Source organism: Mastacembelus armatus, chromosome 15 (assembly GCF_900324485.2).
Source record: "Mastacembelus armatus chromosome 15, fMasArm1.2, whole genome shotgun sequence".
Taxonomy (NCBI): domain Eukaryota; kingdom Metazoa; phylum Chordata; class Actinopteri; order Synbranchiformes; family Mastacembelidae; genus Mastacembelus; species Mastacembelus armatus.
Window position 1 is genome coordinate 17,381,316 of NC_046647.1, and position 69,888 is coordinate 17,451,203.

The following is a 69,888-nucleotide window of genomic DNA, read 5'->3' on the forward strand; positions in this document are numbered from 1 at the left end:
TCGGCTCCAGTCAAAGCCACTCAGATCTTTACACCTTCCCGTTTTTCCTGCCTCCAACACATCAACTTTGATGACTTAATGTTCACCTGCTGCTTAATATACCCAACATGCTGGCAGGTGTCACAGTAACAACAGAATCAGTGTTAGTCACTTTTAGTGGTCATGTTATGGTTGATCGCTAAATTAGAAATGCTAAAGTGCTTCAAAATCTACTTTAGCAGCAATAGAGTTAAATTTACGTACAAAGATTTTTTTTTTTTTTTTTAAACTGCCTCTAACAGAAGCAGAAACGTAACACCACGGCAAATTGTCTACCATGACTAAACAAGGCGCTTCATTTAAGTATTTACGGTAGTTGACAAATTGGAAATGACGTATTAGCGCCACCAGACGACTGGGAGTCGCAGGTACAGTACATTAAGCAGCAGTATTTCTAAAATGAACACAAAACACTGCTCAGTAGCTAATTGTTTATTTGGCAAAAAGAGCGATGCATCAGACTTTTGTTTCGGTACATTTTTTTTCCATAAGCCTGTATCGCGGACCCTCCCAGGGAACTTCAGTAACGGTGAACTGGCACTCCAAGTCCTGAAATAAATAGAAAATTAGTGCGCCCTCTTAACAGGTTTCCACTTCGACAACAACTCACTGACATACAAAAATCACAACTCCCGTTTGTGGCTCTGTGCCACTTCTGGGTACCTTTGTTTTACACCACCTGACATCTTAAACTTGCCTTGCGAGGAGACTGGAAATTACAAGAGGATTTAACAGTCGAGCCGCTTCTCCTGCACGTTGTACGTCCCAGTTGTACTTTCAGGAAGAAGTTCAGACCCGCGACCACCTAAAAGACACACCACGAATTAGAATAGACTAAGCGTTATTCGAGGTTTAACATTATGTGGATTATGAGACCGATATAAACATTTACCTGAACTTTGGCAGATTTTATCCTCACTATTTTGTAGAGAAACGGGTCTCCCAGGTTGCCTCTGTTGAATTCATCCACAGCAAACGATGCTGCCGCCAAAACTTGGGGGCTGTTAACTTGGGCGTCGGTTGGCTGACCGGGCATCGCTCTTGCGGCGGTCTCAACATAACCGACCGAGGCACAAACAAAGATAATAAACCAGACGAACATCTTAAATCCAACAAGTCGCTCTGGAGTAGCAGAGTCCTGGTTGTCGGTCTGAGCTAATCAATGTGCCGTCAAAGCCGCTTAAAATAGGGCATCTAAAAACGCGCACCTGTTTCCCATGTGCTTGTTAATGAACGTCCGAAGTGAAAAACGCCAAAGCGGCCAGAATCTCCTGTGTTGCGCGGCAACCGCGTTGCTAAGGTGCCGTGAAGCTGGTGCTGGTGGTCGAAAACCTGCTAATTTTCATTAATTGATACTGGCTTTACAAAATCAGAAGTAACCTAAACTATTATTTATTATTGATTGAATCATCATCACCAAGCACAGGTGTGACTTCCATCATCAATATTCATCTATAGGCTAATATATTTCATGGTGACAACATTCTGCTCATAAATCAGGACAAGCAAGTAAAGTGTAATTTTTAAAATCTTGTTTCCATGCTGGCACACACACACACACACACACACACACACACACATGCAATAGGCTAATTATATAAAATATAGCTATACAAATGCAAAACAAAATTCATGTCCATGGAGGTTCAGGTCAAGGTGTGACAAGTGATCTGGATAGTCTAAAGGCTGGTTAGTAGTTAGTAGTTAGAAGGGCACTTGTACCAGGCCACCATAAAACAAAGTGTAACTTACAAGCTCATCAAACTTAATGCAATAATTAGTGAAAGCCAAACACTGCACATTAACAGAAGCACACTATGTCGTGGATATGCAGCAGGACTTCAGATGAGAACCATATGAGAGTTCAGACACCCTTCCATTTGAAATTTTGTGTCCAGGCTTGACAATACCTACTGACTCCCTATGCAGCTTGACAGAACCTGAGCAGTTTTCTGACACTTAAAGGTAAACCACAGATACATTTGTATATACAATTTGTGTTTTTTCTCCTCGCATTTGTACCTGTAACATTAACGAATTGATCACTGCAAAAATCCATCTGCTGTTATTTCATTTTCCCTCTTGAATTTTCAGTGATTGCCAGTGCCTCAAAAGTGAATAATCTTTCATTCTGGATGAGTATCAGACATTTATCAATTCATTTTTACTTGTTTTACTCACTGAATTAAAATGTGTCAAATTAGAATTTGGTTCTCCTGATATCAAGTAGTGAAATCTACTGTGTGGTCTGATGTGTAAGCTCAACATCAGTCTGTCCTGAAAGGATGAGCTCTCTTCCATTGCTCTTCCTGATGTTTCTTAAATGTTTTCCCATTAAGAGGTTTTTGAAAGTGGTAGTAGTAGTTTTAGCTGTAATCAAGGAGTTTTTCCTTATCTACTTTAAAGACCAAGGGTGCTGTAGGCTGTAAACACTGTAAAGCTACTTGAGTCAAAATTATGTTATAATGGGCGATAGAAAAAAATGCCTTGGACAAATTTACCTTCATAGCAGTTCAAAGTATGCAGTTATTTGGATTATGAATTGCTAATGCTTGAATCTATAATGATGAAAAAGGTGTGTTTCCATCCATTCCTTTTAGGGGTTTAAATGATAAATACTGTGTCATCTATAAATGTCATATCATACAGCATTTGCTTTTTGCAATTAAATGTCAGGGAATGTCTTTAGCTCATGTTTGCAGAGTCACACTAATGAGAGGTTCTTGCAGCCAGGGAGCAGTGATCAAGCAAATCAGGAGCATGGTGATGCTAGATGTGCAATGCGACTTAGAATACATGTAGAGAAATCAAAATTAGTGGAAACAAAGCAATAGCAGAATTTAGATTTTGGATTTGCAACACAGTGGAGCGTGGGTGGCACACAGCAAAATTTTCCTTTGGTGGAAAATCAACCTGCATCCATAGGTTTGTTTTCCACTGAAAAGGAAGGAAAGGAGTTCTTTAAAGCCAAATTGGACAGGAGCTGCAACTAGTGATTATTTTCACCATCAATTTTTTTTTCAATGAATCAAATGTTAGAAAGCAGTTTAAAATTCCCATTATAATTTTCTAGACCTCAAGGCACTCTCAATCAATTTCTTGTTTTGTCTGATCAATGATTCAAATCCCAAAGAGGTTCACTTTACTGTCACACTTGACAAAGAGAACCACATCCTAACTTCTGAAAAGCTGAAACAAGATAATGGCTGGCATATTTGCTTGATGAATGACGTAAAATAATGATTGCAGAATAATTTTCGGTTGAATATCTAATCAACGAATTGCAGTGTTTCAACTAATAATTCCTTCCATATTCACATACAGTAGACACATAAACATCCTAAGATAGATTTAAGCCTCTTCTACCCTAAAGAAGCATATAATAAAACATGTTTGCAGCTGAGCTGTTTAAGCTTTTGTTTCCAAACACGAAAACACCCTATGTCATTCTGAACGTCATACAAAGGTAAACTGATGCATAATGCAGTTTATCTGGTTAATGCTGCTGCCGTTTGAAAACACTGGGCTTTACTGTATTGTTTTTAATGGCAAAGCATCATTAATTGTAGGAATAATCTGACACATAATACACAGTATAGCTATATATTTGCAGACACTATATTTCATATATTATATACTGAAGCCAACTGACATTCAAGGGGAATTTTAGGCTTCTTAACTGAAAACAGACATGAGGGCACATTATATAAAGGGACTGGCAAAAGACAAATTCAAAGGGTCAAAGAAATGCTGCAAACATAGCAAAATGCTTGAGAAAGACTTACTTCAAACTGTAAAATAACTATTTTGGAAGATTTATCTTCTACCAGAACTACACCAAATACAATGATTTCAATTTAAGCATTTGTGGAAGAACATGAAAATGGATCCCCATAGCAATTTTACTAAGACAGGTACTTATTTACTCTCGTATAGGCTACCACAATACAAAAACACTCAGTTACAAGTAACAGTCTAGCATACATATGTTTATTTAAGCAAAAGTACTATCAGGAAAATGTACTTAAGGTACATAGTTATCTAATCTTATATCACAGTTTTACTGGACTACTACCATTGATGCTATTAGTATTATGGAACAAATTTTAAGTGCTTCATATAGTAAAGCAGTAAAACATAAGGTTTAAAACATACACCGATCAGTTAGACCACCTGCCCAACACTGCGTACACAGGAGTCAGTGCAGCAGTAGGTTGCCACTTGTGATCACTCTGCAGCTCACGGTGTATCTTCTGCGAATCTGTTTGCTTTCATAGTTCTGTCAGGAAGAGAAACATTTGTCGAGCACTCAGCAAAAAACCTATCAAAAGGAGTGAAAACTGCAGTCATGAGAACTAGTTATTTAAACATTCTTCCCACTCTGGTTGTCATACAGCCATTGAATATTTCTCTGCATAGAGACAAAGGTACATTATTTCAACATTGCAGTGAGAACTCAAAATGGGATTTTTATTTGAAAAGTATAAAATTTGAAAGCTTAAACAGATTAAGCTCATTAGTGAGCCTTGGACTTCCATGACCCTGTCATCTGTTCATCCTTCCTAAGACAACATTGGGTTGGTACCAACCTCTGCAGACCAGGGGCACACAACAAAAACTGCTCTGACCCAGTCATTTAACTACGACACTTCGGCTCCAGTCAAAGCCACTCAGATCTTTACACCTTCCCGTTTTTCCTGCCTCCAACACATCAACTTTGATGACTTAATGTTCACCTGCTGCTTAATATACCCAACATGCTGGCAGGTGTCACAGTAACAACAGAATCAGTGTTAGTCACTTTTAGTGGTCATGTTATGGTTGATCGCTAAATTAGAAATGCTAAAGTGCTTCAAAATCTACTTTAGCAGCAATAGAGTTAAATTTACGTACAAAGATTTTTTTTTTTTTTTTTAAACTGCCTCTAACAGAAGCAGAAACGTAACACCACGGCAAATTGTCTACCATGACTAAACAAGGCGCTTCATTTAAGTATTTACGGTAGTTGACAAATTGGAAATGACGTATTAGCGCCACCAGACGACTGGGAGTCGCAGGTACAGTACATTAAGCAGCAGTATTTCTAAAATGAACACAAAACACTGCTCAGTAGCTAATTGTTTATTTGGCAAAAAGAGCGATGCATCAGACTTTTGTTTCGGTACATTTTTTTTCCATAAGCCTGTATCGCGGACCCTCCCAGGGAACTTCAGTAACGGTGAACTGGCACTCCAAGTCCTGAAATAAATAGAAAATTAGTGCGCCCTCTTAACAGGTTTCCACTTCGACAACAACTCACTGACATACAGAAATCACAACTCCCGTTTGTGGCTCTGTGCCACTTCTGGGTACCTTTGTTTTACACCACCTGACATCTTAAACTTGCCTTGCGAGGAGACTGGAAATTACAAGAGGATTTAACAGTCGAGCCGCTTCTCCTGCACGTTGTACGTCCCAGTTGTACTTTCAGGAAGAAGTTCAGACCCGCGACCACCTAAAAGACACACCACGAATTAGAATAGACTAAGCGTTATTCGAGGTTTAACATTATGTGGATTATGAGACCGATATAAACATTTACCTGAACTTTGGCAGATTTTATCCTCACTATTTTGTAGAGAAACGGGTCTCCCAGGTTGCCTCTGTTGAATTCATCCACAGCAAACGATGCTGCCGCCAAAACTTGGGGGCTGTTAACTTGGGCGTCGGTTGGCTGACCGGGCATCGCTCTTGCGGCGGTCTCAACATAACCGACCGAGGCACAAACAAAGATAATAAACCAGACGAACATCTTAAATCCAACAAGTCGCTCTGGAGTAGCAGAGTCCTGGTTGTCGGTCTGAGCTAATCAATGTGCCGTCAAAGCCGCTTAAAATAGGGCATCTAAAAACGCGCACCTGTTTCCCATGTGCTTGTTAATGAACGTCCGAAGTGAAAAACGCCAAAGCGGCCAGAATCTCCTGTGTTGCGCGGCAACCGCGTTGCTAAGGTGCCGTGAAGCTGGTGCTGGTGGTCGAAAACCTGCTAATTTTCATTAATTGAAACTGGCTTTACAAAATCAGAAGTAACCTAAACTATTATTTATTATTGATTGAATCATCATCACCAAGCACAGGTGTGACTTCCATCATCAATATTCATCTATAGGCTAATATATTTCATGGTGACAACATTCTGCTCATAAATCAGGACAAGCAAGTAAAGTGCAGAGCAGTTCCCGACACTTAAAGGTAAACCAAGGATATGTATGTACCAATTGTGCAGTTATTTTTTCCTCACATTTGTACCTGTAACATTAACGAATTGATCACTGCAAAAATCCATCTGCTGTTATTTGATTTTTTTTCCCTCTTGAATTTTCAGTGATTTCCAGTGCCTCAAAAGTGAATTATCTTTCATTCTGGATGAGAATCAGACATTTATGAATTCATTTTTACTTGTTTTATTCACTGCATTAAAATGCTTTCAAGTAAAATTTGGTTCTTCTGATATCTAAAAGTGAAATCTACTGTGTGGACTGATGTGTAAGCTGTGAGCTGCATTTCTCAGTCTGTCCTGAGAGGACAAGTTCTCTTCGATTGCTGTTCCTGAGGTTTCTTAAATTTTTGCGATAAAAGTTTTTTGGGGGAGTTTTTCCTTATCTAGTTTAAAGACCAAGGGTGCTGTAAGGCTGTAAACACTGTAAAGCCACTTGAGTCAAAATTATGATGTTATAATGGGCGATAGAAAAAAATGCCTTGAAAAAACTGACCTTAATAGCAGCAAACATTTAATAAGTTGGAGAGAGCTCAACATAATATACAGTAAGGACCAGAATAAAAAAAATAAAATAAAAACAGTTACAGGAGGAAGATGAAACACAGCAAACGTTTTTCTTATAAACAATTTAGTATTACTTACCACTATTATTGTTTGTCTTTGGGATTTTATTTTTCCCAAAATCACATTTACATATATGTACACTTGTTAGTCACATTGCAATATGTTGACAGTGATGCATATGCAAAATAAAACACCATAATTTAGATCCAAATATGTTAATGTGACTTTATTCTACATAGGTAATCAAAAGATGAATTTTAGGTAATTTGACTTTTTATTTAAAAACAAAATATAAACCACACTACAACTGTAAAAAGCCTGTTTTTTTCTTTTGTACAGAGTATTTTAGTGTTGAACAAGAACGTTTAACAATGGCCAAATGTGAACAATTATCACAAAAACAGATAAATCAATACAATAGAAAATCAAGTTTCATAAATGGACAAGTATGATGGGAACCTGTTTTTAACAAACTAGCATCTGAAATGCAGACCGATCCATGTGCGTTTAAAGAGGGCTTACCGTAAGCCAAACTCCCCTAGTTTTTGGTCTGAATCTACACAACATTTAGTTTAAAAAAACATATCAGTCTCTACCATGACATCTCTATAAGCGTGAAATACATCCAACATATTATGTTTAAAATCAACCCCAATGACGATGAAGGAATGTAGTGCTGGTTCATCTTTGTTTTCATAGCTGGCGATACCAGTACAAACACAACATGTGGAAAACGGTGTAATTGCCAGCTGAACACAACAAAAACACTTGGATTAAGCTACACATTAGTTGTTCAGTCCACCCTTAAATAATCTTTATCAAAGTTATGTTGGTTTTTGTTTCTCAGATACAATTACCTGGTCATGTTTGTCAATTCTACCACAAGTGTTTTGGCACATTATTTGTAGTATGATATGTGCTCTGCATTAAACAAGCAAATACTGTTTGGGCTGTCTTAAGTTGTGCTGACAGGAAGAATCTGCAAAATGCAAATGATTCTTGCCGTTATTAACTACTGTGGAATAACAGCAAAAAAGAAAATGCTGCTCTTATTTCATTCTACAATAACCATTCATAAAAGTACATTCCAGTTGCTTTTTGCCTTAGGGTTTGATTCCATAAAGTCTTCACCCCAACATAGAGTGCCACACCTGAGGAACCATTAACACATCCTTTAGAACCAAACTGCATTCCAGCTTGTTCAGTCAAATGAAATCATGCTTAATATAAAAAAAAGTCCTACATTTATCTTTTTCCTTTTTGACCTGGAACTTAATAGCACTAGTGTGGTCACACAACATGTATCTGTCAACAATTTCTGAATTTTTTTTTTTTTTTTTTTAAATACAGAATGTCTGCAACTCTCTGCAACAAACACAAACATACACATACACACACTACTTCCTAACAAGCTACTGTTGTGATTGCGGGCTTTTCGTGTTTGGATATTATTAGAAGCCGATTTCAGATGGGCTTTCCTGCTGATTTCCTATTTTTATAAATCTAGGAAATGGTTAGTAATTACTGTCCTTAAAACAAAAAAAGCCCAAAGTAAAATGACAGAATACACAATGATCCTATTTCAAGGTATGTGAGTCTACGATTTAAGATTGCCCCTTAAAATCTGACATGGAAACATTCCCTATGAATTTACATAGCTCATGTATCCCCATTTCATGGTATGCTCAGAGAAGTGGATCTGAAGTGTGCAATGTAGTTTAAAAAGAGATCTGGTTGAAGATATTCCTTATCAGGGCCAGTTTTCCTGTGGCAGACGCCAACTGCAGTGGAGAGGGCTTAAATATTTTTTTTTTTTTTTTTTTTTTAAAGTGTTGACCATTACGTTAGGTTGCACCGCACTTCCCAGCTGAAGGATGATGAGGCAAACCCTGGTTTGTACAGTTAACTCCGTCTTCAGTCAGTATGAAGTCCAGCAGAACCACTGTGTGCCTCTACAGGGCACTATCCTCTGGAGAGAAGAGACCTGACAGGCTAAATGCTTCACTGTTCAGCATGTCCTTGTCTGGTTTCGTCTTTTTAAAGAGTGATGGAAGATTCCGGATATGAACCTCTTTCCTGAACTGCTGGCACAGAGCTTTCTATTGGTGGTGGGGAACAGAGAAGAAAGGTTAAATAGAGCTATCCGAGATCTACCAGAAAGCATTTTATTAAACTGTACAACCCTGTTGAGCTGCTTCACATCTTTTGCTAACTAGCACAGTAGATTTACAACTGAGCCAGAATCACACTGCTGAGTAATGACTTCCACTGTTAAAACCAGCATGTCTATTCACTTCTGATGAGCTGTCTACTAAGCTATAATAGTAAAGCACTGCTCCCTAGTGGCTGTATGTGGCATTACCCCAACAGTTCCTGCGATGAGCTTCTTAAACTGGTCTTTCCTCTTCTTGTCTCCAGCCTTCTGGGCATTGGGGTCTATGAGCCTGTGGTCATACTGGTCCAGAGCATCCACACTGATGTTTGGTATCTGGGTCATCACTACCCGCAGTTCCATATAGCGAGGTCGCTAAGACAGACAAACAAATTTATGCATAAGCAAGGAGCTTGAAAGAGAAGCATTCTCAGAAATTCACTTCAAACTTGGGAACAATATAGCCATAAAAAAAAAAAACAACAAACAAATACCCACATATATATTCATTTTCTTTACCTCAGTGCTGCTATATGCAATATGCAAACATCACCTTTGGCATTTTCTTACATTTTGAGACAAGATTAAAGTAAATAAAGGGCAGATTAGCAGATATAATGAACACAACATTTAACTGGGGCTCAGGATGATTTCTGTAGCTTGTAGAACAAAAATGTACCAAAGATAAAACTAGTCAGCACATATTGCAGAGATTGTTGCCATTAGTCTCACCAAGTTTTCATAGACGTGCATAGCAAGTTGAGTGAGGGCAGAGTTGCAGCCCTCATGCTGCCCATGAACTTGAAGGCCCCTAAGAACACTGGTATAGAACCATGTGACCGCCTCTGGAAGAAGATTACGTCCTGCAACCTGAAGAGAAAGTTATTTTTGGCAGAAAATGAACCATGTAGAAATGTAAGACACTGTTTATAGCCATAGTAACAAATAACCTGGATGAAAAGCATTACAGCATGCAGCCATCAAAGCACGCTAATAAAATACGATATGATTATTGTTCAGTGTCAACAAACTGCATGAAAAGACCAAATCTAACAATGAACGCATCCTACTGAAGTTGTCTGTGTAGCCAGAAGCTGAAGCAGTTTATTACTCCTTGTCAGAGAGCTGCAATGTTGCCCCAAACTATGTGGAACACATCAATAAGCTACACTGTTGCAGTGGATGATGGATGGACCTTCATTACAATGAACATGGGCGTTGTAGTTTATTTTGAGTCAATTCCATATACATTATCCTGCTGCTGAAATACTAACTTGTGCACCAAGTCAATCCTAGGCTGAAAATGGGACAGAACAAAGTCACTACCTAACTCTGTTTTAGTTACATTTGCCAAAGCCTAGTGTTTAGCTTCAAGACGTTTAGTCTTTTTTGTAAATGCAAGTATATCTGGGCCTTGCTTTTAAAGTGTAAATGTTCAGTGGCAACAAATGTTCTTGGTGCTAAGAGCCACAGAAGCCACAACGCTGTGAGACACTCACTGTTGGTTTTGGTCTATTTGTGGGGTTTGTGGAGAGTTACAAAAGTATTTTATATTTATCATATCTTATTCTTTTAAAAGTATATGAGATGAGAGAACAACTTGATCCAGGTTTATAGAGAACACTCTTGCACTTAGTGTGTTACCTGCTGCAGAAGAGTCCAGCAGACCATGGTTGCAGTGCGCTGACAGTTCGCCGTGTCCTTCCATGACAGTGAGGTGAAGGAGAGGGTCAGCAGGGACATATAGATGTTCTGGGCAAAGAAAAACAGACGTTTATATACACTATTTAATTTGAGACGATGCTTTCCTCTAAATGTAATGAGATGTGTCTTAGGCTGACTTCGTCTTTCATTAGACATTTTCCCAGCTCGGTCAGCTCCTCCGTGGACTGGGCAGGAGATGCCGACGGCACTGAATCCATCATCATGTCATCCTCTGTAAAAGCACATTTCAATCAAAACAATGAGATGTTTAGCAGAATAGAAACCAACAAACAAAAATCAACTTATTGATCTAGATTTTTAAAATTGGCACATACCTTCTATTTCCTCTTTATTTGCTGCTGATTCAGGCACTTTTCGAGAAATGCAGCTCACAGCTAGAAGAAGGAAGAGAAGTATTATAGCTCCATAAAATCCTGACTCACTAAAAGCTGATCAGGTGATTGGATGCAATATTCTCAAAAGCCCATCCCTTATATTTTACTGTTAAAACCACCGTCATTGCCTAGTGTCTTAGCTATTTTAGTTTGGGAGTGCACCGAGAAGGTAAGAGATTCTAAACAAAAACTGATTTTGTAGTAATTATTTATTTAACAACACTGTTTTAGGATAAACCCAAGTAGAAGGTTCCAAAACAAGTTACAATGAAATACTTATCTATGATAATATGCAGAGTTTCAGCTGTATTCCAGAATGACTGATATTTTCATATTTTCTTAATGTGTTAAGAAATGCTTCTAGTGTTTCATTCAGAACATGTTAGATTATAAATATAAATAAAATGTGTTTAACTGATGTTTTACCACATCTTTATAATCCATAATGTTCGATTTTGTCACTTTTACTTTGTAATAAAATTTACTAGAGATTCTGAAACTTACTGAGAAGATCCATCACCTCCCTGGTGAGCAGGCGAACCAGCTGTTCCTCCAACATCTCCTGCGTCACCTGGCTCTCCTGACATACCACCTCCTCCTCATCCTCACCACTAAGATCACAACAAACAGGTTACCGGCAAATCCACATATCCAATTAATAATAGCTTACATACAGTGAACCCTTAAAGAATTAAACAAACTGCTTTAAAATGACAAAACAGGCAGATAGTAATGCTATCCCACAACTTACTTGATGGAGGTCCTCTGGTTGATGACCTGCCATTTGGCATTAAGTCTCTGCAGTAAGAAGCAGATGCATGGCCATGAGATTTGGCAACAAAGAGTACCATGAATGAGTGTGCAAAGTGTATCCAATAATGAGATTAATGATTACAGGATGGGAAATGTGCAGATCCTGACCTGCTGCATGTAGGCGAACAGAGGGCCCAGCAGGGGGCAGAGCAGACTGTTATAATACTCCTGAGGACATGATAGCACCAACTGCTTCAAAAACAACCGTACACCAGTTAAGGAAATTTGACCATTAACATAAAGTAACAACCAGTTTTGATGATGCAGAGCATTATCCAAGTCTAATAACATCTTATAAATGTAGAGCAACAAACTAACGACAAGAGCATACTAATACAAAGAAAAGGTTTAATCAAATAAGGATATGAATCATAGGGCGAAGTCTGTGGTCAGGCACATGGTCAAGGGAGACAAAAGCAGAGCCAGTTATTTCTTCAGCCAACCTCTCTATGGTATAGAAGTCCTGTTGCAGGGATGGACCTGCATTTCCCAGAACCTGGAAGCTACAGAGGCATGGTGATCAGAGGAACAAGTATAATTGCATCTGCAACAACTATATATAAAGAATACAACAAAAAAGGTTTAGAGAAAAACTGCAATAACAATTCTCACCAGTTGTCATACAATGCAGTGAAAAATCCTTGCATGCGCTCAAGTTGGGTTCTATACAGAGGAGAGTCGTAGTTATCCAGAAGATGATGAGGGAGACCTGGAGAAAGCACACATTGATGGGATTTCAGATAATGGCATACCGTGGCCAAAAAGTATCAGCAGAAAACCCCTCTTACCAAGAACCACATTTTTCTCTGCATCCATCACTTCATGAGCCTTGGAGAAGGTCTCACTCAGACGAGCCATGTTCTCTGGCATGAACAGACTATTTTGAGTCCTACACTCAGAAGTCGGGGGGGGGAGAGACAGGAATTCAGGAACTCAGCATTAATCCCACATAGTTATTCTGACATGGGAATGTTTTGGGTGTAAATACGAGAAAGGCAAAAGACAGAGTCAACCCACAGGCATACCTGATAAGAGCCAGCAGGTTGGGCAGCAAGGCAAGAAACTGGGCCGTACAGGAGTTTCTGTAGATGGGAGCTCCAGCAGCAGTGTAGCCTACCACAAAGCCACCAGCCTTGGCGTCCTCTGGGTCTGCTGGCCAACGTGCCCGCTTCACCACTCCCAGCATGGCAAACAAACAGAAACTCAACTAGAGAGAAATAAAAATAAATTAAAAAATTAAAAAGGGGGAGAAAAATTACTTGTGTTTAACTGCATCTTGTACATTTGTGTGATTTTTTTTTTCAGCCTTACTTGCAACTCATTCAGAGCAAACTAAAGTAAGTAAAGTAAGCAAGCCTAAGGCATAAATCCTTAGACAAGACAGAATATAAAAGGCATAAAGGCCTTAGACTTCACACACTGCACACACTTACCCGCACCCTATTATGGGCTGTTGTGTCTGCATCTGTACTCTGCTCACTGACCACCTCATCAGCTCCAACAAAGGACAGGAATGTAGCAGGATCCCACAACACACTGCAACACAAAGAAGAACTAACAGTCATTCATCCGCCAAAATGCATCATCTTCAATTTGAGTGGAATTACAACATACTGTCTCATCTTGTCTGAGGTCCACTCTGCAACCACTGAGCCCATCAGTTCGTCTAAAAAGGCCTGCTGCTTTGCAAAATCGTTGAACTGGTTACTGATGAGCACCAGAGCCTCTATCAGTGAACATTTCTCCATGTGAGTCAGTGTGATGTTGCTTAAGTACAGCTTCTTGACTTGATTATAGAACATATCAAAACATGGCTGAAAAGGAAACAAACAATACAACAGTCAAACATTTATTTATGTCTATACGTGGGCACAATACAGATTTTGTGCATAAAACCTATGTCATGCTTTTTTAACTAGAATACAAAGACTTTTACCAAGATCAACCGTGGGTAATCCCGGCAAATTTTGATGATTGAGAAACAGGCATGTCTCCTCACGTTCTTTACAGATTTCGTCCAAGGTGCCTGGAGATATTAGTGGCAGAAAATATTCTTTGATGAATCTCATGACGGATTAGGTTACCGTAAGGGCCAATATTTGGTTCTGTGAAGGCAACTCACCTTATTATCCTGACCAACCTCATATGTGATGGCTTTAAACAGCTGTAGAGACAGAAATAAATACTGTAAAGTCAATGCTAATGATAATTAGTCACCAATTATTAACAGAAGCTGATGAAACTGCAGGCACAGCCACATTAAATATAACATGTGACAATGTTTTTGGAAATTTCAAAAAAATGCAGAGGTGAAATGGTTACAAGCCACGTCTCAAACACTGCATCAAAGACAAGTCCATAACCACCCATATCACCAGTCTAACCAATGTGAAACTACTTAAATTTCATATTATGCATTTCCATATGATTGAAGGTATATCTTAAATGAATACATGTATGACAATATAAATTAAATGAAGTAACCCATGACTGACCTTGTAGATGACCTGCGGCAAGAAGTGCGGTCTGTGTGTGACAAAAGGAAAGAGGGCAGAGATGTTGGCGAGCACACAGGACAAGATGAGTGGGTCTTTGGTGTCGTAGTTCAGCACAGCCTGCAGCAGCTCCATGCTTTGTTCTATTGGCAACTTCTGCAAAGCAGTAAGTGGGAGTGGGGGGCCTTCACATCAGTATAACCAGCAGTACTTTCATATGCAGTTATGCTCCATTACTGAAAATGACTCCTGTTACCTTCTCCTCCAGACTTTTAAAGATCTGTGTGACCACACACTCCACAAAGAAGGTCACAGCTTCCCACTGGATCACGGATGGAGACAGGGCAGTACACAGGCCTTCTGCAGTCTTAGCTATAGTGGTGCAGAAACAACGATGATTATATGCATATTAAAAAATTATCTACTTATGGCTGATTTTTTTCTCCCACTTAGGACAACAATATTCTGGCAGTAAGTTATGAAAAAAAAAAAAAAAAAAAAAGTTAAATCAACCAATCTACCACAAATGCAAAGAAACATCTTCCCCGCAGAGAACCAGAGTTCTGCACCCTTAGGTAGAGATATAATAATCCTCCTCTCTCATGTAGAACAATAACAAAAGGGAGGGCAAACACCTACATGCAGTATCCCCAACGTCAATAGGGCTGGCAATCTGATACTGTAACCACTCTGCTGCTATCTGAAAGGCCTCCAGAGGAACAATGCGAGATGCACTCCTCACCACCTCTCCCTGCTGTGCTCGAAACGCTGTGAAGCATGAAAACACACTATAAAGTCATCAAGAGATAAAATAAAAAGTAATGATGACAAGTGATGGAAAGCTAACTCTATAACACTTACATGTAAAGAAGGAGTTGAAGTCCTCATCGCTGTCAAAGTCCACACGGGAGTACTCACAGCTTGGGTTGTCGTCTCTAGATGGAAATCCAGTCTGTAGAGAGACAAACAGAAGAAAGGTAAAACATTTAGTAACACTCTGCTTGGCTTTTTTGTGTGCAACAGCATCACCTTCTCACCTTGACTAGGTTGGTCATAGATGTTCTGAGATATTTGATGGCCATGTCCACAATAACCGCATCTTTTGACAGAGTCTCATGTCTGAACAAAGTTCCCCAGGTGGGCACAGTGGATGACTTCAAAAACTGCAGAAAAACACAGTGAACAATTCATACTCACTCTGTACTCCAATGCAGTTTTTAACAAAGGGATGATAAGTATCATCACACCTGACTGGAATGAGTAGTGAAGGCTAAAATGGCTTCCATGTACTTGCTGAGATTTGCAGGTATATCAACCTCTACATCTGAACCCTGAGGAGAGAACATGACATTAACCCACTGATCAACCATGAACAGAAAGTCCAAACAGCAAATAAAAAAAAACAACATACTTCTGTGATAATATGTGACATTATGTGCAGACCAAGCACAGATACAAAATGTGCAGTCGGCCTAAGTTAAACTCACCACTAATGAGCAGAGCTGATTTCCCAGAGCACACAGGACCTGACACAGCCTCTTGAGGAAGATGTAGCGCCGCTCCACCACCTCTACTCCTCTAAAAAGGTACATATATAGGACTATACTACCATACTAAACTTAATTCCGTGTTTTAATGACTATTTTACATCAGCCTTTTACCTCCACAGATGTGGACAGATGTTTCACATTACTTACTGTGATTTGGAAGATTGCTTGCATATCGCCAGTTCGTCTGCTGACCTGCAACCAGACAGAGAGAAACCACTTGATGACAGTGAAGATAGCAGGTTAAAAAGGGATAATGGAGAGAATCAGTACTCACTGGGCTGCAGAGAGGATGTAGTGGATAGCCACATCATCAAACAGCAGCATGAAAGGCTTCCTATCCTCCAGCTTGCCCTGTGTTACAATAGCAAAATTTATTACAGACAGGTTATTATTACTGTTAATTTATATAATAAAATATATTTACATAAAATGTTTTGAAATGGAACTATGTACACTCGAGCAGGCCTCATCTGATCTACAGGTCTAAAATTAGGACATTTTCAGTGTGTTAAGACAATTTATGTTCAATAACAACAAGGTCATGTATCTGAAACCATACAATAAATAGTTTGTGGGCTTAAAAATACATTGAAATTAGATGTATACTCACCTTCCGGCTGATAGCAATGAGCAGACACTCTGCTGCCTCCAGCTGCAGCTCCGGCTCACTCAGCAGCAGACACAGCATCTCCAGTAGATGGCAGTTTCCCGTGGTAATGTACACCAGAGACACCCAGTCTATGTAGCCCGCAAGGGTATTCAGTGTGGCCACAGCGACCCGGCAGTGAGCTCTGGCCTGCACGTGGAAAATTGAACAAAAATGTGGAAAATGTGGAGAAGACAGAAGAGAGTAATTCAAACTAATCAAGCTAAAGAACTTAATTGCAGAGCAGTGATGCAGTGATGTATTCTTACCTGAAGTTCATGTCCAGGTGTCTCTTTCTGGGGGGAGGGAAAAAAAAAAAAAAAAAATCTCAGTCAAAGATGGTGGTAACTATTTCACTGTTAAATTTATGGTTTAGCAAAACACTGAAAACTGATGATCAGTTAATTAGTTATTTAAGGCCTCACTTACCAGTTTACGGTAGTCTTCGACATTAATGTGCAAAATGGCCATCATGAAACTGAAGATGCTTTCCATGTTTTGGGTGAGTGTGTGCTGGATGTCTCTACGTCGCTGTGTGGGCAACGTCTGGAAGGTGATCACATCCTCGGCCAGCCTCAACAGGATCAACATCACCAGCTCGGTTTGCGCCTCCTTTAAAGGCACAAGTGAATTTTTATTTCAATTTCTTCACTCACAGGACTAAAGGTCTGTCTGTATTGTAGAGGAGCTGCTCCGAAAGGGCAAAGCCTGAGTTTACTCTTACAAAACTATCAAATGTGAAAGGTACTGTTTACAGCAAATCATTGCAGAAAGATGTTAACATTCACCACAATGAAACCCCTGAAAGTGGATATAACTAATCATCTACTGGTACTTATTTGTATACAAGTTATTACATAAATGAATTCAAATTGCATGCAACAAAATAGTCACTCACCCCCTGGCTAGTAAGAGCTTCCATCTCTTTCAGCATGTCTGGCCAATGTTGAGGCCATTCTCTCTTTATCATTTCCACAATGATTCTTGACAAGACATCTTTGATATGGCTCTCTTCCTCCAGGATAGGATGGGTGCCCTGGTAAGACCCAAAACAAACATCAGAAAAGTGTTTACAACTGTGACAGAAAAACACACTTCAAGAATTTCAACCATATAACAACCCAACAGCCTGTTGTTATCGCACTTACGTTTGATAACAGCTGCATGGCACACTCCTTCAAGTGGACTTTCTCTTGTTGTTGCATGTTGTTCCAGCGGAACCTACAACAAAGGCATGCTTTCTTTCAAATATGCATCTTTTAGCATTCACTTGTGTGTTATACTTTGCATATGATGGTTAAGGACACACTCACTTGATGACGTGCTCCAGGATTTGCAAACCAAAGTGCCTGACAACAGCTGGCTGGGCTTTGTCTGCTAGTTGTATTCCACATGGGACACATAAGGAGTTTGTCTCTTTAAACTCCTCACAAAACTGTAGTGAAAGACAAAAGTGTTATATTCCAAACACCTACAGACACCACGTTTTAAGCTAACACCTACATGAACCCCGTATTACCTCATAGAGGTCATCTGTCAGTGTCAGCTGTCACAGCAACATTACAATAAACACTTAAATAGCATACAGCTATACACTGGCTATTGAAGCTGGGTGTAATGTGGCCAATTAGTAACATCACGTTAGCCTTGTTAAATAGATCCCTCCACATGACCATCAGTGTGACACCGGGTCTATGAATAAAGGAGCATGAGTGGACGTGGTGGTGAGGTAATGATCACGGTAAACCGGCTAACTCCCAAAGCATCTGGCTGTTATCGCTGCCAGCTGTGAGCTAACGCTAACAAACGTCAACAGATTGTACGAACGATGTCGTTACTTCTAACCCTACTGGTTAAAAACGCACTTTTTATTCAGCTATGTAGGCACCTGGTTCTACTTTCGGCTACAATAAATGACACTCTCAGCTAGCTAACCGATAGCTAGCAACCCACACCGATGCTACCTTCAGGGCCTCCAGTCGGAACATTTGGCTCGTTTCTGCGTCCATGATCACATTCACAGCTTTGATGAGCTGCTCACACATGGCAGCCACCTGCTCAGCCATGACTTCAGGTAGCGACTGGCTCACTGCTGAGACGAAAGCGAGAAGCTCCCTTATGCAAAACACCTGCACAGCAGCAACCTGCGTACGCTCAGGGAGGGCACCAACGTGCACAAAATGTGCTGTGTGTGCGCGTTTGAACGTTTCGCTCGCCGTTGAATGAGAATTCTGGGATTTGTAGTCGAAGCGGCATTTCTAAAGATCGTCTCTATACTAACAGAGAAATCACTCCTGTGTGTGTTTTTTTTAAAAAAAAAAAACGTCTGACTTAATAACCTGGACGCCCCAAAGTGATCCTCTTAATTTATGTTATGAAATAAATTATCATATAAATTATTATTTTCAGATAAGTGATCCAATCAATTGGGTTGTCGTCTTTAGGTGGAAACTCAAGTGTATTTATTCAATATTTAAAATTAATCACATTATAAAATCTTTTTTCATCACTTTCTTTATTAAAAAATTAATTTATTTTCATAGATTTTTTTACAAACGTTTGTTATTCCAGTTCAATGCAGTTCATTTTCCTAATGTCATTTCATAATGACACTTTTATCACCTGTCATCCTCCAGCCATTCTTATTTGCTTCTACCTGTTGTAAGACTTAATTACACGAAACATGAAAATATAATGTTATGTTATAAATTAAGATACCTGACATCGAGCTAAAACAAAAGTAGATTAACAGAAAATTAATAGGCAATTATTTTCATTAAAGTTTGAGCCATTTTTCGTGCAAGGATGCCAAACATTTTATTGTTCCATTTCTTTTCACTATGAAGAGTTTCCTTTCCTTTTCCTTTCTTGCTTACCTTTAAAATATATTGTTATTTTAATTTACCTCTATTAATTTTCAAGTTTGGACTACTGGTGGGAAAAACAAGCATTCTCTAGGGGTCATTTTAGGTAATTATGAAGAACATTTTTTAACATTTTTACAAACAAACAAAAAATAATCAATTAAGCAATTAATTTATAACAAAAAAGATCATAAGTTGCTGTCTCATATCAAAACTTGCTCTACCTCAACCAACCTGCTACTTGGATATTATTGTGGAAGTAATTATAATCTAATGACATGGTGGTTTTTCTGCATGGAGTCTTTTTTTAAGTGAAATTTCCTGATTATATTTATACAACTTTATCTATGCTCTAACCTGTAAATAAGTAATGCTATTTTGCTAGTTAATAAATTTATCTGTAATGTTGAGTTTTAACAGGACTGCACTGCTCGTCGTAACCCTGCCCACTTCAACCTTAGTTTTAAACAAACAGAATACAAGCAGAGTGAGACCTCTTACTTTTTCCAATTCATCACAGGTTCAATCCTAGCTTTAATGTAGTTTTGATTGCTACTAGGAAACTTGCTTTCAAACTGTATATCGTTGCCTTGCAGTAAACCTTTATATAACTTAGCTTTTATTTCCTACAGGAGGGTTGTTTCGTAATTACACCGGAACAGTCCGGTCGGTGGGGGTGTTGTCTGCTCCAGAAGGAGGCGGGGCTTGAATTCCTAAGTGGAATGAGTTTCCTCACCATACGTCACTCTGGGATAGGCTACGAGCTGTCGAGCAACGCTGTCAGTTAGCGGGGTTTGGAGCTGATTTCTTTCCCTTCCGTGGGTAAGTAAACCCCAGAAATTGCTGCATAGATTCATATTTTTATTTTTAACGGATTTACAACACTTGAGGGTTTCCAATAATTCCTTGCGGCCGCACCGAACCGTTACAAAGTAGTTAAACTAACGCACATCGAACTAACTACCACGGAAACTTTTGTCGTGAAGGCCTCGTTATCTGTTGCAACAGGTCCACGACACGCAATACAAATAACACTCGAATGTTTATGTTTTTTAATGTTGGTAGTATTAATAAAATAATAATTTGCTGTGTTTCTAACGCAGGACGGGACCACCAGCAGGAGAAAGTCGCCTTGGCCGTCGCGGGTTTAGGCTCGGGGATTAAAGTAAGACCCACCGCTTTCGTCGAAACTGCCAGTGGAGTCGTTTCTGTGGTGGTTAGCTAAATGCGGTACGAAGCCAAGATGATGCCGGTGAGTTTATCTTCTATTTACTATGTTCCGACGTTGTGTTATAGCTTCATATTTATGTTTCCGACGTTATATCGTCGCGCCGTGAAACTGAATTACCTGGACATTTAAATTAACGTGGCAAGTTGATGTGGTTGCTACTTCGAGCCATTGCCATGGCAGCGCAGGTTTGGGTTGTGAAGTTTATTTGCTGTGTTTGATCGGAGCATGTGATTAAGCTGCAAGTTAACTACATCATTTATTTGCTTTATGGCGTGTTATTCCACATATACACGGTGTGCTTGTATTTAAACCAGTCACAAAGTCCCTTGCGTCAGAATGCTTTGTTATACCTGTCTATCCAGATATGGGACAGTAACCTCATCTAGCTGTAGGTGCATCTATTTCTTAATACTACTCAGTTGTTGGAAGTGTTGATATATGCATCCATCTTTCTCGGAACAAATAACAAACGGAAGGATCCTGCCAAGTCTGGTTGGCACTAAGCCCTGCTCTGGACTCCTGCCATATCATCACCACCACCATCATCAGCATCACCATCATCATCATCATCAGAGATCCATTGGTTTTGCTGCAGTGCAAGCCTCAGTCTCTCAGTATTTCTTTGTTGTGTATAGAGAGGGCAGCGGACAGTGATGTGCATGCATGTATGTTCTCAGTGTGGAGGAATAACTGTCCTAGCAAATAGAAAATAGTGGCAAGTTTTTAAATACAATAGTTTAACTTATCTGCTTGTAAAAAAAGGAGCAAAGAATAAAGAAACTAATACTCATCTCTAATTCAACTCAATCTCTCTTGGACGTAGTGGTATATAGGGATGCAAGAATTTCCGCATTAGGTTAATTCTGGGTTTTTTGTCATTGAAGAAACATGCCAGTCATAAAAAATACAGTTACACTTTATATACAACATTCTTGACAAAGACTGAAAAGTCCAGTGTAATCTTCTGTGTCATAATGCTCAGGTTCTACCAATAGCTCCCTTCTCTGCTCAGACCTGTGCTTCCAGTAAAACAGCTTGATCAGTGAATTAATCATCTTAGCAGTAGAGTCATTTTTGGATGGCTTTCCTGTCTGGTGCGTGACCTAAGTCTGCTACTTACAACGTCATTTGTTATCACCAAGCTTGGTTCTTCATAAACACCAATATAAATGGTGCGTTTACATTTTTTTGTAGTAATTGCCCCTTTGCCCCAGCAGTAAAGAATACATCTGCACATATGTTTGGGAGGATTTCAAAAAGATACAGCTCCTGGTGTTAGTCAGATAAACACAAAATGGCTGCTATGTAGCCATGTCTGATCTAAGGTATTGTCTTAGAAATTACACCCGTAGCCCACGACCCTGCTTCTACAGGCCAGGGCTCGGGGGAGGTGAGAATGTAGTGTCGTAATTGCTGGCTGGGCTGGTAAATAAGGGGTCACTGTTCCCTGAACACAATGAGCTGCAGGGACTATTTAACAGTGTGTTGTGGAGAGCACATTGTGTGTGAGCCTGTTCTGTGGCAGCATCCTGATAAGAGAAGCTCACCCTTTATTGAACCACACCATGGTATTACTCATTTACCCTGGACTTACAGTTGTTAAATATTGTCTTAATCAGTCTGTGTTCGGCAGACATTTATTAAAGCCATATTTAGGCTAGAGACATCTGCTGTTTTATTATCACATATTTGTTGTAAATGTTTATTTCATCAAGACCAATTATCTTTAATATGCTGTTCTGGCAACATCAATAACTGTGTCTGGATTTTTAAGTGTCGGAGACAAAAATTTCGTATTACTTCCTCATTTTTTCCTCCCTCAATATGAGTTGCTTGCTGTGTAGATTTTAAAGCAGATACATTTTGGTGTGCCTAGCTTGCATTATTATGTAGTGCATTCACTGACTGCACACATTTGTGTCATATCTTGGTTACACTGCAACAAATCTCATCGTTGCTAGATTTATGGCAGTGTGATGGTGGGAAAATGAGAAGAGATGCTCTGAAAAGCCTGATTGTGTCAACAGAAACACAAATGGGCTTTCTCTGCAGCCCCCACAGTCCTTGTTTACTCTGCAGGAGAGTATGTGCTGGCTGTGTAAGCAGATAGTGACATCAGTGATGTCAGTGACATCAAAGGTGATATTTTGACTGAAGAAGAGTTATCAGGATGGCTGTATAAATATGGTAGGCTGGTTTAATGACACATCAAGCAAGTTGTTTATCTAGTTAATATTATGGTTTGACTACTGTAGCATTTTGTACATGAGGCTGATTTATTTATTGTATGGCATAAAAGGAAATATTTATTTGCTGAAGTAAAAAGGTAGATTTGGTGACGGGCTAAAAGGGTAGCTTCCAACAAATCCTTTCAGAGCCTTCCACCAAGACAACTGATCATCTTCTAAAGAAGTTGATAATTAACATTAACATAACAATTACACATTCAGGTGGTTCAATTATAGGAAGACCCCTTTTCACAGCATTGTTCTGACACTAGTCTAGTGAAGGGGAACAGCTGATGCAGTGTCCTGAGAATTAGCCTTCTAGGAAGCTTGTGGTCTTTTGTAGACTAAAAAGTCCCAGGAACTAAAGATTGGTTTAAGCTTAATCCAAAGTAGTTTGCAAGACGTTTTGCCCAACCATGTTGGAAATCAAGTGTATTTATAAATGTTTTTGCACAGCAACACTCAGAAAGAGCAAAGCCTTCTGCCATAGGGAGGGGTATGATGCAATATTGTTTACCTATAGTGAGACCAGCACACATTTTGAGAACGAAGGCATCCATAGTGTTGTACTCTGGCATTCACATGAAATGTGACAGAAATAGCTATGTAATGAGCAAACAAAGAGAGTTTGCACGAGAAATTCAAACCCTACAGCGTTTGTCCAGCTGTGCGAAGCCATTGTTCCTGTCTCAGTGTTTTGGAAAGAAATAGTCAAACGCACTGACACATGTTGGGCAGTGTACTGAATATGTTAACGATTTTGATTTTATATTTAGTCACCTTGGGGTTAATATGATACAAATTCTGAGCTGAATAAACTTTCAGTTCCCAAAAAAGCTCTTGAACTGGAAAAGGGGCTTTTGTACTCTTCAATCATTCACTGAGGTCTCTTTTGCATGACAGATTAAAAACTACAAAGGCATCATTCAGTTGGTATTTTTGTAGAAGGCTAATTAGTCTGCCACATTTGAATTGCTAGCTGTTGGATTTCTTCATGTGTTAAGTGTTGATAAAAGGTAATTTTGCATACAGTAGATTCTCATGCAACAACCTGTCTCTTTTTACAATTCTGTGAATGCTAGTGTTTTCAGGCACTGATATTTATATAGCACCCCAATTTAAGGTGATATTAGTCTGTCTAAATTGTCATGGATAACCTGCAGGTTTCTGTGGCCTTCTTTTTCTCTCAATGATTTCAACCACTCATAAAGAGTCTTGGAGTCATGATACAGTACATCCTCTCCCTTCCGCTTAATTTTCACTCCCATTTACCTTATCGCTCAGATAAAGAGGAACTGTCTCATTGCAAAGACCAGAAATGGAAGAGTATTGCCGGAATGCAAAATATCAAATGATAGGCTAAGTACTGCAGTGCAGACAGAAAGAAGATGTTGTCCTGATTGAAGAGTCACAGCTCACTGCAGCTCCAGCATGTTGTAAAAGCTGCTTGTTTTTTATGTTGCAGCTGAAAGAGGCTACTATGCGTTCTGTTGTTTGTTACCCTTGACCTTTTCTCTGTGTCCCTCTTCCCCCTAATGCAGCATATAGACAGAGAGACCGAGGGGTGTAACATATAAAGACACCTGGGAGTTTCCTGGAGCCTTTTGAATGAAAGCTGTGGCAGGGAGACTGTAGCAGAGCAAGATGCTACAGTACTACAGCTGCTGCAGTGTCTTTCAAACTTTATGTAATCAGATTCAGAGGTGACTTCCTTACCGAATCCTAGTTGATTTATTTGCTTAGCACAGCGACGTAATTGAAAGTGTGTGTGTGGACAGAAGGTCCAGCAGCCCTTACTTTGTGCGTATAGGGTTTTTTTTTTTTCCATTTTGTACAGTATAAAAACCACCATGCTGCATTTCCAGTATAAACCATGATCAATAGGATAAATTGACAAATTAAAAAATATAATCTTTAAAAGAGAGAAACCTGCACCAAAACAAAGTGAGGTACTAGTATTTGTTAGAACTGATTTGAGCTGAAAATTAGTTGCCTGGTAATTTTACAGTGAACATCAGTAAATATCTGTAATTGGACTTTTCTTAAAAGCACTAAAGTAAGACAATGCATGGTCTCTAATTTTGCTGTTTATGTTTTAGGTTTATTGATGTGATGTTTTTGTGATGGGATGAACTAGTTATTCTGGTATTTCAGAGTAATTTCATTATTGTATACTGAAACTTGTCTTTTCGTAGAAATGAGAAACTGCAGTGGCAGACAGTTTTGATCACTCTTAACTTGATATGTGAGCAATTGCATTTTGACAATAGACTTGAGAGACTAATGGAGGGGAATTGACCCTCCCAAGGACAGAGCTGATTTTCAACGTGGGATTATGGGGGGTGATATGCTGTCAGGACTGTATGAAGTACCATCATCAAAGGATCATTCTTCAAACTTTTTAATTTTCTTAAAACCATTTGGACAAGACAGCAATTGCCTACTCTGTTTACGTACACCATTCTTTTGCTGTGGTGCACATGTGCTTTATCTAAACAATCAGTGGGAGTGCCACTCACACACACCAGCACTGATTTCCTTCCTGCAATTGGCTGAGTCCAGTACTGTTCTTTTAACTCAAACCATCTCGGAGTCCTCTGTCTAAACAACTTGAGAGATTTTTAAAAAGCTCTTCCCCCAAGTCCAACAGTCAATGCCTTCCGCATCATGGTCCCTCTGGCTGTAATTGTAATTTCATGGGCTTTAGGCCTTATATACAGTATACAGTATATTGTCCCAGACCTCCCTACATGCAATGCAGTTTTTTTTAACTTCATGGAGAACAGACAAAGAATTGACAGAGTGGGCTTTCATGCAGTAACCCAGAGCAACTTTTACTTTGTGGCTCTTTTTTCCAGTCTCTCTTTCACAGCCTTGCTTATAACCCTCTTCACAGCCCTTTATATTTGCAGTCACTCTCCTCCTCTTAGGTGTGTTCTTATTACAGTGTCTTTTGTCTGGGGTTTGATGTTCCAGCTTTTCATCTCTGAGGGACACACACCTATCTGTGTTATTGTGTCTTGAACAAAGGGTCATAAGCAATAATTGCATGTGTTGTTGTTTTTGTTTTTTTTTTTTTTGATCTGCCCAGGTCACTGCAGTTCCCAATTTTGTGAATTTTAACATATTAAACCAGGTACTAAACAGTGAAACCAGTTTGTACAGTTAAACACATTCCTCGGCCTTTGTTATCCAGAAGGGTATCTCTTTTATCTTAAAGTATGGTGGCCTAGCTGCAGAATGTTGAATTTAAGCTTAGTATTGTAATACTGAGCTAGTAGTGGGTTGAAAGGCTATATTTTTATATAGCGGATTAATTTAATCCCTGAGATATAGCCCCAGTGACCTAGCCTTATAGCTGCTCTGCTTTGAGAATATCTACAGTACACATTCCGTGTTTTTTTTCTTGGGCTGGCTATAATTGTCAGTTTGCAGTTTTGAGCTGTCACACCAGCGCTGGGAGACAGCTTTGACTTAGCTGATATTATGATGGAATTAGAACTATACCGCCTTAATGGTGAACTGCAGCACAGGCAGCATGTCCTCCTTCGCCTTCCCCAGGGCAATCTCTTTGCCCTTTGTCAGGTAGGAACGAAGTGCAGTTCAGCATTTGCTTCTGTTATCACCTCTGATTGACAGAAGACAAGTATAGCACATTTTTGTCAGATGTCGTCATCTACAATACAAATTGGTACAGCTCGACTCCCTGGTTGCTTAAGTTTGTAGCTTTTTATCTATTTTGAGGCCTATTAGATTGTTATTGAGCTGTTTTATTTTATTGGCTGTTGTATCTATGAATATTTAATGCATTCTCAAGTTCTCTGGCTGAGTCAAAATGTAGAGTCAGGCCCCTCTTGTACACCACTCTTTTTCTTTTTTTTATCGGCTAACAGAGGCTCTGCAGTAGGGCTGGGCATTATGGGGTAAGTCAAATATTATAGTCACTATACGTCTTATTTTTGATATTGATGTAGCATATATAAGATATACCATATATAAGAGTTCCACTGTTTCTACATGAAAGGTACAATGTGCAGTCATCTGGTTTACATACACGTCTCTAGTGATTTTGAAATCTCAAAGTGGAACTGTCATTTTGCTGTTCTAATTTAGAGAGAAATATTGTGTGTCATGACCAACTGTGTTTAAGAAAAATCCTACAATATGAGTATAAAAAAATAAAGTAGTAATCTGTTAAAAAGCAGTGTCATTAAGCAAATATGTATGAAAATTGTCCTGATTAGCTGGATTAATTATATATAAGTATCACATGAAATATCAATGCACATTGGCAGTGACCACAAGCATTAGGTGGGTGAAGGTCAGCAGCACAGCACTAACTCATCTTAACTGAGGCTAGGACTTGGTAGTCATGGTCCTGCATCCTTAACTTTAGTGGTGAGCAGAATTGGCTGTGGGTGTAGGTATTTCCTAACCCAAGACTCCATTTTCCTCCCATCAGTTTTCCTGTCTTCTGACTCTTTTAGTTCAGCTCTCTCCCACCCTTGCCCCCAGCTATGTTGTCTCTCTTTTACTCTCCAAATATTAACAGGGTCATTCGAATGTCCTACATTACTGGGAAGTTTTGATGATATCAGCTGCTCTGCGCTCATCTCCGAATGACTTTCTTCTTTGGAATACTTTTCCAAAGGCAGATCAAATGAATATGCTGCCAATTGAGGTTTTCTTTTAATTACTCGCTCTGACACTGTCATTTACTATGGTAACTGATTCCAGTGTAGTTCTGTCTTCTACCACAGGGCTGTTATGTCTGCTATGGTCAGTGAGGAACACAGGGCCAATGTCTGTTTACGGCTTTCTCTAGTGTAGATTACTAACATGGATTAATCACTGCTGATTCGCTTTATTAATGGGTTCTTTTATTTAGCTCCCTTTATTTATCCCTCCCTACGGACCAAACCAGTTGAGTCACGTCCTCTGAGTCAGACCACTACCCCTTTTTCCACCTTTATCTCATCACTATGAAATAAAACAAACCTCCTCTGCTTGTGGATGTTGCTAAGCTTCAGCTGAAAAGGAAAGCTGGGAAAAGACTTATCCAAAGGCTCTTGCGCTTCTCTGTGTATCCCACATTTCAAAAGCACATACTTTTACTTCTGCCCCATGGCTGCAGCTGCTCTGCGTATTCACCCCGCCAAGCCCTTTGTTCTTGTGACCCCACTGACCTGATGTTCCCACTTTAGCCATTCACAGCAACTTGCAGAGAATAGAAATGGTCTGACTTTTTCAGAGGTTTAGAGCAAAACCAATAATGCATTTCTAACAGTTATACAGTTTCCAGGTTATTTTAGGTTTTGGGGTGTTTTGGGGAGTATTTTGCCTCTGTTGAAGTCACAGTGAAGACATTACACTTAGCCAAAACCCCCAGCTAAAACAACAGATAAGTCATACCATTATTACTGCCTTATCAAAGCCCCCACTACAAATATGTGATCAGATTACAGATGGAAACGTATTCTAGTACAGGCCTAAAAGCCTCTTAAACAACATCTGTTTTTGTCTTCACTTTCAGGCATACTGTCAGTGTGGTTTTAGTGTATCACATAAGCAGGACATGACATTTGTTGATGGTTTAGTTGGCAGGCTTACTTTCTTGTTAATTTGGACTCTGAATGCCTATTGTATCTCTAAATGTAGTAATGTGTTAAAAAGTATTGGTTTTTAGAATACTTTTAAATTCTGATTAATCAAAGGAAATACTGTGGAAGTCATAGTTTCAGTTTGGTGCCAGTATTTGGGATGCTTGCTATTTGATGGCCCTGTTTTCTGCTCAGTTTTAGCGTTGTTTTGTTTGTTTTCTTTCCTGCAGTAGCTGAAGGTTTTCCCATTCCCATTCAGTTAGTGACAGCCTCATTGAGATAGTCCATTTCCATTTCTCTTTAGATAGGCCTAAACAAGTCTGTACTATCTGTCAGTCACACAGTGACATACAAATCCACCTTCTCCGGATTCCTTAGTAGTCTGCTCCTTCAGCGTGCTTAGCAGGGATTGTATGTGTGTGTGTGTTTTGGGACAGAAGAGACTCTCTCAGTGGTGACAGCACTAGTTAGCAGTTATATGGTGTGAGGTGAAATATGACATTCTGGGAGCGGGGTTCTGATTTCTCTGTTGACACAGAGGAATGAGGAAATGGATACTGCTATTGGTGAGGCACACATATCACTCATGCATACACTGAACCACAGGGAAATAAGACACCAGTTACAAATTATGGTGTTCATTTTCTGTATAATTCTGTCTTCCTGTTTTTTAATTTCTCTATCTAATCTGCTCTCTGCGTCTCTTTGTCACTCCTGCTGTCCCCAGATGTTCTTGACAGTATACCTCAGCAACAATGACCAGCATTTTACTGAGGTTCCCGTTACCCCGGAGACCCTATGCCGGGATGTGGTGGAGCTGTGCAAGGAGCCAGGGGAGACAGACTGCCATCTGTCTGAGATGTGGCGTGGATCTGGTAACTGACAATGCCAATTTACCTGGTGTTACTTCTGTCCATCTGCACACTATGCAGAACATGAGATTTTCAGGCACGTGCTATTTTGTTTGTGGAACATGGCTGGCATCTCAAGGGACAGGAGTCAGTGCTCAGACACTTGTTTGTCCTCTAATTAATGGTAAATTGCTTTTCTGAAATAGGCTGTATATAGGGATTATCTATATGGTCAATTACTTGGTGACTTCGTTTTGAATGGCTTATCTCTTTTGGGTCAGCAAAGCAAATGAAGTGGAGCTCATAATCTTTGTGACAAACATTAGCACACAGACATCCCTAATATCTCTCAGGTAGGAGGGGCTGTTGAGACTTCATGCCTGCTCCATTTTCCCCATCTCTATCAGCAAGTATTCACAATCAAAACTCAAGGAGCCATGCTTTGTAGCTGTTTCCATGGTGATGCTACCATAAGAGTGAAGAAAGTGCCAATTATTGTGCTTGAGTACTTCCACAAGTAGTCTGAAAAGATGGTCTGAATTTGCAGTAATTTCTCACTGGAGGCCAGTGCTCACTCTCCTTGAAAACACAGCAGTGACATTTTGCATCAAATTTCAATGTAAAGCTATTAATCTGTATGTTACAGTGCTTACTGATTTTGCAGTCATATCATTATAATAGATCGGTTTCATTGACTTCTACTTGACTGCGCTGTGTCCGTCCATTTGTGTAATAAAATGGTCTTAAGCAGGTTGTAGAAAATGTCTAAGGAATGGATGATGAGCCCTTTGGCTCAGTACCAGGCAGAGTAATTGACAACACATCACAGTTGTTTCCCTGAGGTCATTGCTCAGATAGATGCAAATGGTTATGATGAAACAAATCTCCTTTCAGTGTAGGCCAGTAATGTCTGAATTCTGTTGGACTGAATTCAGAAACCTAACCTATTTCCCCATTCTAAAGTTACCAAGCTTAATGTTATTAGAAGAATATTGACTTTCAGGGTGTGTTTTATCTTGCATGTGAACACAGACATCTGAATATGTACTCTATCTGCAGAGCGTGCTGTAGGTGAGGGCGAGAAAATGTTGGATGTACTCCAACGATGGGGACAACACAGAGCAGAGGTGCGCTTCTTCCTGCGTCATAACCGAGCCCCTAGCAGGGAGTCAGGTAAGTCTCCATTTCCGAGACATACAGTAGACAGTGTATGGTCATTTCTCTAAGATAAACATAAGAGTCATGGTTTTCAGAGATAAGACATTTGACACCAACACAGTAAACTCTACAGATTACTACACCCTCTACACATACATATAACCATCCATCATTATCTATACCTGCTTATTCCTAACCAGGGTCACGGGGATTTGCTGGAGCCTATCCCAGCCCTTTTTGGGTGAAAGGGACCCTGGACAGGTCACCAGTCCATCACAATACACACAACCACTGTGGAGTTGAGCGTTTGTCAAATTAAATTTATATTACCAACTCTTTGAAGCTGAGAATGAACCAGATGACCTCCCCTCTCGAGAGATTTGAAAATGGTATTCTTAAGACTGCCTTCATCCAGGAAAGGGTTTTATATTACCAGGCCTTAAATCCTTGAACAAGCCTTTTTTTTTTTTTTTTTTTTTTTAAGCTGTATCGTTGGAGGCCAAGCTAAATATGAGTTGTCCTAATCACATCACCATAAGCCTGTTACTTTTCAGTTTTCTTAAGAACACAGAAAAGTCTTGTATATTGGTTGTACGCTATCCTCTCAGCACCCAGTTGCATCACAGCTTGAGTCTGGCCCAGGGATTAGATGGCTTTTTGCCCTTCCTGTTATCTTGACCTGCTCTTGTTTTTCCACACTGATCTACTCAGTTTGCAACACAGTGCTGTATTACCCTTTTCTGTTCTGACATTATTTTTTTATTAGACAGGTCTATTTGGTCTTCTCTTTCTGTGGTGAAATATTGGCAACACTGTTGTACTCAGCCCTACCTGTAGTATGAATTCAGTGACATTTTCTCACTTCCCTTATACTGTGCAGGCATCTTTTTTCACTAACTCAGAAGCCAAATGTTATTCTCTCCTCTAACGAGATAAAATGATTATGTAAATAATGTCACATTCAAGAGCTAAGAGCTGACCATTCAGTATGTTTGTAACCTTGTATGTTTGTCAGAGAGAATGACAAGCAAAAATGGCAGAAGTTGTTCTAGTCATTTGTCTGTAACAGCTAATAGTTTACTCACTTTGCTCTTTCCTCGACTAAACTGAAGCTGTTGGGTTTAGTGATGCTCTGCAGGAGATTTCAGTGTCTTATGTAGTCTTTTATCATGTTGTTTACTTAGGAGGGTCAAGAGGCTCGGAGCCAAAGAGAAATGGAGTGAAGGGTCCCCCAGACAGAAGGATGGAAAATGGGGTAAGATCAATTGTTAAAAAAGTTTTGTTGGGTATTCAAAGTGGAAAGGAAATCAAATTGGTAAATATTTTAACTAACACAGTTAGTTAAAATGAGTTCGCGTTGATAATAAAAGCTATCTATACCTTTAGACATTCATTTCTTTTACTTAGTATTTTTGGTCATTTAAATAGGCCTGAAAAGAATGTGTGTGAGTTTTGAAAACAGTTTCATTTTTGTTCTTTCCCTGATTTGAAGGTTACACTTATAGTCTATCTTTAGGTCTTGAGTGAATGTCAGTAGATAACCATCAGCATGTCTAATAAAACATGAACCAATATCCTTTCTTGTGTACATGTACATACTCTTTGTCCTTCTATTCACCCATGTCCAGGTGGCACCCCGGATGGATATGACACTGGCTGAGCTGCAGGAGATGGCTGCCAGACAACAGCAGCAGATAGAGGCTCAACAGCAGCTCCTCGCTTCCAAGGTGCATGAAGGAGAAGTGCTAGATGAAAGAGAAAGGACACTCAGACTTTTTGAGAGCTATGGGTGGATATGGGGGATGTAGGAGTTTAAATGGTTGAGATGAAAGTAAAAAGACACTGTAATAGAGCAAGATTAAAGAAGGGGTAATTGACAGAAAGTGGGGAGTTGGTACACAAAAGAAAGATAGTAAAAAATAATCTAGTCCATTTATGGAAGTGAAAACATTAAAATAGAGTGCATTTGGAGGTTGTGATGTACATTTGAGATGAATTGTGAATAGCTGCAGTTGTAGTGTTGTATAATTTGAGAAGGCAAGGCAAATTTATTTGTATAGCACCATTCATACACTATGCAATACAAAGTGCTTTACAAGGCATATAATTACCCTAAAAGCATTGAAAAGAGCATCTAAAAACAAAGACATTTAACATAAAATAAATTTAAATCAAATAAAGTAAATTAAAATAAGACATAAAAGCACATTAAGAAAACAAGGATGAACAATTATTTGAAGGCAGCAGTAAACAACACCTGCCTGCCCTGAATTCTTAAGAGTGCAGGGCTCATCTTTTGTCTTAGGATTTGGTTCTTACTTTGCTCAGGACCTACTGACAGCAAGACAGACATTTGACAGAAAACAGGCCTGTAATTGAACATTTGCCTTTTTTGGTTCTTGTTAGGTTATGTTGAAATGTTCAGTACTGTTGATAGAGACACATCTACTATATATTTAGATAACTTTACCTCTAAAATGTACTTTTAAGAAACTGTTCTCCTCTTTAAAAATGCTAAGAAGCCTGCAATTTGTCCTTGAGCCATTTCAGAATTTACATCCAAGCACAGTGTCTGCCTGAGGATAATATAACAAGCCAAGGAATGCAACTTCATGCTCTCACGTACACTTGCGCACAAGTCAAGTAAACAAACCTGCATTGCCATCAGTATACATCATGTGAACAGTTCTGAATAGAGTCTGCCTTGTGCTCATCTTGAAACCTGTTTTGGAGATCCCTGTCAGCTTTATAACCCGCTGTGGCATAGTTCAGGACTGATGATAGATTTTGAAAGTCTACAAACATGTAGACATAGTATGAATTCCTACTCATTGAAACAAAACAGCCAATAGCCCACGGCAATAGTACTGCAAGCCCCTAAACAATTTACCAGTTTGTTTTTTAGATTCTTGCATGAGGACACATGGCCATAGCTGTTGAGGAAAGCAAACTCAGCTGTTGCTTACTCCAAACGAAGTTAACAGGGACATGTTTAATTATGTCTCTGACTTGTGTTTCTCCTCCATTTTTTTTTTTTTTCTGCAGGAGCAGAGGCTGCGCTACTTAAAGCAGCAGGAGCAGCGTCAGCAGCAGCAGGCCTCTGAGCAGGAAAAGCTGCAGCGCCTGCGAGAGAACATTGAGAACCAGGAAACCCGGCTCAAGAAGGTCCGGGCTCTAAAGGGCCAGGTGGAGCAGAAACGCCTTAGCAATGGCAAACTAGGTACATTCATCGATTTGATGCATTCACTAGTGGGTTCAGAATATTATGCATGACTGAAAGCATGGAAGATTTGATTTCTACCGGTTGTTCCCTTCTTTCCCCACCTCCAAATCCTCTTTATCTCCAGTTGAGGAGATAGAGCAGATGAATAACCTGTTCCAGCAGAAGCAGAGAGAACTAGTGATGGCTGCATCCAAGGTGGAGGAGCTGAGTCGACAGCTGGAGTTGCTAAAAAATGGCAAAATGGAGAACTTCCATGACAACCAGAGCTCTGTGGCTGAATTAGACCGACTCTACAAGGAGCTACAGGTGTGCAGAAATATAATTTACTAAATGAAATTTAACACCAAAACAAAACAGAATTACAAAGACGGTTAGTTTTAAATGAGCACAGGTTTTGACTTAACTCTTATCTGTATATTGTCCTTCTTGGTGGTCAGTTGAGGAACAAGCTCAACCAGGATCAAAACTCTAAGTTGCAGCAGCAGAGAGAGAGCCTAAACAAGCGCAACCTGGAGGTGGCTGCCATGGACAAACGGATCAGTGAGCTCCGAGATCGGCTGTGGAAGAAGAAGGCAGCACTGCAGCAGAAAGAGAACTTGCCTGTGAGTATTTTCACACCACAGCAGTATTAAAAACATTCATTGGAGACAGAACACCCTCAGGTGTCATCTTTCATAATATGTTGAAGGTGTTTATCAGGACAGTGGTGAAAATGGTTTTAATCAGTGCTCCCCCTAGTGGCCTTATAGTAAAGGCTGTTTGTATCTCTCTACCTTCAAAAGCCTCAGATGCCCCACTATTCAGACCTCACCCATGCCAAAGTAAGGCTGCTCAGACTTGCTATCCTCTGTGTGACCCACTCATTTGATAAAGTCACTTCTATCCATCTTTTTTCATTCTGTGAACTCTAACTCTGTCTTAGGTAGCCTGTGGGGATTGATCATTGTTTTGATCATGTCACAGAACTGTATCTTGAGTTTACACTCCCATTTCTTCAGTCAGCTGTGTTTTCAGTCCCATTTGGCAGAAACAACTCCTGAAGATGAGATAGGAGTAATGAGTGCAGGCTGACAGCGCAGGCAGGCAGGAATGTCAGGGGAGATGTTATCTTTTCTGGCTGCAGCCTTGATAGAAACAGGAAGAGGTGAAAAAACATTTTACTAAAGGTAAACAACCACTGTATTAAAAACACTGGCACATTTTATGATAAAATACATGACAGGATTCAACATGTAGTAAAAATCGGCAGGCTAAATTATCCTGTCTTTGTATTAGCCCTGATGGGTGTTTGGCACTGAGCTTGCTGCCTGCTGTCTCATGTCTCCACTTTCCAGAGGTTGTTTTGAACACAGGTTACCATGGGGCTGTAAGTAACAGGGCTTGTCTATGAAACAGACTGAGGAAGAAAAATTAACATGTTTGCTTCTTGAGGCTGAATGCTTGTGTAGGGAGACCAAAAATATAAGAGTGGCCTATAATCATCCCGATTAAAGGAAGGGTGATTTTTTTTTTATGTTTTTTTTTTTTTTCTTCTTAAATTATGAGTCATTTTTCTCTTTCCTCTGTGTAGGTCTCTAATTATTTTTTGCCTAAATTAGGTTGGCTTTCTCTCAAACATAATTAGATTGTTTCAGTGGCCTTCAACATTAACTTTCTTTCTTTCAACCAAATTAACACTCTACCAATTAACCACAAAGATTGGTTTTCATTATTTAATACTAATTCACAACATTGTCAAACAAAAAACACTTTATTCAGAATTTTTTTTTTTTCTGTGTTGTAGATACAAAAAATAACCTTGAGTATAGTATAGTATAGTATAGTATATTAGTGTATAGTATAGAGAGATAATCTAATTAGCAAATGTAGTATAAGATCTTTAGTGGCCTGTAAGTTAGAACTCACATAAGAAATGTCATAATATCCCTCTAAAGCTCTACTAAAAGCTTTTAGATAACTAAGCAATTTACACTTGAAGTTCACATCTAAAGAAGCCCAACTTCTCTGTTAATGTCTGCTTGACGTATAAAAAAAAAAAAATTTTTAAAGAGTAGGACTGGAACAGCAAATAGCATGTGAGCGTGTTTTAGAGATAAAGGCCTGAATGGGCCCTAGTGAGGAGGTGATTTACCCACACCCTGCCTGGAATCATAATGAGTGGGCTTTTTTCACATCAGCACAAAGACACACTCCATCCAAGCTGCTGTCTCCTCCAACCAAACAGCAGGTGCCTGGCTGACATCACCCGACAAACACGTATAACCATACTGACTGAAGAGGGATAGTCTGAGAGATGCCAGGCTGGAGTCATCGCACTCCATCTTAGTTACAGAGTTGGGAAAACAATTAGAAAAGGTTAACATTAAATCAGAAATGGGGCATTATTTGGTATTTTGAACTGCTGTTGCATGTTTGTGCTTTTGTTTTCTCAAGAATGGCTATCCTGTTAAAGAGAGGGCTTCAAAAGACACTCATCTTCAGGTAACTAAATTAGTATTAGAGTTATATTCTCTCTGATCTGATCTCTTGAGCATGACTCCAGATTCCATTATTTCTGTTTTTATTTTGCTTCAGATCCTTGATGAGCAAAGGGAGCCATGTTTATCTTGTTTTAAAGGGACAGCTTATTACAATGTCATCAGCTGTAAGATAAGTTCACTGTCCAGTGGTTGAGCCATATTTTTAATGATCGTTTAATTAGTTAACCCAAGGTTAAGGTCAAAGTGGGTTTGGAAAGCTCAAAGGTGTTTTCTTTCTTCTGTAACATGATGTGTCTATGACAAAGTTAATGTCTACTAAGTTCATAGATTTCCGTAGCTACAGGATTTGTTATTGTCTCATTATATGGAGAGCCTCTGTCTATTCTCGCTGCTTTGAAATCACTGTAAATTAACATTCTGTGATGTTAGTAAAATGAGAGGGTTTGAATATTTGATTAATCTCGAATCAATAACTGCAATCCATTTGTTCTCTTTAAGCAACATAGCTATTAGGTAGAACTTAATAGTGATTGCAAAGAAACATAGATACCCTGTGTGAGTGGTTCAAGATGGGGCTCAGTGAATGGCAATGATGATCTATCCAGCATTTGGCTCCTGAGTAAAATTTCCCAATTGCTGTTCAGCAAATTTCCAGTTGGTTACATTTATGAATATTCATAGTACTCAGATTAAATCCTACTTACTGTGATACTCTGCTGTGTCATTAAGCCCTACCAGCTCATGTAATTTTCCAACCATCCCACACTCCATAACAGTACAAATCAAACCTCTGAGTGTCTCACTGTAATGACCATGCTGTCAGCAAATTTTTTGGAGACTTCTGTTGTTTTGATTTGAGTAGTAAGATGGTATGCTCTGGTGCCACCCTCAGGCCAAGGTTTATACTGACTCTCTAGCAAGGATCTAAGAATATTATAATATTGTCTAATAATTCTCTCATCATTATCATCCATCATACAATTTTTGTTATGTAATGAAAAGTACAGCTTTAGAGGGATGCTGTGGACTGTAGTGCTGTTGATGAGTAACTCACTTTTAAGAATAATTTTATCATGTTTTCTGTGACACGTCGTAGTTTTTAACTTTTTTTTTTTTTTTTCTTCTTTTTTTAATTTTGGTTACCACTTTGTCATCGACACGTTATCCAAAATCTCTCTGCTGATCAAATGTTTCTCAGATTTCAGCCTAACAGTGTCCTTTTTGTCTCTGACCTATTCACTGTATAGCTGCCCTCTGATGGCCAAGCCGGACAGCAGTCGGGTCCGTCACGTGTGGCAGCAGTTGGCCCATACATCCAGTCGTCCACCATGCCCCGGGGCCCAGTGAGACATGACATGCTTGTAAAACCAGCCTATCCAGATGGAACTGCCACTCTACCAGCTCACGACCCACAGAGCAAGGCTGGCACAGGTGAGCACCCAGAGACAATGCGCTGTCTGTAGCCTTTCTTAACTCTGCTGGGGCCAAGTTGGCAGCAGGCCTCAACTTTGTCCTTCTTGTTGTTTTACATTTAATTTAATCAGCTGAATTTGGCAGTTGCTGAGCCTGCAAAATCTCCCTCAGCACTAAAGTTTAAAAATGAGGTTTAATATTTTGGATCACAAATATTCAAAGAAACAGTTACCTTGTGTGTCGTTTTGGAGTAGGCTTTTTCTTAGTTTGAAATATGACAAGATTGTCCTGCCTCCAGCAGCAACAGAGGGGTCTTGGATGCCCACTGGTTATGATGTCACTCTGAGCTCAGAAGGTAGTTAGTTACCTCCTGAATGGTGTGTTGTGATCTATTTTTGTTGAGCCTAAACATTACAAAAGATTTTCATACGCTTTGCAGTGTGTTTGAACAACTGTTTTTATTCTCACACTGTCTCTTTTTGCTGTTTTTCACGACAGCTCACACTATACTTAGATGTGTGAATGGAGTTATTTATATGTACCTAAATTAGCAGAGGAAGCAATGAAATAATATGTGTGCGATGTAATGAAAGGGGAGAAAGTCTGACCAAACCATTGCCAGACCAAAGCAAAATATTCCTTTAAGGATGTTCTTTGTGCCTTCATCTACATTGACTCGCTCTCTTCACCCTACATCAGGGATAGTGGGTCAACAGTATGCTGTATTAAAATAAATAATGTACTTTGTCATGACATAATACAGCAGAAGGAATTCCCCTCCTTCTTTCCCTTTCCCACCAACTCATCTGCCCCCAATTTCCTATTTAAAGTAATTCCACCTACAGGAAGTAAAAGTAAAAGGTTTTTCCCAGTCTGTCATGATGTTGCATGCAATTATTTCTGCATGCTGAGTTGATTTGCATTATTGAAAAAAGAGAGAAAGGGGCGGGGTTGCAGAGGAATCTGCTGTCAGTATACACCCATTCCCAGTTCTTCTCTAGCAGGAACATAGTGCATAGTATCAGGCAGACTCCTGAGGGTTGTACTGGTCTCTGTGTGGCCCCAGGGGGGGGGGCCCATGCTTGGGCCCAGCCAACAGCATGTTTAGAGCAAAGGGATCTGCAGTTCTAAGGCTACTTTGTTTTTTTTTTTTCTTGCATCTTCCTCAGAAGCCATGTTCTTGCTTAAACCTCTGAAAGAGCTGCGGGCTAAGAGAAAAGGTACACAGTTGTATTTTTGTGCGTGTGTGCTTCTCAACAGCTTTGTTTCAGTGTGTTTATTTGTCTTCAACATTATCACTGAAAGATGATTTGCTTGTTGTGCTGCTGTTTGTTTAGCCTTCTCCTCGGTTCTTTTTCTGACACTCTAAGTGGGTCAGTTGGAACAAATGCATAACCTTCAGTTGAGCTGACATTCTGACCAATCCAGTCAGGTTGTTTTCTGAAAATGTGTGTTTGCTAAAAATGTGTGTATTTTTACAACACCACTTCAGAGGGAGCATTAAACTACAGGCACTGTGGAAATGATCTTTTTACCATTTTTGGCAAGATGCTAATCTGGCATTTGGAAGAGCCCAATGTTTTGTGGCTCATCTAACTGTGGCTGCCTGGACATGCATGGCCACTGGCAGGATGAGTCAAGCAGTTTTTCACATAGAAAAAAGCATGATTGCTTTCTCTGTGTGACTGCAAAACACACAGCTGTGAACTTAGAATGTCTCCACCATGTCTATTGTTGCTTTGTTTCCTTTTGTCTTTGAAAAATTGTACAATGCCTCTTTTTTTTTTTTTTTTTTTTTTTTTTTTTTTCTTCCCTCCTTCACTTCTTCACTGCTTCCTCTTTCACGGGGCTTCTAGGCCTTCAGACATCCAAGCTGGCAGACTGGAGTTCTTCCGGTCCAGAATCCACCAATGGTCATGGTCCAGCTTCAACACTGCCACGAATGACCTCTCACTCCAACTCTAACACAGAACAAGGTAAGTGGCATAAATGTGTCCAAGCACCTCGTGCTTATAACATTTCCTCAGAAACTACACCGTAATTGTGAAAACAGTAACAGTTGATAAGACAGAACAAAAGTGCCTCTGGAAGCTTTTTATAGAATTATCTGAACATGACACTGAACTGATTACTGCCTCTACATGGTGACTGTAAATAGATGAAACAGAACTGAAGAGGGACAGGAAAGTGCGTCCATTTTCCATGTTTGAGCCTATGGAGGCTCCTACCACCACCCTCCGCAAAAACCAGAGCAGTGATGACCTAGTCAGGGATGCTCAGGTAAGAGGGGACAAAGAAACACCTAATTAATTAATTAATATCCTCACAGGAGCAAATCAGTAGTCAGATGTGTTTATTACCAAAGGACTACACCTTCGCATCTAATTTGCTATCTTTCTCCTCTCATCTTTCCAGTCCGCTTCCAAGGCTCCAGTCAAGGTACCTCCTCCTGTTCCCACAAAACCGAAAGGGCCTGGTGTCATCCCCTACACCAAACCAGGCCTGAACACAGGCACCTTTCCTAAAGCAAAGTCCCCCAGCCAGCAGCCCCAGGCTTTGCAGGGCCGCAGCACTCTCCCACCCTCACAAAGCCAGACACTTCCCCTACCCTCCAAGCAGGACACCCCACCTGCAGCCACAGTACGGCCCTTCACCCCAGAGCTGCCCTCTTCCAAAGATGCCAGCCTGACTAAGCCCCAGACTTTAGCAGCCAGCTCTATATACTCCATGTACACGCAGCAGCCTGGTTCGGGGAAGCCTTTCCAGCCTAGTGTGCAGGGTGCTCTCAATAGGGCCCAAAGCCGCCCAAATGGATTTGTCAGTGGTAAGAATATCCAGATGTACCATGTTAAAATTAGTCTGAACAGTTGTTGATATGTCACAGATGAATGGGGCTTTGGGTTGCTGCACAGTGGACTAGGTAGTAGCAGTCTGTCCGGTCATAAACACACTTGTTTCTCACACGTCATTTGTGCTTTAGGTTGCGTTAGGTCCATTTGGGTTAATTCTCTGACAAAGTGGGTTCTTAGTATCTATTTTATTTGTGATTTAAGGCAAAGGTAGTAAAATTCCTTTGTTTTTATTGCTGTGGACCCTGACACAACTTGCGGTCTATTTCAGTCTGTTGTCACCAGTCTTACAGACAGGTTAATTCACATAGAAGAATTTAAATAGTGTCACAATTTGTTGTTGAGTCTATGTTGTAGACTCTACACTCTTAACGCTTGTTTTTTTGTCTGTGTAGTCTATGGTAAACCAGTGATTCCTGGTGGAGCCTCCCAACATCCAGAGAACCCTTACCAGGACCGCCGCTCCCCTGCTCCAGAATCAGAGATGGACCACAATGGAGCCAACTTGGGTTCCAGCTCATCTGAGGGCCCCCAGCCAGAAACTGAGCGCATCCCTCGGCCACTCAGCCCCACCAAGCTGCTTCCCTTCATTTCCAACCCCTATAGGCATCAGGTAGATGGTGAGCTGGAAGCCCTGAGAAAGAAGCTCTACAATGCCCCCAGACCTCTGAAGAAACGTAGCTCTATCACTGAACCAGAAGGTCCTGCAGGGCCCAACATTCAGAAACTCCTCTATCAGAAGACCACTCTCGCAGCTATGGAGACCACTGTGGCTACACCAACCATTCCCACTTATACTGGTGAAGGAGAGAAAGGGGCAGAGGGATTTATGGGACCTCTGAATGGTGCAGAGAACCACCTGTCAGAGGCGGGGCAGACTCTAGAGGGAGGACAGCTCCCATCTCACATACCAGGTTCTAATGTCTCCGTTCCAGTCCCTGGTGAACAGACCCAACCATCTTCAGCCATCTCAGAGAATGAGGACATTATCCCTCCTCCTCCCCCATCCCATCCAGCCCCTAGGCCAGATGACAGTCTTTTCCCACCACCACCTTCTGGTTTGGAGGACACAATATCTGAGCCTCTACCTTCCGAGGGCTTCCTGGAAGAATTCCCCCCTTACCCACCACCCCCATATCCAAGTGGAGCGGAGCAAGACAGCTTGGGCGAGGACACCTTTAACATGAAGGCACCTGAGGTCACAGGCCAGGTCACTCTGCCCCCGGTATGAACCAGCATCTTAAACTGCTCTCATTGGGTTTTGTGCCCTTTAATCTCCTTAGTTAGTGCAGTTTAAAAACTTGCAGGCCAACAGCAGTGACCTGGTCTGATGTTACATAAATTAAATACTCCCTACCAAGTACTGTATTGTTTCTGGAGAAAATGGGCCTTATGCTGCTTACACTAAGTGGATAGCCACATGACTTACCCCTATTTGCTTAGATACATTCGGTTTTGAACACCAGTTTGTTTTCTTGTTAAGCTCTTGCCAAAAGGGCAAACCAATGAGATTTCAATGTTACGACCCATTTTCCCCCAGTTGCCACCAAGTCCATTTAAGACCCATTTAAAAACTAAAGAAAGCTTTTTTTCTGTCCTAATCAGGTTGCATAATCGTGGTTTTTATGAAATGAGCTTGTGTTGTACAGTTTGTGCTAATAAACCGGATTAACAGTGCAGCAAGAGCTAAAAAAACAAGTCCCTCCTCTGCTCTCAGTCCTGAATGAACACAGTAGAGTGGTTGCTCCCACTGTAGCAGGACAGACTCTAGCCCTGGATGTATATTTTTCTTTGTATGTTGTAATAGCTGCTTAAAATCATTTTGTAATACACAGTTATGTTTGGATTTTTAGGGCAAGAGGACCAACTTACGCAAGCCTAGCTCTGAACGCATCGATCACAACATGAGAGTGAAGTTCAATCCACTGGCTCTGCTGCTGGACTCTTCACTGGAGGGAGAGTTTGACCTGGTCCAGAGGATCATCTACGAAGTAAGACATTTTCTCCTCAGGAATTATTTCCTAAATGTCATATTTTTCTCCTCCTGCCATTGTATCGTAGGAGTTCAGATGACAATATCTTTAAAGTAGTCACTGTGTATCACTGTTTTCTGATGCTATAATAAAGCTTTTACTCTGCCTTTGACCCTGTAACTTGCCAATCACAGGTAGAGGATCCCAGTCAGCCCAACGATGAAGGCATCACTGCTCTACACAACGCTGTCTGTGCTGGACATACAGAGATTGTCAAGTTTCTGGTTCAGTTTGGTGTCAATGTCAATGCTGCCGACAGTGATGGCTGGTAAGTTCAAGTTCACTGCAAACATGCTTTTTTTTATTATTATTGGATTCTTACCACTGATGCTCAAATAAGTCTGATAACTTATTGTTGATGTAGAAGTTAGAATTTTTTCAACTGGACAGCTCTGATTATTGTGCTGCAACTTAAGCTGATTAACAACAAACAGGCAATTGTAGTGCACTTCAGTCTGTCTGTAATCACCAAAATCATATGATATTCAGAATTTTGTCCTTCTCAGAGCTAATCACAGGCAGCTGTTAGTGCTTCTCATTGTTTCTAAAATATGTGCACCTCTTCCTTTTCCTTTCTCACCCACCCTCTAACTTAGGACACCTCTTCACTGTGCTGCATCCTGCAACAATGTCCAAGTGTGCAAGTTCCTGGTGGAGTCTGGTGCAGCAGTGTTTGCAATGACTTATAGCGACATGCAAACGGCAGCTGATAAATGTGAGGAGATGGAGGAGGGCTATACCCAGTGCTCTCAGTTCCTCTATGGTCAGTGAAAGTTTTCTGTTGTTGCTGGTTTCTTCATTTTCTTGACTCTGTGTACTTGAAGTGTTTTTGTGCTTAATTTCTGTCTTTATTATTTTTAAATCCATCTTCCCTTAGGTGTGCAAGAGAAGATGGGGATCATGAATAGGGGTGTGGTCTACGGTCTGTGGGACTACGCTGGTGAAAACCCTGATGAGCTGTCCTTCCGTGAGGGAGACTGCATGACCATCATCCGTAGAGAAGACGAAGATGAAATTGAGTGGTGGTGGGCACGCATGGGTGACACTGAGGGTTACATTCCCCGCAACCTCCTAGGGGTGAGTCAGTAAAGCAATAAGTACTATAAGTGTGCTTTTATTTCATGCAGAAGCAGCTTATGTACAAATGCACGTCTCTGTTTTTTCTAACAGCTCTATCCTAGAATAAAGCCAAGACAGAGGACCCTGGCTTAAAACAGAAAGATCCCTGCATTCTCCAAAACACACACACCAGCTTTAATAGCACCGGAGAAGAGTGGGACCCTGTTAAATGAAGAGATGAAGACGGAGCAAATGATATGAAGGATAAAAACTCTTTCTGGCACTTTTCTGTATCTACAAGAGAGGAATTCCCTCACTTATTTTTCCAGGCCACACTGTGTACAGATCACTGTGTACTTAAGACACTAATGGCATTATTTTCCTGTATACCATATGTTTTTTTAATTTGTGTCTGAAAGAATTTCTCACATGGCAGATTCAAATGTTGGGATGTAAGCAGTATTTTTATTGCTAGACAGTGATTTTTTACACTCAGTAGCCTTTTAAAACTTACTTTCTGGTATTTTGTAACACAGTTGGTTGTCTGCCTTGCCTGTGGTGAATGATGATGGTCTATGACAATCTTTAGGGGTTTGTTTCTTGCCATTCGTGCTGAGTTATTGGACATATAACTGCACTGGAGATGGAAAGGTTCAGTTGTGACGACGATCGTTCTGGCTAAACAAAGTGATCGGTGGAAAAAGATCGATAAGCTTCTTATTGATTATTGCTGTTCATTCTGTGGTCTCTGATACCCAGAAAGCCAGTCTGCTTTCCGGCATTGGCACATGTTGGAGATACTGTTTCATTCCATTGTTTTTCCATGTTGCTGTAGCTGCTGTAGAAACTTTCTTGAGAAATGGACTTTCAAACGCTCAAGATGCCCTTTAACTAAGAATAAGTTTTGATGCAGTATGAAATGTAATATTTTATTACAGCCAATCCATTCAAATACTGTAAGGAAAGTAAGAAGGTAAACCTAATAACGGATACCTTGACTTTTTGTAGTAATCCCTAAGAGATGAGGCATTACATTGTAAAGGCAGTGGACAATTTTTAAGTCTAAATGTGTCTTAAAACAAACAAACAAACAAAAAAAACTCAACATATGTCTTAGTGGCAGATGTATTTATTTTGTTACTTTTTTTTCTTTAGCCCTTTTGTCAAAACTATAGCCACAAATGTACTGTAGTATTTCAACCATTTAGAATAAAAATACTTTGTACTACGTCTACAGTGTTTTTGTTACTGACTGCAAATACAGACTGAATTATCTGAGCAGTATTATGAAGGTTCATTTTAAAATAAACATTTTCTGCCCTCTAGTGGACAGAAGGTGAAGCTTTCACCTTTCAGAGCAGGAACACAAATACAGAAAAGAGTCTTAAAGAGGAGGGTATGAAATATGGGAATCTCGATTCAGGCAAGCATGACAGGTGATACCTGACCATCTTTTTTTTTTTTTTTGTCACACTGTGTAGTAGATCACTCTTGAGTCTTCTATTTCTGCAATGATGTCTAAATAATAAATTGATATCTACCCTTGAAAGATGGGAGCATGTACTAGGATGTTATTTGTGAACAATGGTTATTTTCTCTAGATGTTAGATAAATATATAAAGATTCTGAGCAATGTTTTATTTCTTTTTTTTACTTTTCATATTAGGCATACTTATGCAACACTTGTGTTTAAATATGAGGACAAACAAGAGACAGTGTTTTCCAATACACAGGTCATATGGAATAAATGATGCCTCTATCAAAGCGAGCATTGACACTAGACATTGTTTTCTATCTTTAATGAAAAAGCAGTCATGACATTAAAGACATGAAGCAATGTTCCCATTGCAGATTCTTGCTAAGTAATAACTTCATTTCCTTTAATTTGCCTATCTCAAAATGAGAACAAGCAGCATGGTCTCAAAAGAGTGGACAAGAAAATGAACAATTTAGAATCTAAAGAGCATTAGCATAAATTAGAGGTAAAAGAAACCAATCCCAGATAGATATTTATAACAAAGTTTTACCAAGTGCATGTTTTGTTGTCATAATGATAATGTGGGCTACTGCAGCTTCTGCAGGGTAAACACATGGCACAGCTGAAGTGATTGCTGGTGAATGAATGTTGTCAGAACAGGTGCATCTGTCACAGCAGAGACTCCCTGAGACTCCACCATCCATACAAGCTCAAACATTGGTGTTTATCAGGTATGCCTTCATAAATAAACAATGCTTCAAGAATTCATGAAATGCTGCTTGAACAAGACAAGGAACCTACAGTCCTTCCAGAGGCTCCGTGAGGCTGAAGGTTGCCAGGTACAGTTATGTTACTGAGCCTAAGTGTTGGTTGTACATATCTGGCAACCAATGCCAGTTTATTTAGCTTTTGAGATATTTCACTTGATGACTGAAAAGTTTCTCCTGTGGGTGGCGCTAAATGAAACTTAAATAAAACCCACTAGTATTTATCCTCTTAGGCTGAATCAGTGGTGGAGGAAGTATTCAGGTACAAAAGATAAAAGTTACTAATACAGAGTAAGTATTCTGTACAGCAAGGTTGCCTCTGTGATGGCTCCTCGCATTTGAGAAACTGTAACCATGAACTCTTTGGTGTTTTTATTGAAAAATTACTCAAAAATTATTTCAAAAGCTGCTAATTCATTTTTTGTCAGTCGACTTTTTCTGTTCTATTTGTATTTACTGTCATGTAGTTTCATTTATATAATAAGCCCCTCCCATTTTCTGTGTGCAAAAAGTTTTAATTTATAAAGCTGCTACTAACTAAATTAAAATAATAAAGTATAATGCAGTGAAATCTAATGAGAAACTAGAAGGGTTTTAATAAAGTACTATATATTAATAAATGTATCAACACTACTTTCTTTCTAAAAGACTGATATTTCTGCCCACTGAACCTCACTGCAGGCAAGGCCACAGCAGCTTCCTAAAGACACGACCTGTGTTTAGATCTAGACACCTGTTGTATGAACAAAATAATTCATGACTGGAATTTCTGACTGACTTCAAACTGACTGGTTTAAAGTCCTGCAGCTTGCTATGTTCTGGGTACAGGTCTCTGCAGATCTCTGTAGCAGAAGGCCAGACAGAGACTAACATGAACTAACCACCACCCCACCTTCTCAGGTACCACTGTTGCCATGGTGACCAGCAACACTCACTTCTTCCATAAGTTCTTGTGTCACTGGGGTTAATGGAGCTGAGTGTTTAAGATACAAAGCCAATGCTGCACAAATCCCCTGCTGAATTACAATAAGTTGAGATAAAAGGCTGAGTTCAACACTGACACCGGCCACTGAACATGGCTAACTGCATCCATAATGGATTAAAAGTTCTGTATAAACAAGAGAGCAGTCATATGTGGAATGACAGATAGCTGCTGCTGCTTCCCTTCCTAATTGGGGCTCTCCTTGATCTCTGCTGCACACTGTCACGAGTCCCTTGTGTTTCTTCTGAACAGTGTGAAAACCTGCCGGTCACATGCACACAGATAAATATCTGATCTATGTTGCTACGGTTGCTGCTGTTGCCCTGTGCGATGAAATGACTCAAATCCCATGTATAGCCCCTCTGGGTTTGTTATTTCATTAGCTTTGTGTATCTTTGGAGAGAGTGATGGAGCCAGCTTTCCTCACAGACACTTTCATTAAATATTGAGCTCCTGTGTACATAACAGCCACGGTTACTGATGTATGAGATCAGCCTCACTATGAATCTCACCTAATCTCCTAATCTAGAAATGCAAAACATAATATTTGTACCCGAGGGTCTGGAAGAGGAGGAAAGAAGGAGGTAAAACAGACGAGGGACCGAAAGGTAGAATTATGTCTGCATGCCTGGAAGTGACTCAAGCGAATGAAAAGTGTCTTAATAAAGAGAACACCCAAAGCAAAAGCCAGAGACACATCTTTAGTTTATATTCCAAGCAAACCTGCAGTCAGTACATCCTGAGCTCATGTGCTGGAAAATTTTGTTGTTTCTCTGCTAGTTTTTTTTTAAAGATCTCAATCATCTTCATAGTTTCTGTCCTGTTTGTATTCATCTCACTGGCTTGAGAAAAGATGATATCTCACAGCTCCACAGTGAATATTTGGAAGTACATGAATCAGATCATGGCAAATAAAAACCTCTGAGTTTTCAAGTAACAGCTATTCAGCTATTGATTGAATTTACAAAGCAACATTAAACACAAGTGGACCCCTCACATGTTTACTGTAGTTAATCTTATCCTCTTCTGTCAGGAGAGATTAAAGCAACAGTGGTTTTAACCAATCAGCAGAAATGATTAGCTGATCAACAGAAAATTAGTTGACAACTTCAATAGTTGTTAAAAAAAAGCCACAGAAAGAAACAGCTTCTCAGATTGTGAATATTTGCTTGTTTTCATAGTTTTCTATACCGAACATTTGGGCAGACAAAAAACCTCCATCTGGATGTTTTCAGTTGTGTTTTAAGTATTTTTGTCTTTATTAGTGATTAATACAAATCTTCACACATACATTAATAATGAAAGTAACTGTTGGCAGCAGCCCTATGGTGAGATGGATTAACACCACTTCTGACTGATAATTACTTGAAACAAAATGAAAGTGGAAGCATTTTTATACAAATCTATCTTTTGATTAATCAAATGAATGTATAGACCCGAACAACACGGCATAAACCACCACATGTACTAACATTTGTGTAGTGGTGAATATGTACAATAGAACTGATCTGTTTAAGCAATGTCTGAAACAAATGTCTCTTATTTTCAGTTTAAAAGTTATTAAATGAAACTATTAGACCGCTTGTGTGTAATTCCCTCTGTGGGCGCTAGGTGTCGCTGTTGCGCCGCTCTGACGCATGGAATCGGACAGGTTGCATATGTGCACCTTTTTTACACTTTTCCACAGAACTGTCCCTGCGCGGCCTGGATCTGATCATACACCTGAAAACAAGAGTGACAGTGAACCGGGGACCGCGTCATCAACAAGTAACGACGAGCCGGTGGTGACGGCAGCGGGCTGTCCGGTCCGGAGCCTGGTGTGGCGGACACAAAGACGCAGAATTGAGCGCGTCGGGAGGGCGGGTCACCTGTGACGGCAAATGTGTGGAGAGGAGCTCCGAGTCACTATTGGTCCTGTGGGTGTTTGTATGTGTGTGACCGAGTGCGTTTAAAGTCCAGTTGGATTATCTTCAGCTGAAGGAAACGCGTATATCCTTCTCTCCGAGGAATTTGTACTTGATTCAGGTAAGACACGTTGAACATTACACGAGTTGCAATAAAAGACTTTCTAATAGTGACTTTATGTTGATACGCATTGTCCTGTGGTCCAACAGTCATAGTCAGGATACAGTTCAGTGCCGTCGGGTGATATACAGTTATGCAATGGTCCTGTTCAGGTTTGTCAGTTCTCTTGTGTAATAATATTCTCCTGGACAATATGTGCGTCTCGTTGTGAGTTGTTTGCCTGTGAGCTGTGTGCCTGCTCCTCCATATTAGTCCAGTTCAGGCAGGTGTTAAGATATCACCGACTGTGGCACGAATTGGCACCATAAATGTGCGTAAACCTGCGCGTCCTGCCTCTCTTTACTGCATTTCTGCGTTATATCCCATCTGGGGTCCGCGGTAGTGAGGCGACGTTCAGTCCTGTCAGGTTTCGACAGGGACGTGGACCACTTGCACAACATGTGAAGTGAAGACCTGCAGCCTCTCAGTGCAGATGGATAACATATGAGAAGGTGCCAGCTGTGCGGCTCTGATTAGAGTGAAATGGCTGCAGACACACGGTGCTGATGTTCCAGGTGCTTAAAGAGCGATTGCTCTGTTGAAGGTGGATCATCATCCTGCTCTTTAGCTGTGATCTAATCATCAGACTCCCAGTCAAACCCATACAGGCCTAAATCCATTCAACCTACTTTTCTACCTGTTTGCAGTTTCCTGACTTAGCAGGATGCTATGAGGAAGATATTAAAAATTATGGGCATTTAAAGCAAAGTGAGTGGGAGACATTGATGTTGTCTTCTCACTGTTTTCTATTCCATCCCATTCCTCAAGAGACAGGTCAACTCTGTTCAACTCAGATGTTTGCGATTGATTATAACCACGCTTTTTATTTTTCTTCACCAATGTTTTTAGTTCTGATTAGCTCAGTATCCTGCTGCAGCTTGTCATGAAGGGTTTTTAATAAGTCAGATCAATAAACAAAACATGATTTCACTCAGGACTGATTTCTTCAACTACACCTACACTGCAAACCTAAAGAAAGTTTTTTTTTTATATTGTTCATATACAGTATCATTTTACTGTTCCTCTGTTTCTGTTCCTGATGGTTTTCAAATTTTTCCCCTTTTTGAGGGTCGGAATATTGACAGATGGTGTTGGAAGAGGAAGCATTTTGATGCACAACTGGGATTTTGGGTTATTTACTGTAAATACATTTTAACTAACTTGGGAGGTTTTGTTGTTACAAAACAATTTTATACAAGCCTGAATGGATTTTGTTTGGATCTATGGTTTTGAGAATGTAAACGTCTCCTCAGAAAGCACCAAGTGTAGACTTAAAGACCCAGTGATGCATTTGGAGTGCTGCTAAGCCTGAGAGAGCTTGTGTTATGCTCTGTTATAAACGATGGTAAATAACTTGACTAATGTGCTGACCATACACAGCTTTGTCTGTCGTGTTGTCGGTTTAAAGAGCGCAGACACAGATGATGCTGCAGTACTAAGAATAAATAGAGTTCAGTTCAGTTGGCTTCCTTTTGTCTGTCTGGGAAACAAAAGCATTTCGAAGCAGTCGTTTTCTCAGTTGATGCACAGCTCAATGGCTTTGACTGTAATCTCTTTTTTCTCCATTTGTTCTCACACACACACACACACACACACAAACAAATCTGAGTAACAACAGTTTTGAGTCCTTTGGGACAATTGTCTGTTGACAGAGCTGTCACTGGAACTCTTGTATTCAGACAGGCTTATACTTAATATATATTACTTTATAGAGTAATTGCCTGATAAAATCCATTTCATGAATGAATGTCACGGGAGCGGGAACTGGCAGGGAGATCAGGGGGAAGACGGAATAGAAAGGTGAGGTTGTGAGGGGTAGAGTTACTTTGATTTCCTCTGGGTCTGCCTCATTTTATTTTCAACATCTCTCTTAAGCAGAGTCTCTTAAAGTTTTAAGTGGTGCGCTCAGTGGCCAATTAACAATTGAACACTTCTGCAGTCAGGATGTCCTGAGTTCTCAGAGCAAGTCCAGGATTTTACATGACATAGAACTTCGAATGTCATAATTACTGGATCTTCCCTCAGCTCTGCTGGACTTTACCATGGCATTCTACCTCCTTGCTGATTTCTCTCCCTTGTTTCACTTTTATCATATTCCACCTGAAAAGACTCCTCTTCCACAGGACTATAGGACCACATCAAGACCAGTGTGGCTGACAGATTGAAACGGCTTACACCCTGACATCCCATCTGAGTGGGTTAGTGTGCATGAGTCTGATAAATGACTTATAAAAGCCCTTCAGTGCACCTCCGATGTCACCCTTTTACAGGCTGGGAGGGCAATTGCCACATCTTTTCAGTGTTTGACAAGCCTCAGGAGAGGCAGCACATGGAGAGAAAAAAAATGGATCACTGAAATAATTGGTGTCCCTGAAGTACATTTGTCATATTGGGAGAAAGACTCACCTGTTGAAACCTATGAGCGGTTGTTAACACCCATAGTAAAAAGTAGCATTTTCCCCAAACGCTGCATTTTTGGGGCTCATTAAAGCAGCCTTGTTTTCACTGTGTGGTTTTAAGCATACCAAGTAGGTGTAAATGTTTCTCTCCCTCTGGAAGGTGTTTTTGATTCACATTTTCTACAAGTCACAGAGCATTTAGATCGATTTTGTTTTAATTTCACCCTAAGCCCAGTAGAAATCTATCCATCACTGTGACTGTTTAGGAGACTTTACTTTTATGTCATAGTTTCTAAAAGGACTCTTCCTTGCCAGTGTATTGTGGAAAAGTCCCTGACATCCATGACTTCACAGTTAGCGGCACCATAATAATGATTTTAATAGGCATCACTACCAAACAGCTGTTTTTGCCTTTTGCAAATTCCTTCTTTTCTCTGACCAAATATCCACAACCCAAATGTAAATTTAGAACAACACTTACAATAGGATTCATTTTCTAACTGATCGACTGATACTTTGTGACTTTGCCTTAAAAATAAAGAGGAATAAATGTTCAGTTTGATGTATCAAGATATGTATATGTACACTTATGCTAATTGTTTCACTTTTTTGCTTATTTATTACTGTTTGGCATCCAAGTGTGTGTGTCTGTGTGTAAATAGATCTACGTTAGTGTGTGTGTGTGTGTGTGCTAGTATGAGAAGGAACAAGCAGGCTCCCTGGACGCTCAGCTCTTTAGGGTGCTGGAGGCTTGCTTTGTTTAAGGGAAAGCACTAAAAGAGTGTGACTGTTTACATTTGGAACTGGGAAAGCATTTTAAAGACAGAGGTGGTGTGTGTGTGTGTGTGTGTGTGTGTGTGTGTGTGTGTGTGTGTGTGTGTGTGTGTGTGTGTGTGTGTGTTTGAAAGGCACAGAGAGAAAGAGAGACAAAGAGAGATGTCACCATTGCCCCAAATAAAGCTGGGTAATGTGGATGCTCCAGTGCCTGTCAGTGTTATTGGGTGCACTGGTTCATGTGATACACACACACACACACACACACACACACACACACACACACTGTCATCTCTCCCTCCTAAAGAGGCTCTTGTTTTGTCAGAACAGCATTGGCTTTCACATGCCAACACACACACACATCTGAGATGTTCAGAGATGATCATGTTTTTCCATATTTCCCCCTCCTGGATGTGACTCCTCTGAGGTGCTTCATCTGGTTTTGATACCTTATCGATCTGGATTGCTCCACACTGCTGTTTAATCCTCAAGTGTTTGCCTGTGATATCAGCACGTAGCACGGTTTGATAGTCATTGTTTGGTTAATGATCTTTTCACTCATGTGTTTAGACTAAGCAGCTCACTCACTACACACCGCAAGAGCTTGCAACACTGGAGACAGCCCGGTGTCACAGAGCACAATTGATTTCTAAAAGCACCCGATATTTTATCAAGCGCATGCACTTTGTGTCTCTTTCATATCTCTGTCGTCATCCTTGTGAAATCCTCCACATCAGCCTTTTTTATGTGTTTGGGCTTTGCCACTGAACTTCACTGGCTTCCCCTCATTTTCAACTTGTGCTCTGACTCTCTGTGATGTCACCTGTTCAGTCACAGTGCCCACACATGCAGCATTTTCTGTTTCTTCTGTCATAGACATGACTGCTAACACTTGGTTTTGTGCCTTTGTTTTCTTTTTTTTTTCAGGTTTCGTCAGTGCTATCAGTGAAAGAGGCTGCCTGCTTTCCTGCCAGTGTTCGCCCGAGCGTGTGGGTGTGTGCAGCGGTGTTTCTTAGTCGTAGTGTGACTATGTCTGTGTGAGTGCCTTTGCATGTGTATGCATATTGCACCGAGAGTGTGTGTGTGTCCCGCGAGACGCCGAGAGGGGATGCGAGGAGCCCGATCCTCGGTGCTGCAGCTCTTGCTGCTGAGCTGCTGTGTGTGCGCGTACCCGGTCAGAACCCCTCTGGACCTGGATGTGACTCCACGCATCACGGTGTTGAGCAGTGGTAAGCATTCATAGAAACACATGGAGGGTTTTGTTCCAAGTTCTGGTTCTGATGTGTGACATGTCCTCTTGTCAAGGGGAACAAAGCAGGAGATGTCTTAAAAATGGCAAAATAGTTGAAGATGACTCATATCTTTAATTTTAATGTATGTTTTATATTCAAACCAAGGCTCATTTGAAGGAAAATGTAAAAAAAAAAAAGTTTTTAAAAATGCTCCTTTTGAAAAGAAACTCTTTACATGCTTTCTCTGCAGTGTTGCAGTGTTTATCTGCAGTGTTGCAGCTTCTGTCTTCTCTTTTTCTTTACCGACACTTTCCCTTATTTCTCCTCTGCCCTCGATCCCTCACTATCTTATTATCTCCTGCCACAGTTGCTTTCTCTTTTCCCCTCACTTTCCTTTCACTCCTCTAAATTTCCGCGTCCTGTTGCACACCAACTTTCACATACATTCACTTGCCTCTAGTCATTTTTCTCACCTGCCCCTTCTGTTAAACATGACTTTATAAAAGAGACAGTGATTATTAATCATTTGCCTTGTGTGAGTCATGGCATGTAGCCTGAGGTGCCACATAGACAGAGGCATGTCAGTGAAGTGCTCACATTTGGATCCCTGAAGAGCGTCCGGGGAGACTGACATCACTGTAGGTAGCAGAGAAGCACCGTAACCATGACAACTGTTGTAGTATGGCAGAAGACAGTCGTATACAGTGTTTTTCTTTGTGCATGTGTGGGCAAGTGTGTGTATCTCCTTTAAGCGGCACTGTTATCTGATCCTGTACTTTATTTGTTGATACACCGACGTGTGAAAGAAATTTTCTCACGTCTCCGTTTTCACTCGCAGGAATTTGCTTATAAGATTTTCTCGTGCTGTAGAACAATATCCCTCCTCTCTGGTTCTCCTTTTCCAAACAGTTGTCTTTCTCACACTAAATGCCCTGCTTTGTTTCACTCGTACTCTCCTTGCTATGAACCTCTGTTGATACTTTTATCTCGGCTCCTGTAAATCATCAGTTGGTGGTCAAGCCTGCCCGCAGGTACACAGCTGATGAACCTGTCTGCTGCCCTGTGACTCTCTCTTCCACTCTCCCACCTCTCTCATCCTTCTTCCTTCCTTTGCACTTCATTTCCATCTGTTACTCCATTTATGCTTCATTAGTTTTTTTACTTCTCACAGCTGCACTTCCCTTTTTTTAATTCCCTTCTCTTCTCTTTTACGTCTTGTCTTTGTTACTTGAGCTTCCCTCCTCCTGATGAGAAGACGTCGAAGTGCAAACTTACCACTAATCCCTTTAATCTCTGTGTTTCTTAGCAACCTAAAGGCAAAGCCTCCAAATGTGTGCAGGGCAGTGGAATCACACATGCATGCACGCAAGCACAGGCAAAAACTCTCATACCTTGGTTCTCTCCTCTTTCCACCTTTTTTTCCCCTTAAACAAGGTTACAGAAATGATTTGGGTCATTAAGCGTTATTAGGATGATAGTTCCATAACTGAAGGGCTGAAAGCTGCAAAGCCAGAGGGAAAAACACACGTATTGCAACCTGCATTTGGCATCAATTAAAGTGGATTCAACTTTGTTTATTCAGTACCAACTGTCGGTCCTTTCACATGTTGGAATAGCTGAACTGTAAACAGGTCAGTCACGTGACTGGGAATTTCTATGAAATGCTGCCACGTCACAGTCTGACACGTAGACTCTGAGTGATTGTGTTTATGTGAATCTTTTTGTGTGTGTGTGTGTGTCCCTGAACAGTGTGTACTGTGCTGATCAGCTGAGGTCCCTCTGACCTTCTTTCACAGCCCCCCCCCCCCCCCCCCCCCCTCATAGAATACAGAATACGTCTGACATTATCTTGTAAACTAACACTAAAATGTGCTGTGAGATGTATGTAAGTACAGGTCAGTAATTACCGCTCTGCAGCTTTACTCTCTCAGCAACGTCAGCAACGTTGTTTTGAGTTACCTGGCTGCAGCTGTCAGGCCCTCACACACACACAGAGGGTATTTAGTGTACTCATTCTCAGATTACACCGAGGGAACTTTGAGGCATCGTCTCTGTTATAATGCATTGTCTTCACCCACAATGAAAGGCTCGTACCACATAGGAAGTTATTGTTCTGAAAATCCCATAGAGGTAATACACTTCTTCCTCCTGCTGAGAATGAGGGAAGAAAAGCAGACACCTGATCGCCCAGGAGCAGTGTGGAGTGGGAACTGACTGCTGCTGCTGCTGAAGTGAGCAGAGTGGATTGTGTTTTGCAGTGGCTGATAGGAATCTTAATGACATCTTACTTGATAACCGTGCAGTCTTCAGGGGGAAGTCGGTTGGCTGAGGATGCAGGAAGTCTGACACATTTGTCTTTGGCACTGTAAAGCTAGTATAATCATTAGTAGACATGGAGTGTGGCTTGCTTTCAAGTTTCTCTGGTTTAATTGCTGTCAAAACTCCACCCAGGCTGATTGTAAAACCGGCTTAACGTCACGCATGTCAGATAACTTAATCAGACATTCAGTTACAACTTTGCTGCTATTTTTAACAGTACTGTTTCCTCACAACACCACAGTTGTCTCGTGGACTCATTATTGTAGTTAAAACATGGCTAAAGGTTGTTGGTATTTATGTGAGTGTGGGTTGACAGTGGTGTCAAGTTAACCGAGCTAAATGGAGCCCTGGGAGGTCATATGTTTTGAGCTTACATAACACTGTGACATCTCTGTCTTTGTGACTGACTGCAGCAAGAGACCTTATGACATTTTTTGTGAGTGTGTGCGAGCTGTGTGTTTCTTTGCTGAGTGTTTGTATGACTGAACCTCATCAGTATCTTGTCTTGTCAAACAGATGCATCCCAATATAGCCCGGAGAACCATATGGGGAACGTACACACAAAGCTGAAAAACCTCAAGCTGCTGAAACTGACTTTTAAGCAGATTTTCTTCTGTTTTGACTTGATTAGAACGAGATTTCATTATTGATAATTTCAGCCTTATAAATGAACAAAGGCAAGTCAGTAGATTTATAGTAACAAAAGAAATGTCTCCTAAAACTATACATCTGTCAAAACCCAGCTATTGATGTCACACTTTTTACTGTGTATTCTTTTCTATTTTTTCTATTTCTATTTTTGACAGCACAGAAGGAGCTGTGAAGACAGAGATCTTCTGTACAGCTACAGTACAGTAGAGTTGAATCAACCTAAAAATAATCTCAGTTTTGAAAGTGAGGACTTAAGAATCAAAGAGCAAGAGATTCGTCTTAATATTGCGCAGATGCTCAACAGTCACAGATGATGAATAGAATTTCCATTTCTCCCTTTATTCACATACTGTCAGGTTTGATTGAAAAAACCATCTCTTTTCTGCTTTTAATATGCCTCAGTGATGGTAATAACTGTGTGCACTTTAGGGAGCTTTTCAAAGGTATTGAGCCAGATGTGCTAGTGTAGGTACATTCAGCAGCATGTTTTTGTTTTTCTTCATTATTTCTTGTTCAAATTATCACTTAAAAATCCAGATGGCAATAGAATCTGTATGTATTTGCATGTATACAATACCATAATCAGTCGGTCAGCCACAGTCGGTGGTACTACAGAGGATAAACAATTCTCCTGGACTGTTTGAGCAAATATGAATGTGAAAAGAGGATGTGGAAATAGCAGTGAACAGTGTTTCTGTTGATACATGTTCAGGTTTTTAATGTTCGTAGTCACATATGTTACAGTCAAGCTATTTCCACTGCTACTGATAACACCAGCTGAATTACATTACAATAGCAAAGGAGTTAACCTGCTTTTATGCCACTGTCGTGATGTATTTTAAAGGACATTACAAGAGGTTTTTCATAAATCATCAAATCAAAAAACAATGAGGGGGCTAAAAAAGGTGACCTTTATTAACAACCAGTCCTCTCCTCTCTTTCTTCTCCTCTCTATCCTCAGGTCTCCAGGGCTGCAGGCGTTTCCAGTCCTCTGCAGTCAACTACAACACCATGTTACTGGAGGCTGACAGCGAGCGCCTCTATGTCGGGGCCCGTGGGGCTGTATTTGCTCTCAATGCCTCTGATATCTCAGCGAGCTCTGCTCTCACTGTGAGTCTCTTTGTTCCTCGGCTGCTGCTGCATGTGGTTTTTCCTCAACTGACATATCTTCATCTGTGCCACACCTTCATTTGCATTGTACATTGCAGGAACTTTTTGAGGCAGCAGTATTTTATTTTGAGACAAAAGTATTTATTCCCACCATTGCCCCTTGTGCGTTTGGCACAGGAGATTCTTGGTGCATAAACTTACAATATTAATAAGAATTGTATTTGAAACCCATTTGACCCTGGGGTCTTTCCAGTGTGGAGTTTGCATGTTCTCCTGGTGCCTGCGTGGGTTTTTTTCCCAGGTACTTCAGCTTCCTCCCACAGCTCAAAGACATGCAGTTTGGGGTTAACTGGTGACTATAAATTGCCTGTGAAATGTGGGTGTTTGTGTTGGTCCTGTGATGGACTGGTGATCTGTCCGGGGTGGGCCCTGACTCTTTCCCAGTCTCAGCTGGGATTGACTCCATTATAGCTAACACTGCAGGTTAATATATTGCTTGATGTGTAATTATGATCTCACCCATTTTCTGTTCTAAACATTTAAGCTACAATCCACACCAAGTGTTTGATACTGTTAAAAGCATCTGCCCTCCATTAGTCATCTATCTATATAGTATTTTGTATCATCAGTGCATCATCTGCCACCAGTCCTGGTTAACTACGAGATTCCAGATGGCACAAATATGGACAATGCATTCACAGGAAACAACATGTGCATGTGCATAAGTCAAGTAATGACATAATCCAGAATAGAACTTGTATTTACTTCAGTAACAATACAGTATATCCACAGCGAATTACAAATGGCAGCTGTAGAAAGTGTATTTTCTGCCTACAATTCTTGATAAATGTGTCTTTTCAAAGAGAACTGGTTAGATATTCTCACCAGTTCTTCAGGTGTCAACTAGAACTAGAAATCTTAAGGATTATAACTTTTAAATGATGTCTTCAACATTGTCTATTTCTGTTTCAGCAATGTGGCTGTCATTAACTCTTGCCCTCAAACCTTTGCATGTTGCACAATAATGTTATCAAGTTCACTGTCTCTTTAACTACTCACAGAAGCTGAAAACCTCCCTCTGTCCCACTGCCTTGCTGGGGTGTTACTTATCTGGTGACAGTTTGACATTAGGCTGCTCTGCTAATTATGTTAATTGAGCAGTGGTGTCTGTCATAGGGTATAATTACTTTGACTTTGTTTTTGTGTGTATAGTATGTGTGTGTATGTAGTATTCCCTCACAACCTCTCCTCCATCTGAATCTAAACCTGTTAAGTCAACTTTCTTTCTTTGTTACATAAGAGCAGCTGCTATTTAACAATATAGTAAAATCAACTTCTGTGTAGGTAAAATTCCTAATATATCAAGTATAGCAGCAAAAATCTATTGTTCTTCATCTATCTGTTGTCACATCTGGTATTTTTGCTGATATTTATGCATTGATTAAAAAAGAACAATGGAGCTGTTTGTGGTCTCCTTCTGTCTTAGTGTATGTTCTGTGGTGTGTTATAGATCGAGTGGGAGGCATCCCCCGAGCAAAAACGTCAGTGTCTGCTCAAGGGAAAAGACAATAAGGTAGGCATTAAATGTTTCTTTCTCCCTCAGTCATTTGGTTTCATGGTTTTGTGTTTGGTTCTCTCCAGTGTATTAATATTTGTAACTTTGCTGTGATTTATTTTTTTCTCTTCCTCTTCCAGACGGAGTGTTTTAATCACATCCGCTTCCTCCAGAGGTTCAACTCGACACATCTCTACATGTGTGGGACTCATGCCTTCAGACCACTCTGTGCATATATAGTATGTTCAATTCAATTAATATTGAATTTCGTCTCATAGCAATGCAAGGTAACTAAATGTCTTCGTCTTCACCCAAATGTTTTCCCCCCGTACAGAATGAGAAGACGTTTGTGATGTCCTCTCAGCCAGAAGAAGGCAGAGACAAATGTCCTTATGGACCAACAACAGGGTACACTGCCCTCATCATAGGTAAGGCCCTTTGGCAGTTGGTGGTCACTTCCGGAGCTTCATTCACCAATTAAATGACCTGATATACTTTTTTTCCTCCAGACCAGGAGATGTATACAGCTTCCCAGTTTGAGTTTAGGAGCTTTCCAGATATCCGCCGCAACTCACCGTCTCCCACACTGAAGACAGAAGATGCCCCCACACGCTGGTTAAACGGTGAGTTAATCTCCTGGAATGATAAAACCTCATTAACATGTTTGGATGGCAGGGTGGTCCGGGTGGTCAGAGCATCCATCCATCAACCGGTTAACACCAGGTTAAGCCTCCATACTCTGTCATCTAGTCTGCTGAAGTAGCCTCAGCAACTATTTCTCTATCGGCTTCAGTGGATCAATAATGCATTCATTTGCTTTCTTTACATTGTTCCGCTCAAGGCATTACAACTTACCCTGTTAGTCTCAATCTGTTAGTCCACACTTTGTTTCAGACAATAAAACACTCTTAACAACTCCTGCAGGGATTTCCATGACGGTTTGGAAAGATGTTTGTTGTTCCCTAACAAACCATTATTCTAATGATCCTCTGGTACCACCATCAGGTTAACATTTTCTGGGTTTGAGTAAAATATCTTGACATATATTTGGTTTGTCATGAAATCTGGTACTGATATTCTTGATCCCCTAAGAATAAAGGTTTTTTTATCTAACCCTAACTAAGATGATTGATTTCTCAAGAGAAAAAGAACCCTGTATGACTAAATGTATCTCTGTCTCCTCCATGCAGAGGCAGATTTTGTGGGATCAGCACTTGTGAGGGAGAGTTTGGGCAGCAGCACTGGTGATGATGATAAGATCTATTTTTTCTTCACTGAGAAGAGCCAGGAGCAGACGACATCCTACAGCCACAGCAGGGTGACACGAGTGGCTCGGGTTTGTAAGGTGAGAGCAGATTAGAAGAAGAAGCAGGAGATATTTTGCAGCTGGGAGTGAAGTTTTGCATCAGGCTTAAGTGAAAACTGTCTGCTGATGATGATCGGGAGGGGGGTGGAGTGGGGGGAAACTGTAACAGATGATGGGCTAGATGGGGAATGAATTTGTTACAAGGAACAAGTGTGATTAAAGGAACAGACTGTGCAGCTGATGTATGGGCTTCAGTGTGGCTTGGAAGGAGAGAGATGGATGACTGCAGTGGGGAAATAGACTGTTTAGCATCCTCTGCTGCCTAAAATGTGAATAAATTAAATTTCTTGCTGCCCAGGAAGGAGTTAAGAAGAGCGAGCCAACAGCTCAGTGCAATAATCTTGTTGTTTTCTCCAATGGCACCTTAAAATGTAGTCAGCTCAAACTTATCTCTTGAAGGTTTGGCAGCATATTTGTTTTTTCATTGTAATAGAAATATCTTGTGGCAGCATGTGTGACATTTGCAATTTGCCACTGGCTGAATACATTTATAAGTTAAAGAATCACGGCCTTGAGTGAAGCTTTTCCATTGTGAAATGTTTTTTTTGGATCAAGAATGGGTGTTGAGATGCATCTTCAACAGCTGTGTGTGTGTGTGTGTGTGTGTGTGTGTGCGTGTGTGTGTGTGTGTGCGTGTGTGTGTGTGTGTGTGCGTGCGTGCGTGCGTGTGTGCGTGCGTGCGTGCGTGTGTGTGTGTTACTTTCATATCCAGTAAGTATCTAAGTCCTCAGGACAACTACTGGTGACAAGCACACAGTCATGCAGAAACCTGGGGACTCTTACCCATTAAGTTTTTGAATGTATTATTATTACTCTCTTACCATCTGTCGTGCTCTTCAGGAGGTTCAGCGCCTCATGTGTGCCGCTTTTCTCCAGGCCTGTACCTCACATAAACTCTGCTCTCCTCCACCTGTCCTACCTCAGGGTGACCGGGGAGGCCGTTTAACTCTCCAGAAACGGTGGACATCCTTCCTAAAGGCCAGGCTTTTGTGCTCTCTGCCAGAGTACGACTTCCACTTCAACATGCTGCGCAGCGTGTTCGTCATGCCTGGCCACACACCACAGGACACGCTCTTCTATGGCATCTTTGGCCTGGAGTGGTGAGTGGGAACTTGTGTCTTGTTGAGATCTCAGACTGACTGGGGCTTTGAGGATGCAAATGCAAATGAGCGAGACAAAGATGAAAGGCAGGAATCGATACATCGAGACACACGAAGTAGACAGGAAGGGACGAGATGAAAGAGAGGGGCGAGACGGAGAGGAGAACTTTTCTGAAGAAACGTTGTGAAGAAGCTGGGTGGAGTTTTACAGCTGCCTGAGGAGCGAATACTAAAGCTGTTAATGTAGATGGATGAAGAAATTAAAGATATTCTACTCAAGACTTCAGTCATGGTTAATCTGATGCATGTGGATACTGCACTAACAGACAGTGTGGTTTAATTATTGAGCAGGTACTTTGTTAGAAATACAACAGAAGGGCAACTGGCGTTTCTGTTTATGACCGGGTCAATCAAACTTGTGTTGTTTTAATGAAAGTCAGTTGTGGCTGTTCCTTCTTTACCTTAATCTCTTACTAAACATCTCTGAAACCATTTTTTAGTTCTGTCCTTCCCTCCTACTCTTCCCAGTGATGCATGACTTCTAATCTGTTTCATACTATTCCTGTCAGCGCTGGTCCACTCCCTCCTCTGCTGTGCCTTCCTCCTAATTTGTGTCTTTGTATTGTTCCACCTACATGTAGGTGAGCCACTGATCTACTGTACTTCTACTGCTGTCTCTATGGCAACACTGGGTTTACTGCTGTTATTGTTCACGGCCTCTGCTCTGGTCTTCCTCACTCTGTTCGTGTGATGTCATCGTTAGGAAAAACGTGAAGGCATCTGCGGTGTGTCGGTTCTCTCTGTCCGAAGTCCAAAAGGCCTTTCAAGGACCTTACATGGAGAACCAGAACTCTGGCTTTAAGTGGAAGGAGTACACTGGAAAGATCCCCGACCCCCGACCTGGAACGGTAAACACACAGGCACACACATCCACATGCTCACTACTCCTCACTGAGTCTCGTAAACATTAAGAGGGAGGGAAAATGATGAGAGGAGGATGAGGATGAGACTCAAAACACAACCAGCTTATGTCCCTGAAATCCACAGCTTTGGCGGCAGTGGCTTAGTGCCGCATCCATGGCTGTGGCATCGTTAGCATGAGCAGACATCATCCACTGTAGTGTCGCTTCAAGACTTTGTGGGACTTAATTTTAACTTTGCTATTAAGCCGAAAAGAGAACTGGTCAAGTGCTTTAATTTGGAGGCGTGAAAGCCTCTTAGCAGAGTTAGATGAAGTCACTTGAAAAGGACAAAGAGAGAAGGAAAGTAGTTTCCTTAGTCAGGTGTAGAGAGAGCTGAGTCTCCCGCATGTCAGCACAAGCCAGCAGCTGACTGCACACAGGCTCATTGTAGTCTAAGTGAAAAGTCACATTTTCCCCAGATGCAATCTTCCACAGGCTCTCGTTTCTTCTTGATCCCATAATTTTCCCTGCAGACCACTAAGTCTCATGACATCCTCTCTCCCTTACACTATCTCTCTCTATTCAGAGACCTTTATTACGCATGAGCCAAAAATATCTCTGATTTCTCATCATCCCTCCTCTCATCTCTGTGGCTTCTTTTCCTGCAGTGTATAACCAACGCTCTGAGGGCCAGGGACATAAACGTGTCCACCTCCCTACCTGATGATGTGCTGGACTTTGTCAGGAGGCATCCACTGATGTCCCAGCAGGTCCAACCTTCAGACAAACGCCCCCTTTTGTTCAGGAAGACCACAGACTACACACACATGGCCGTACACACGAGCCAAGGCTTAGACGGGCAGATGTACCATATATTATATATGGGCACAGGTGTGTATGAATGTATGTCAGCTGTGCAAATGGTTATTTCAACAATGCATGCATAATTTGAGTAGTGTAACTTTATGTTTGCATTTGATATTATTCTGCCTTTAAGTGCTAGAACAGAGGTACGTATATTTTTGTAATTTATGACAGGTGATTTTTAGAGTGCAAGGCTAAAAATAAGTTTAGGAGCAATTTGGTGCTAGTGAGATACTGATTAGTTGGTGGTACTCATTTTCATATCATAGTGAAATGAGTGGAAAACACTAGTAGCCCACTACAGAAGATGAGAAATATACCTAAAAGTACATGCAACTAGTAATCTATGCAGTTTACCTGGTTACCATGACGGCAAGACTCCAGGTAGTTACTGCACTTTTTCAAGAAATTGCTTCTTCTAACTTCTCATAATTTTGACAGATTTTATTACCAGACCAACTATTTCCAGTCTAAGCTAACATAACCATCTACGGGCTGTGGCTTTGTGTATCGGAGTGGTGTAATTCTTCTGAATTTATTCTCATTCAGAAAACAAAAAAATGTGTTTCAAAAAATGTCAGACTAATTAATGTGGTAACAACATCAGCAATTTACAAAATGCATGAGACAACAAAAACAAAGATTTTGTTTTTTCTTGTACTAACAGGATTTCTGTTTGTAAGACAAGTCCACATCTTAAATGTCTGAACCTTTCTGAATAACTGTTATTCCTGCATTTCCATTCACAATCAAGAATCTTGCAACTAACGTCTCCATTTTGTATGCGCCACTCAGATGAAGGCTGGTTACACAAAGCCGTAGAGATTGAGGGTCAGCTGCACATTATTGAGGAGCTTCAACTGTTTGATGAACCACAGCCTGTTAACAGTGTACTGATATCTGCAAAACAGGTAGTGTATTCGAGCAGTACATGTACACATGAATATCTGAGGAGTAACCTGCCTCCTACAGTATCTAAATCTGCTCTCCTCCCCCAGATGAGCGTGTACGTGGGATCTCCATCAGGTGTGGTGCAGCTGTCGCTTTCAAACTGCCGCAGATACACTTCCTGCTATGACTGTATCCTTGCCAGAGACCCTCACTGTGCCTGGAACGGAGCCCAGTGCGTGGACATAATGACACACACAGACAGGTGGGTGCTGATGAGTGTGTGTGTGTGTGTGTGTGTGTGTGTGTGTGTGTGTGTGTGTGTGTGATTCGATCAGGTAATTATAGCGCTGCAGGTGCCCTTTAGTGTGTGTTGAATGGAATAACATCAAGTATCACTATGACCTGTCAAAGTGTCAGCTCCTGGAAATGTTGCATAATCACAATGCTGGCAGAAATGTTGACTGTGTAAACACAGCGTGCAGCTGTGTACCTGAAGTGTACTGATTAATCTGGACAGACGTGCTAACCCTGTTGAAAGATGTATGGAGGCATTAAATACTATGAAATATAGTGTAGCAAGAAAAAGAAATTTCAGAATATGTACCAAAAATACTGCATATTTTTTGTTACAGTGAATAAGTGTTTATTCGTTGCACTAATGTGTTTATTGTTATGTTTTCTCCCTCTCCACAGATCCACATTAATTCAGGACATCCAGAATGGCAGCAGGGGATGTGAGAACACACAAGATGGTATGAAGAAATCTCATCTGCTGCTGGTTGTTGTCGCTTTAAAAACAGTTTCCCTTCTATATTGTACATGATAAAAGGGAGATTAAAAATAGAAAATGTTGAGAAATGCATAGCTGTCATCTGATGGCATGAAGGCCTGTTTGAAAGTTGACTATGTGCACTGTGTTGGCAAAATCCTCTCCTCCCTTTTTTAATCACATTTTTGCCATCTCTGGAGACAAATCTGTTTGATATTCAAAGCAGGCAAATTTATTCTCTCACTTCAGTTTCAGATAAGATGCAGCAACTTTTGCCCTGTCTCCCTCTTCAAAGTGATATGACGCCAAAAATTAAAATATTTGTAATTGGAGTTTATTACCCAATAACTTCGAACAGCCTTTGATGAATTTAGTAGGTGTTAAAAACCAGACACAGACTAAGTTGTGAGTTTTGTGAGTTTTCCTGTTTTCCTTTCTCACTGTGTTAATGTGTGTGTTTCAGACGTTGCCCTCCGGTACCGCTCTGTGCGGGTGGGTGATGATGTGCTGCTGCAGTGTGAGCTCAGCTCCAACTTAGCGACCCCCATCTGGACTCTGGGTGGCCACGAGCTGCAGGGTTACGGCCTCAACTCTGGCTTCAGAACCGGCACAGACGGCCTGCTGATCATCGAGGCCCGGCAGGACCAGAGTGGGCTGTACAGCTGCTACTCCGTTGAGAACAATATCAAGGTCGCCATAGTTTCTTACAACATCACCATCTGCTTGGACCTGCCGCCTCCTCCACCTGTTGATATAACTGAAACCCTTTTCGACTTCCCTGCCACTCTCCAAGCATCCACTGAGCATCCATCCTCTGAGAGGCCTCCGCCACCACATCCAGGCCCACTCCTCCCTCACTCAGAGCTGCTCTCCCCAAGGAACATGCAGGCCATGTACCTGTCCCTCATCACCATCCTCGGAGGTCTGTGTGTGGTTCTCACTGTGGTCCTTGTCTATGTGGGATTCTGCCTGCGAGTGGGCAACAGAGGCAAGTACTCGCTACGCACTGCGGCTGCTGCCTACCCAAACAATAAGAGGCACAGCAGAAACAGAAAACAGCACAGAAGCTCCTCACACATGGAACTGAAGACCATCTCAAGCAACTGTAATGGCAACGGCATTTGTAACGGGGTTTCAAAGCAACATAACGCCGACATCCAGGATGGAGGCTTCCTCCAGATTGTCCCTGGTGAGGGTCACCCATCACCAAATAAGGAGCCTCCTCCCCCAGCCCCTCCCCTTCCTCCCACTGTACAACTTCCCTCTTCAGTATGTGACATCCCCAATGGTCTCTCAGCCACGCTGCCCAGCGTCCTGAGACGGATGAACAGTAACAGCTACATGCTACTGAGGCAGAGCGACTCTGAAAACACGTCACCGCTGTGCTACTCTTTTGCTGAGGAGCTCAACAGGATCTTAGAGAAGAGGAAACATACTCAGCTGCTGCCCAGGCCGGATGAGAGCTCTGTGTAGAGAGATGAGGCTCCCCCTGTGGTGGGAGGACTGCTGTGTTTTTACTGTACCTGGTGCTGAAGTGCCTGTCATATGACTCATTATCAAGGACTAAAGCAATGAGAGAGTCTTATCTACATTCTTTACTTTGGAGTCCACATTGAGACTTACTCTTGCTTTTTGAACCTTGATCTGTTTCTCAACCTTTATTGCCAAATTTCCCAACACATGACAAATGAGAATGAGGAATACCAGTGAAGGACATAAGCTGAAATTGTGTGTAATCTACCTCATCTCTGAAGATCATGTGTGGTCAGCCCTTTGTCTGATCTGAGATTAAGGGCTGAGCAGCAGAAAGGTCTCTGATCCACAAAAGCATGAAGTGCGATACACAGACTCCAATGAGGAGTCATGTGAAGATTTTTGCTGCGGAGTGGCCAAATTTGGCTCAATTCAAGCTGGAGGGCAACTAGACAAAGTTAGTTTGCACTGACGAGTATACAGATGGCCTATGCATTTTTAAAACATTCACACATTTTAAATATTGAGGGAATGGACGTGGTGGTTTGCAATGTTTTTTTTAATACTGACTAAATAATACACAGTAACGCATGATGGCATGGACTTCTTTACATCAGCCATCACATAACAGTGGTGAACTAATCATTATTTAATATGACTATTAATTATCATTTGAAGTTGTTATATTAACCAAATTGAAGATTTCTTAACTTGTGACATTGTTTGATAATTAATCATTAACAACATAATAAAACTAATTAGTTTATTAATGAATCACAATATTAAAATAATTCATTAAATCAGACACCTACTGGGAAAATTAACATTTTCTTGGCGTTTACATAATTTATGGTTAAAATTTTCATTATAATTACAATATTTGCCAAAATAAATGAGAATTGTCTAATACTCACAGTTCGTCATATATAAACCACTGCATAGTGATGTTTTTATGTTTCAAGTTATGTCTGCTACTAAAATTGCCAAGTGGCTAAACAGTAACTGCCATTATAGAGTCCATATTATGTATTTATTTCCCATAATATTAATTAATAAAAAAGAAAATAATGTTATTAAATTCTTAATACTTGAAGAAGTATTAAATAGTGATTATTTCACCAAGCATTAGTACACAACCTGAAAATATGACAGTGTTATTGGTTTTAATGCACTTTAAATGCTGGTTTTAAAGTACTTTGGGAAAGGTACTGAATGCTATTTTGGATTTTGACACTACAACCTTCAAAGTAGCAGCGGTGCTGAGGAGCTTTTTGATTGACCGCTTCTCTCAGCAGCGAAGGCCACAGCTGTATCTTTTGGACTTTGTTTGAAACAAGTGGATTAGAAGGAAAACACAGACTGTGTCTCATCTGAGCTCGGATCCATCGCTGAGTGACACCCTGCAAGAGACCATAACATAGAACGACAGACTGGGGTACAGCCAAAAGCATTCGAGGTAGATAGTTTTTCTATCTTACTGACTCATCTCATACACAGGCACTTTGCCAAACAAGCACTTAAAGGAATAGATCATGGAGTTAGAGTGCACGGTCAGTGTGCCAGTGTTTTAAAGATCGGTGTACAGATCACTGGGAGCACAGTGTTATCCCACAGTTTACTGGACTTAAATATGTTTGGAATATTGGGTTGTTATTAATTTCTGTAAGTTTAAAAGATGCACAAATGTCAGTATCTTAAGTAGTCTTATTCAGTATATGGCATCACACAAATCAACAGTCCGAGAGCCTAAATCATTTGTGAGAGGAACCCAAACAAGAAGAAGACATTAAAACAAACAAGGCTTAATTTCTAGAAATCTGAGTGATGGAGGAGCTTGGTGCTTGGCAATATCAGGCTGTCAGATTGGTTTTTGACATGGTGCTCGAACTACATCCAGAATTTGTTTTACTTTACTTGCATCACAGTTTTATCTGTACATGGCCATTATGTCTCTCAGCCTAACACACCATCTGTTTCATTTCCCTTATCAACGTACTCATTCTGCATCTCACTGTTCTTCTGTCAGAGAGCAGCTTTAATTAAACACTTGTCTTTTGACAAGTCTGACCTTATTGTCGAAAGGAGAGAAGCCACAGAGTGAGTTTTCCCGGAGATCTCCCCAGACATTTACACTCCATAACATTCTTAAACTTCCAATTATCACACCCTCAGACACAGGGTGGGGTTTTATATTTTATTATTGCACATTAAGAAATTAAAATGCAAACGCGACTCAAGTTCATGCCATATGCTTATGTGCGCGTACTGCTGGTCTGTGGTGACACAGTGGGAGACAGCGTATGTGCTGCTGCAAAGCACGACGCTCAAAGAGCCAAGCCTTCCAGTGGGTGGCGTTGATCAAAGACATGAAAAGAAAACGATGTAGATGCACACTTCACACTTTAAAAGCCCTCTGACCTCATTACAAACCACTAGACAATGAGCACATCAGGGGGTTCATTTGCCAAAAGCACATCAGTGTTGCTGGTATGTAAATACTTCCAGCTTTTTCAGTCCAGTCCAGCCCAGACTACATAGAGTCAGCTCTGATGCTGCTTTTAAAACAACAGTGCTGAAGTGGAGATACATGGCTGCCATTATTGCCTGAATATTTTTACTCTCCCTCTCTCTCTCTCGTTTGCAGGTCTGATGAGCACAGGTCAGTCTGAATATCTCTTAATTTCATTCTCGGGGATACTATCTGCCAACCAGCGTCAGATGGCAGGACCGGCTGCAGCGATGTTCCTTTAATGAGCAGTGAAATGAAATTCACCATCATTAGTTGACAGCGAAGCCAGAGGAGAAATAGAGGCTGGATAAGGGCTACAGCATGAAAGTCTCTGCACCTAGAGCACAGCTCTGCTTCCCCACAGCTGCAATGAAAACTGTTGCTGCAGTATCTTACCATGCAGCATTTTTTCTTCAGACAGAAGCTCTTTGTGTGTGTCCTTGCCTCTGTTTGATCCAAAGTTGTTAGACCAAACCTGATGTATGATGACCTTTTTCTCACACTAGCTGCATGAATTGTGTTTCAACCCTGCTGTTGTTTTTTAATTTAAGAAACCAACAATATTAATGAAAAATGCCATGGTTGATGTTTAAAAACTTCTTTCTGAGCCTAGTTAATTGCAAAACCAGTGGGAAAAAAAGAGGTATACTTATTTTGTCTCTTTGTTAATTGTGTTTTGGAGGTTATAGTCAGTGTGGCTGTTGAATTGCTATTTGTGAGACACCCTCTTGACACATGGGGTGGAGGAGGGGTGGGGTGGGAGTCACAATTTGCCTGTATTGCACAGAATGTGTTAGTAGAAGCACGGTAGTCAAAAGCATGTTCCAGCACCACTGAATTTAATATCAATAACCTACTAATGAGAGGAAAAACACAGCAGTTTACCTATTCACTATGATGCATTTAGGGTACCTGTCACTGCGTCTCTATATTCGTTTTTTTATCTATCTGCATGTTATGCCATGCTTGTACACAGCAAATCAGATTGTTTTTACTAAGGTAACACAAAGTATAACAGGGCAGTGTGCTCCATCACATTTCAGCCGTAATAAAACTTTGTACTCTGTCCGTCGCTTTCC

The 69,888-nt window shown here is 40.7% G+C and overlaps 5 protein-coding genes across 10 annotated transcripts in view; 2 read left to right on the plus strand and 3 right to left on the minus strand.

The window, feature by feature from the left end:
- Positions 1–456: 456 nt before the first annotated feature.
- On the minus strand, positions 457–1,273 carry LOC113132091 (cystatin-F-like). The gene is made up of 3 exons (XM_026309912.1): positions 932–1,273; positions 737–844; positions 457–588 (listed from the first exon to the last, which is right to left on the minus strand). The coding sequence occupies exons 1-3, from the start codon at positions 1,139–1,141 to the stop codon at positions 496–498; spliced, it is 411 nt and encodes a 136-aa protein (XP_026165697.1). The 5' UTR covers positions 1,142–1,273; the 3' UTR covers positions 457–495.
- Positions 1,274–5,145: 3,872 nt separating this feature from the next.
- On the minus strand, positions 5,146–5,962 carry LOC113132095 (cystatin-F-like). The gene is made up of 3 exons (XM_026309916.1): positions 5,621–5,962; positions 5,426–5,533; positions 5,146–5,277 (listed from the first exon to the last, which is right to left on the minus strand). Exons 1-3 carry the CDS (start codon positions 5,828–5,830, stop codon positions 5,185–5,187), a joined length of 411 nt encoding a protein of 136 aa, XP_026165701.1. The 5' UTR covers positions 5,831–5,962; the 3' UTR covers positions 5,146–5,184.
- A 1,154-nt stretch (positions 5,963–7,116) lies between these two features.
- xpo5 (exportin 5) lies at positions 7,117–18,682 on the minus strand. Its single transcript, XM_026309876.1, has 33 exons — positions 18,581–18,682; positions 17,930–18,051; positions 17,765–17,837; positions 17,515–17,652; positions 17,046–17,228; positions 16,886–16,912; positions 16,581–16,766; positions 16,245–16,321; positions 16,118–16,162; positions 15,908–15,998; positions 15,668–15,751; positions 15,458–15,583; positions 15,282–15,372; positions 15,060–15,188; positions 14,677–14,792; positions 14,421–14,576; positions 14,048–14,089; positions 13,862–13,951; positions 13,540–13,739; positions 13,359–13,461; positions 12,951–13,132; positions 12,714–12,814; positions 12,538–12,634; positions 12,292–12,428; positions 12,034–12,131; positions 11,864–11,910; positions 11,617–11,723; positions 11,053–11,112; positions 10,855–10,949; positions 10,658–10,765; positions 9,746–9,883; positions 9,224–9,388; positions 7,117–8,960 (listed from the first exon to the last, which is right to left on the minus strand). The coding sequence occupies exons 1-33, from the start codon at positions 18,680–18,682 to the stop codon at positions 8,814–8,816; spliced, it is 3,663 nt and encodes a 1,220-aa protein (XP_026165661.1). The 3' UTR covers positions 7,117–8,813.
- Positions 18,683–20,176: 1,494 nt separating this feature from the next.
- Positions 20,177–44,837, plus strand: tp53bp2a (tumor protein p53 binding protein, 2a). Of its 5 annotated transcripts, none has more exons than XM_026309384.1 (21): positions 20,177–20,302; positions 20,584–20,732; positions 29,267–29,414; positions 30,450–30,563; positions 31,733–31,803; positions 32,177–32,275; positions 33,594–33,768; positions 33,896–34,077; positions 34,209–34,373; positions 36,205–36,252; positions 37,499–37,682; positions 38,834–38,884; positions 39,521–39,640; positions 39,823–39,944; positions 40,080–40,488; positions 40,909–41,738; positions 42,367–42,504; positions 42,681–42,814; positions 43,143–43,309; positions 43,424–43,623; positions 43,717–44,837. In XM_026309384.1, exons 2-21 carry the CDS (start codon positions 20,706–20,708, stop codon positions 43,756–43,758), a joined length of 3,426 nt encoding a protein of 1,141 aa, XP_026165169.1. In that variant the 5' UTR covers positions 20,177–20,302; positions 20,584–20,705; the 3' UTR covers positions 43,759–44,837. The 5 variants fall into 5 exon arrangements, with proteins under 5 accessions (XP_026165169.1, XP_026165172.1, XP_026165171.1 ...); XM_026309385.1 differs by lacking the exon at positions 20,177–20,302 and adding an exon at positions 26,823–26,862 and having other exon boundaries at positions 20,655–20,732; XM_026309387.1 differs by lacking the exon at positions 38,834–38,884.
- Positions 44,838–48,721: 3,884 nt separating this feature from the next.
- Positions 48,722–69,888, plus strand: part of LOC113132168 (semaphorin-4G-like) — a 21,254-nt gene continuing 87 nt past the window's right edge. The window contains exons 1-16 of one of the 2 annotated variants that reach the window (XM_026310094.1): positions 48,722–48,856; positions 52,996–53,297; positions 57,232–57,380; positions 58,891–58,953; positions 59,076–59,174; positions 59,270–59,363; positions 59,445–59,558; positions 60,126–60,280; positions 61,226–61,401; positions 62,165–62,309; positions 62,972–63,194; positions 63,963–64,078; positions 64,166–64,320; positions 64,752–64,810; positions 65,291–67,756; positions 68,945–69,888. The exon at positions 68,945–69,888 is cut by the window's right edge and continues 87 nt beyond it. In XM_026310094.1, coding sequence (XP_026165879.1) covers positions 53,120–53,297; positions 57,232–57,380; positions 58,891–58,953; positions 59,076–59,174; positions 59,270–59,363; positions 59,445–59,558; positions 60,126–60,280; positions 61,226–61,401; positions 62,165–62,309; positions 62,972–63,194; positions 63,963–64,078; positions 64,166–64,320; positions 64,752–64,810; positions 65,291–66,300 — 2,736 coding nt within the window. In that variant the 5' untranslated portion in view covers positions 48,722–48,856; positions 52,996–53,119 and the 3' untranslated portion in view covers positions 66,301–67,756; positions 68,945–69,888. The remainder of the gene's footprint in view (positions 48,857–52,995; positions 53,298–57,231; positions 57,381–58,890; positions 58,954–59,075; positions 59,175–59,269; positions 59,364–59,444; positions 59,559–60,125; positions 60,281–61,225; positions 61,402–62,164; positions 62,310–62,971; positions 63,195–63,962; positions 64,079–64,165; positions 64,321–64,751; positions 64,811–65,290; positions 67,757–68,944) is intronic. The other variant, XM_033325570.1, reaches the window with a different exon arrangement.

What these genes read in the sequence shown, in the direction of transcription:
- LOC113132091 (XM_026309912.1), bottom strand. Translation starts at nt 1,141, where the DNA reads ATGTTCGTCTGGTTTATTATCTTTGTTTGTGCCTCGGTCGGTTATGTT. An exon ending in TAAAATCTGCCAAAGTTCAG is followed by an intron (nt 845 to 931) that starts GTAAATGTTTAT and finishes TGTGTCTTTTAG; the next exon opens with GTGGTCGCGGGTCTGAACTT. An exon ending in ATTTCCAGTCTCCTCGCAAG is followed by an intron (nt 589 to 736) that starts GCAAGTTTAAGA and finishes TATTTATTTCAG; the next exon opens with GACTTGGAGTGCCAGTTCAC.
- LOC113132095 (XM_026309916.1), bottom strand. Translation starts at nt 5,830, where the DNA reads ATGTTCGTCTGGTTTATTATCTTTGTTTGTGCCTCGGTCGGTTATGTT. An exon ending in TAAAATCTGCCAAAGTTCAG is followed by an intron (nt 5,534 to 5,620) that starts GTAAATGTTTAT and finishes TGTGTCTTTTAG; the next exon opens with GTGGTCGCGGGTCTGAACTT. An exon ending in ATTTCCAGTCTCCTCGCAAG is followed by an intron (nt 5,278 to 5,425) that starts GCAAGTTTAAGA and finishes TATTTATTTCAG; the next exon opens with GACTTGGAGTGCCAGTTCAC.
- xpo5 (XM_026309876.1), bottom strand. Translation starts at nt 18,682, where the DNA reads ATGGCTGAGCAGGTGGCTGCCATGTGTGAGCAGCTCATCAAAGCTGTG. An exon ending in CTATGACCAACCTAGTCAAG is followed by an intron (nt 15,373 to 15,457) that starts GTGAGAAGGTGA and finishes GTCTCTCTACAG; the next exon opens with ACTGGATTTCCATCTAGAGA. An exon ending in GGAGGTGATGGATCTTCTCA is followed by an intron (nt 11,113 to 11,616) that starts GTAAGTTTCAGA and finishes TCCTTCTTCTAG; the next exon opens with CTGTGAGCTGCATTTCTCGA.
- tp53bp2a (XM_026309384.1), top strand. Translation starts at nt 20,706, where the DNA reads ATGCGGTACGAAGCCAAGATGATGCCG. An exon ending in AGCCCCTAGCAGGGAGTCAG is followed by an intron (nt 30,564 to 31,732) that starts GTAAGTCTCCAT and finishes TTGTTTACTTAG; the next exon opens with GAGGGTCAAGAGGCTCGGAG. An exon ending in CCTTAGCAATGGCAAACTAG is followed by an intron (nt 33,769 to 33,895) that starts GTACATTCATCG and finishes CTTTATCTCCAG; the next exon opens with TTGAGGAGATAGAGCAGATG.